At 47.8% G+C, this 69024-nt stretch overlaps 2 protein-coding genes across 2 annotated transcripts; one reads left to right on the forward strand and one right to left on the reverse strand.

The window, feature by feature from the left end:
- Positions 1-8184: 8184 nt before the first annotated feature.
- On the reverse strand, positions 8185-10258 carry LOC103625961 (protein FAF-like, chloroplastic). Its single transcript, XM_008646359.3, has 2 exons — positions 10023-10258; positions 8185-9912 (listed from the first exon to the last, which is right to left on the reverse strand). The coding sequence occupies exons 1-2, from the start codon at positions 10214-10216 to the stop codon at positions 8571-8573; spliced, it is 1536 nt and encodes a 511-aa protein (XP_008644581.1). The 5' UTR covers positions 10217-10258; the 3' UTR covers positions 8185-8570.
- A 21169-nt stretch (positions 10259-31427) lies between these two features.
- On the forward strand, positions 31428-34992 carry LOC100216938 (uncharacterized). Its single transcript, NM_001143321.1, has 8 exons — positions 31428-32410; positions 32503-32670; positions 32761-32926; positions 33254-33364; positions 33441-33634; positions 33714-33844; positions 33921-34014; positions 34683-34992. Exons 1-8 carry the CDS (start codon positions 31428-31430, stop codon positions 34990-34992), a joined length of 2157 nt encoding a protein of 718 aa, NP_001136793.1.
- The last annotated feature ends 34032 nt before the right edge of the window (positions 34993-69024 follow it).

The following is a 69024-nucleotide window of genomic DNA, read 5'->3' on the forward strand; positions in this document are numbered from 1 at the left end:
TAGAGAGGAGGTCCGGCAACGAATGCTACAGGCTGCAGCTGCCTGTACGTTCGTGTGGACCAGCACGCAGGAAAAGGTGCGTGCATGTTGAGACGCTATTGGCAACAACTGACCCAGATGGGCGCGGCCATAGGCCCATAGCCCATATATAGTTGCACTCTCTCAGTACGTGGACGTGCGCCTCCTTGAAATCATTCTTCAGGAAACCAAAGACCATGTATTTCGGTAACATCCATAGGAATTATCTGTAGCCGGCGGCCCGGCGCCGGCGCCGGCGCCACCAACAGTAGCACCGGTGAGATTTTCTAAGGTTTTTTTACTATCGATTTATGTGAGGATAAATCGGAGGATCTATTGGGGAACATCAGTAAGAATTTATAGCATTTATTATTTTTCTTTCATGACTTGTACTTAGTTGAAACCGAATCTTATATAAACTATGGTTGCATCTTTTATTTTGACTTCATAAATTTGTTGTTTGGCTTCCAATCTTCTATGGAGTTGTTTCAATTTGCCCTACTGTTTGACCGAACGACGGAACCTCATCACTTGCCCTACTGTTTGACCGAACGACGGAACATCTCTCTCTCCCTCTCTCTCTCACAAGCACGCTGCACACACATCTCCGCACCATGGTGGCAAATATATCTGCTGCTGCTGGCATATGTACACTGAGGCCTACTAGTTTGGTTACTTTTGGATTTGGATTGGTGTGGCTTGGAACGATTAGAGTGTGTTTAAATTGGCAATACATCAAAATCCCTTCAATATATCTTTTTTTTTCTTCGAAAGGACGTCAAGAGGATTGTCGAATATATTTAAAGAAGGGGAATCAGTACAACTAACCAAATACAGGGACTACTGGCTAACAAAGTCCCAAATACAACCATTACAAAAAAGAAGACAAAGAGAGAGAAACAAAGAAAAAACAAAAAAAAAACCCTAAAAACCACCACTAGAGAACTCTCTGATCAAAATCCACATAATATATCTTAATCCACTATAATCCCTCTCATTTTAAGCGTACTCAAACTTGGCATGATTGGGGATCTGAGCAAACGCTTTAGAGCACAGAATCTGTCTTTGTTTTCATGGGTTGCATGCGAGCATATATATGTGAGCAAGCATATAGAGCAGTAAGAAGTAAGTACACACTTAGGCGGAGCGGCTATCCTATCCCATCCTTCATTTTCAAATTCCAATCTATAAACAGTATTGCACTGTGCAAATTCTCTACTTTACATGGTCTGCTGTGGATGTCCTTACCCCTATGGATAGACTTTGACTTGCAAAAACTAGTTTGGACGACGTATAAGATGATGACAGGCATAAGAATTGATGGAGCCAATCGAGATGAACTTGAGCTCGGCCATCTAAAAGCCTTTGTTTGCTTTCATGCGAAACTACTAGGCTAGGCCCAAACTCAGTTCAGCGGTGGCCTGCATGGTGAGCAGAACAGGACGATGGACCACTGCATGGGCCACATTGTGCAGCCTGCTGAGCTTCATCAGTAGGCTAGCAGCCTCTTCTTCACTTGGTAGCTGTTGAGTTTGTGAACTGTGAGAGATGCTTTCAATTGTAACAAATGGTATTTACATGAGAACAGACTGTTTAATCTCTACTCTATTAAAGCACTAGTTTCTAAGCAATGACATTTGGTTCCTCGGATTTTCAAAAAAAATCGGTTCACATAAAACTGGAACCCAAATATGTATCCTTGACAGGTGGAACCGAAAAATTCGCTTTCCATTCTTTCGGCTCGGTTTCGGATCCAAATCGAATAGACCGAAGTTTAGCAAAACAACAAAACAACACAATTTGAGTTTAGCAAAAGTGCGTAGATAACCGGATGGAGGATTGGGGTGGGGGATATATTGATTTGGATGGTGTTGGGGGCCTTCGTCTTCCGAAGGTCCTCAAAAACACGATTAACAATGTTTTCCAAGTGTAATATATGTACAGGAACCTTCGGACTCGGAATGAAGCTATACACAATATGAAAAGCATGGTTGGGACAAAGGTTGAACCAGCTACGAAGCTACGCGCAAGAAAGCTTCGGCTCAGTAGCAGAAAAAGGAACCAACTTAAGGAGAAAAAGGCTATCTAGTCCTCGATAGATTGTCCTTAAGTCAATAGTAACATGAAGGGCATGAATATAATTTTACACATGCTGCACCCTGTGCCTATAAATAGATGAACAGTATCCTCGTACTGTTCACGCTTACTTGTACTCGCTCGTGCGTCACGCTTGGACTTTTACCTTCTGTCAAGCCGAAGGTATAAATGTAACTCAATATTGTTCATATTCATTCGTGATAATATAATACAAATATATTAAGGATGTCATATGATTATTCATGTTATTTCTCATGTTTCATATGTTTCTCCTTTTATTAATGTATACTGGAATGATGAAAGTATGTCCTTCATGACCTTCGTCTGAAGATCATTATATTTTAAAGGAGATAATGTTTCGAAGGACGAATGACTTTAACCATTAATATTTTGTGTTGTCTTGTTCTTAACTCATAGCATTTGAGAACAAGTCCCCAATAGAGGGCTTGTGTGTTTATATACTTAGGATTTGGGAGGGTTGAGATATGCCTAAAATTCTATTGGTCTATCGTGCTTCTATTATATTTCAGTTAATTCGGTTTTGAGGTCTAGAACTGAAATTACTTCGATTCTTTCGGTTTTCTGAAACATGGAACCAAAATTTTTAATGGTTAATTCGGTTTCGCTTCCGGTTAATTTGGTTCGGTTCTTTAGTTTTGGTCTACCAGTTTCCACTATTTTCACCATCATCATGCGTCACGTGCGAAACAAAGTAGATCTATTCTATGCATGCCCTTCTTCCTTCGCACCCTCCTTGCAAGTGCGCTCACTGTGGTATCCTCCACACCCCTGGCCTCCTCGTTTCTATTGCTCGTTGTTCACCCGCTCACCCCGTCCTCACTCGTGTGCATAGCAACATGTCCCAACACGGTGGCCTCGGGGACACGGCTGGACGCGTGGTGGCGTGCTCCACGGCGACGACAACGACGACGGTTGGGTGGCTCCCAGAAAAATTTAGTCCATACCAGGATTACAATATTATTTGTTGTTCATGTAATCAAGATGATAGGTTACATTGAGAGCATTCATATGCTTGGTTTCGCTATTCTTGGCGAGCTAGCTACGAGTGTGATTCTCCAGTCTCTCCCTTCAAGATATGAGCCGTTCGTTTTTAATGCTTGGATATTATGGAGACGACCTTGGTTGAATAACATATGTTTTACAGCGATACGGTAAGTTAAGTCGCAATGATGCACGATGATTAGGCTTAAAAGGTTTTATACCCTTGTTGATGAATGTCAATGATCAGTTTTAAAAGGAATGGTTGAAAAGATCAAGGATCAACTAGTTCTAAGTGTTAATGAAGAAGATAATGAACACTTAGAGTCATGATATGATCTTTATTTTCATTTAATCGTATTATAAAGGGGGCATGAGATGGTAACTTGACCTAGCCGAGTCCAACTAGAAGTGGTGATTTACACTTGTGAAAAAAACTAGTGCTAGGTAACCTAGGAGATTTAGTTGTAGCCCTTTATATATATGGAGAGGTCTGGACCCGTTACAAACTGATTCCGAGTTAATTCCGTAGATTTAGCTAACAAATTTCGTAAGAAACTCAGAATCCTAACTGACTGTCTGATCGTCCACGTCACCACCGCGGATCGTCTGGTCCTAGGGCCGTCGCGTCCACACGGCCAAACGTGGTGCCCAACGGTTTGACTAGAGCGCACAGAAAAGTTTCGTTATTTTTAAGGCCTTGTTCGGTTAATCCCGTTACGTATGGATTGGACGGGATTGGAAAAAATTGTGAAGAAATTTGACTTGTTTGGGATTTAAACCCACCCAATCCCACTTAATCCACATGGATTGAGAGCTAACCGAACAAGCCCTAAGTTGGGGGAACCCCGGCGCCACTGGCTGTCTCTCTCGCGTCTTAGGTAGTGTTTGGTTGAGGAGCCAAGTAGAACGGAGCCGTTCCATCCCTGATTCTAGGAACGGAGCCGCTCTGTTCTGTGTTTGGTAATCTGGAACAGAGCGGCTCTGTTTTTTGTTTGGTTGCAGAGTGAACGGAACGGAGCGTGACTGTGAGAGCAGGATGTGAACGGAGCGGCTCCGTCCGGTTGATTTTTTGGAGCGGAATGGTTCCGGATCTGAGGAGAATATTCCCTAATTGGAGTCATTCTGTTCTAGTTCCTTTGTAACCAAACAGCAACAAAACTGGGACAGAACGGTTCCGTTCTACTTGGCTCTTCAACCAAACACTACCTTACATTGGCAACTGCAGCGTCGATTTCCATGCAGTTAAGGCATGTAAGTGGACGGAGGGGCCCACTGCTTTTCACAAGTAGGCGGCAGTGGAATTTGGCGTCGATGCGAGGTGTTGGGCCAGTATATATGTTAGCTCCCCCCGCCGATGGCCGGTGCTTAACGTGAGCCATGCAATGTCGTGAGGGCGCAATATTAGTTTTATGTCCCCGCTGAAACAAATAAATAAAAGGGCGAAGCCGGAGAAAGATGAAAGGGGGGAATATGTTTGCTGCGGCGGATTGTGGAGATAAGATCGCATCTCTCATGCGGTCATCGAACATCCGCCGCCCTGCAACTGCAAGCTAGGACGACGACGATGCGTTAATTGTGACATCAGTTGAGCGTATATTCTTATATATGGTTAATTAATGGATGCTAACAAAAAAAAATATATAGTCTATCTTGGGAGAGGGACAGCATTTTCTTTTCATCGCAGACTGCAGGTTAATTAATTCGTTTTCTGAACGTTGTTCGGACCGGACTGAATATATAATGCCTGGTTTATTTCTCTATAGTTTCAGGTGGCCATTGTTAGGTTACACATACGTGAGCTTCTTTTTTTCAGATTCCGGTGTCCGGTCGGCATTGATTAGTTTGTCGACTTGCGACTATGAGCCGACGCAACGAGTACATATATAGAGTAATGGTAGACAAAGCCTAAAGTGACTTTAGCTAAGGAGAGGAAAAGTGTATTAGGTTATTCTTTTCCACGTCGTGGTGCACTATACTCCGCGCGGCCATATATTGTCGTAGTAGCGTTGAGATGGGTTTTAGTCTTGGTTTATTATTGGAGATTAAAGAGTTTTACTCTCGATTTTTTAACCGGGACTGGATCTGAAACTGAACCCTAAACGCGAGGACGAGGGGAGTCAGAGACAATGGCGAATGCCGCGCACCAGAGATGACCGTGGGCCGGCCTGTTTGGTATTGCCACGATCGGAGCCATGGCTGGCTGGCTGTCACGGGCACCTCTCATCCACGGGCTCTCCTGTTCCTACTGCCGGCAAGGATTACCTCGAGCCCTTCATCCGCCACGCCACCATCTCGTTGTCAGGTGGCAACGTAGACACAAAGAGGGAGCTTTCCATCCATGCGTTACTAAAATAATTATAATGGTATGCATCAATCAACCCAATTTGTTACTGCTATATATACTGCTGCTGTGTGATACAGTTGGCTGACCCTTTCCATGCGTTACTAAAATTTCATACTACTACGTTGCTTCAAAAAAAAAAAAAAGGTATTGATTCGTGCGTACTACTAATGGGGTCGACTCTTGGTCCCCTTGAAGAACCCTACGCCAGGCACCCGTATAAAACATCTATACTTTCCAATGTGGGCAGGTCAACATGACAACATCATCACGAACCCACAACCCAGCATATATATGTACACTGTTTTAGGACATGTACAGTCCACGAACAACTGATGTCTATAGGTATATATTGATATTAAAAAACATGTGCAAACAATATAAATAATAAGTTATATGGTGATTGTCTATTTACAATGCCTACAAAATTTTACCGTCTCTTGGCCTTAGACCATCTCCAAAAGTTTCCCAGAAGTCTCCGCTAAATCAAGTTTTTTGAAAAAAAAAACACAAAAAATGTCTTTAACAGTTCTTCTAAAACGCTCCCAACTTTTTATAGCCCTTAAAACTTCTTCATTTGTAGCTACAAATGAGGGGTTTTTTGGGCTCTACATAAACAATCTGCCGCTTTAAGAGATCTGTTGGATAAATGATTAAAATCTACTCCACTATTTTTTAGATACTCATTAAAACTAATTTTAAGGAGTCATTTTCTAGAGAGCTCTTGGAGATGCTCTTAAAACATGGGCCGAAGTCGTCTCCTCACTCACGAAAAGGCAACTGATGCCTCTCTCTCCTTCTTAATTACCGCCTATGTTGGATTTTTTTCATTTAACTGCTGCTTAGAGACGGCATATTGGAAGAGCTATTGCTAAGTTAGCCGTACCTTAATTCCTACGCAATTGTGCCTATTGGCCATGCACGCATCCCTTTCGGTCACTTGTTTATATATGCAGTTGACTTCTGAAAAGAAACTTATGCATAGGCTGCATATATAGCTTGGTTTGTTTTTTTCTTCTAGTGCTGATGCTACCTTTATTATTAGCACAATATTTATATTTAGGCTATATTATAAAATGGAAATGGGGGACATAGTGGAGTCCCTCGGTCATGGTGGTGTTTTTTTTGGAGGGGGGGTGAGTATCTTGCGAGTTATTTCATACAGAAACTACCCTTTCTAGCGTCTACGAGCATATATAGCCGCAATATAGGTGAAAGAACCAAACCCCTCCACTGAACGATATAGATATATAATCACATGCATGGATAATTAAGTTTGACCTCACGATGATCATGAGATGCTTCGTCCTTTTGGCCTGAGAGGGCCTAAAAATTGAGCAATGCATGAGCGCTGACTAAGCCGAGGAATTTTAGCCTGCTATATACGCGTTCGGTCAGCTCATGATGGCCACGTGTCTTAATTTGGACCATCAGTGCCATAAGTGGTCGGCAATTGTATATATCAGTGACTGAATTCGCTCTCAGTAGATCATTATATCTCGGGATCGGAAAGTTCCGTACCAATGGCGATTCCGTTTTAAAATCATTTTGGACTAATACCTCTGCGTTCTGAAGTTTCCAACTGCATCTTACTACCAACACACACAAAAAAAAAACGGGTGGCTGGCCAAATGCCATTGCGACAAGTGCAGTACGTCTGTGTCCTCGTCCACGGAGGGACAAAATCTTCTCAGCTGGATGAGCATCGGTTCGCTCTGCAGTAGCCACCTATGCAAAATCTCCGGGGGCGCATACGTACCATCTCTGTTGCTAGTACCTATCCTGTTCCTTTATCCCTTTTTCATGCCGTCCTTTTTTTTCCCTGTGCCGATCGACTGAACCATGGAGGAGAGGAATAATAATGCATGCACCATCCTGCTTCGTCAGGAATGATTTGGTTCCTGCCAAGCGTTTCTCCCTTGTTTTTTTTTCCAGACGAAAACATTGTAGACGAAGACGCAGGTGTGATGACTGATGTGAAGGCAGAAGAGATCACGAGAGGACCACCCCTTGCCTTTGCTATTTCGATGGGGAAAAGGAGCGCGCTAGGTTGTTGCTAGTTCAGCATTCGGACGGCGCATTCCTGAGACGAGAAGCGCCGCGGCGGCTTAACTGTATTTTAGTTTATTTTAGTTCCTGTATTTAACAATTTAGAGACTAAAATATAATAAAATAAAGAGACTAGAATATACAAACCAACACCCTCTAACATCAACTATATAAGGGTCTGTTTGAAACAAACAAAAAAACTTTTCTGAGAATCTAGTTGCTAGATAATTTAGTTGTCACGAGAATCTAAATATTATAGAGCGTGTGTGTGGAGTAAGATGAAAGGATCAGCACAGTTCACGTTTTAGAAAGAGACGAATTTCTTCTGTGGCAATGAGTCGTAGTCTTCATTCACATTGACTTGGATAATTTTCACAGCAGTGAGAAGCGAAGCTTTTGGTTGGCACAAGATGATTCTAACAGTCAGAATACCACCAGGAGCCGAAACAGACAGGGCCTCTGTTTATTCAATCTGCGTGATTGAGCTAGGTAGGGTTACCCAAAGCAGCAAGGCGCGCTATACTGTACTGTATAGTACTACTACCTTTTTTTATCTCCATCCTTTTCCCCATTTCGACAATTGTTCGGTACGCACGACTTCTCCGAAACCGTATCCAGTCCAGGATATAACACAACGTCTGGAAATGGCAAGCTCTCTGATGGATGGCTCGTCCAAATAAAGTAGCAGATTCACAAGAGCGAATCTGTTAATCCATTGATAAATTACTTACTCAAATCACACTCTGCAAATGCCGGGGACAAACTACCTGAGCAGCAGCAACAACAACAACAATCACAGCACGCACGAGGCCAGCGGGAAGGGAACAAACAAACGGCGACTGCTAGCCGATGCACGCGCAGTCAAAAGGCGAAACACCAAGCAACACATGGGGAAAGCCACTGTGACGACGACGGAGACGGGACTGGCAGGGGTTCTTATAATCGGCTAATCAGGACCGTGCTTGATTTGCTAGTGATTAATTTAAGGCTAGCAATGGCGACGCGACCGAACTGTCGCATTCGCAGCTCTGTGGTGTGCCAGCGCAGTGATGGACGGTTTTGTTCAGGAGGTGGCAATGCAGTAGGGCTCCAGGATGAAGAGCTTCTTCTGCCGCAGCTGCCGGCACCGCCGCACGCTCTGCAGCAGGTCCTGCTTGTCCCCCCTCCGCGACGTGAACGACAGCAGCAGAAGCTGTTTGGTCTCGGCCGCGGCCGGGGCGGGAAGGTGCAGCCCGCCGCACTCGTCGTCGTCCTCCGGAGCCGGCGGGACGTCGGTCCCTGTCGAGGCTGCGGCGACCGCGGCCGCCAGCGTCGTCGTAGACGACGGCACCCGTCGCATGGTCGGGCGTGACGGCTGTGCCGCCGCCGTCGTCTCGTCGTCGCGGGTGTTCGCCTCGGGCTGTCTCGCGCCGTCATCGCACCGGGGCTGGTCCACGGACAGCGGCGTGCTGCCGACGAACTTGTTGATCACGAGCCTCGAGCGGTGCACCTTGCCCGCGGTGGGCGCCTGCGGCTGCGTGCTCACCTTGACCTCAACGACGGTGCCCCTGTCCAGCACCTCCACCTCCTCCTCCTCCTCCTCCATCACCTCCTCGTCGTCGTCGTCCACCACTTCCACGGCCGCCTCTTCCTCTTGCGCGTTCTTGGGCTCCACGGCGGGGAAATACGGCGCCTCAGCTGCCGCCGCGGTGATCCTGCTCGCCGCGCTCTGGGCGCGAGCAGAGCACTCGACGAAGGAGAGGCGGAGGCGCCCGCCCTGGCGCTTCGCGTGGAGGTAGCCGCGCGGCCTCACCGCCACGGCCTCGACCACGAGGCGCCCGTCCTGGCGGCGTGGGCGCATCTGCAGGCACGGCCCGTCGCGGCGCGACATGGACGGCAGCGGCGGCGGGAACGAGCGGCGGTTCAGCGGCCGCGTCCCGGCCGAGCAGTGGTAGTTCACCGCCGCGAGGTCCTCGCTTTCCCACTGCTCCTCCTCGCAGCGGCGAGACCCGTCGTGCTGCCAGAAGGACTCCTCCTCTGCGGCAGCACCCGCCGGCAGCGGCGAGTCGAACAGGAAGGCCATGTCCAGGGACGACGTGAAGTCGCCAGAGCCGGTCTCGTTGCCCAGGCTCTCTGTGCAGACCTCGAGGCTCTTCTGGCTCATCAGGCTCCGCGACCGGTGCACGTACGGCTTCGACGCCTTCTTAGCGCCGGCGGACGCCCTGTCCACGTCGGCCTGGATGGCGTTCCATATGTCCACCTGCGCAGGCCGGTCGTCGACGACGGCCTCCGGCTGCTTGTACGGCTCAGCAGGGCGCAGCCAGCAGGGCGCCTCGAACGCCGGAACAGCAGCTGGGCCACGGTACACGGCCACCGACATCTTCGCCGCCTTGAGGAAGGTGTGAAGTGGCAGTCGCGCTTGCCCCCTGTGAAGAGGCACGATCGTAAAGAGACGTCAGCAACAGATGACTGGCGCTAGCTTGTTGCGAGAGTCTTGAGTAACCGACTAACCTAACCGGCGTGTCAAGCTTCTTACCTAAGATCAGAATAGCAGGCAGAGCATACACACTGTTGCACCGCGAGGAGAAGCCCGCAATTTGGAAGCGCTCTTGGTCTTGGAATGGAAGTTGTGTGATCTTGGCTTTGGCTAGTAGTTAGTCCTGACTCTGGAGCTAGTGTCTCTGAGCTGCTGTTGTTGCACAACACAAGCTTTGTTGCAATTGCAAGCATGTATGGTGTGGCTGCTCAGCTGGGGTGCTATTTGTAGGCTGGGCAGGAGCAAGGGCAGAGGAGACGCCGAGACGGTATTGGCCATCCAGGAGAAAGGCGAGGGCCCCATGCTCTTCCAGTACTTTGCATCAACCATGCTCTGCTTTCCCTCTGCCTTTTTACAAGTTAACAAATAATAATGCTTTGGAGTTTCTTGCTCGGTCATGGTGTCATGGTTTAGTAGGGATGCGTAACATACTGTTGCTGAGCCTATCATGGCATGGATATGTGGTTATACTACCATACGGATAAAATATTTTTTTCGGAAACATACGGATAAAATGCATGGTTCTGATGGATCGTGCAAGCATTGCTTCTGGTGATTCTGAGCATGAACATCATGGCTGCAAGCATGACAGCTTTTACATGCGCTTGACTTCGTTTACCAGTGCATCGACCAATATTTTTTAATCCTTTTTTTTAATATTCATATTTACAATGCTGGGAGACCTATTTCTTGAATTTGAATATAGGCCTCTGCACCGTCGATCCGGATATAGGGCTAGATTTGGATATAGGGCTCTGTGTGGTGGCTCTAATACCGAAGTAACACATCTCGATATTGTATACTATAAAGTTGAGACTTAAGGGTTTGCTGACGTGGGCTAATATGGTCAGGCTGTGCGCAGCGGTAAACGCTAGCCATCCCCCTCCCCTTGCATGCCGGCTGTAGGGAGCACCCCACGGTCGCAGTGGTGCCCCTACAGCGCCACCTACGCATCGGCCTCCTTCTCTCTCTCCCAAATCTAGCGTGTCACTGTTCATCACCCTAAACACTGTGCTGTGGGTCCACGGGTAATTGTTAGTAGATAAAAAATTAATAGTTGATATAGAAAATGATATTTTATAGTTGTAGTGTGGTATAGAGGAGTATTTAGGGGGAACCGCTGCGGGGATAAAAAAATAGGGGGGGGGAATAGGGGTGAAAAGTGATATAGGGGAAAAAATTTAGAAGTAACGGTTGCGAATAGCCTCAGAGCTTGGTACCACGATGCATGGCGTTTAAGCTCGATATTAAGATCTATGAGGCTCGATGAGAGGAATGTGGTGAGATATACCCTAGGCCACCGAGGGTGACGTTGTGATGTCTAAATTATTGAGGTTTTTGAATGTGTATCCATACTCGTATAATATTTCCTCTATTGTAGCAGCTACAATCGTCGCTGTCTCGTCATAAGTCGAGTGGACACCGATCCGTTACCACATAGAGGGGATATCTAATTTAGGTCACATGGAGATGATCCACATAGTACATAATATTATAAAGTTTTTAATGAGATACCAACACATTTCCCATCTAGCACGGTGTAAAGGTGTTGTGTTGCTCGGACCACCAGCTCATGTGTTTGATCTCGATGGTATGACTCATTTTTGGAGATTAAACCACTATGCCAAGACCGCAAGACGCACATGGAAAGTGGTTGCCACATAAACTGTTAGGTCCCACAGATACATGTTGCATGTATATGTGACTGGCCATGTATGTTTGTAAAATGGACAGATAGTCATCCAGGGACTTATGACAAAGTTATGTCTGTTATAGTTCTAAGTAATAGGTTCAATGATGAAGTTGTGCTTGTTATGGTTCTAAAACAATAGTCATGAGTGGGAGGCGGACCGACGCCTCCGCTCAGCGCCAGGCACAGTTAAGGTGGTCGGTCATTTACGGCGGGTTGGTCTCGGGCCGAGCACAGAATCTACTTGAGTGATTTTCTTTCGGCACATCCAACCCTCTTATCAGGTTCTATCACGCCTGACCCCGGACTCGATGCTGCGGGGTTTATCGAGAAGCGGGGTTTTTCAGGATAGATGTTACCTATCTCCTTCATCTGATTAGCGGGCCCTAGTTACTCAGGCCTTTTTCCTAGTGCCCTTGCTAACCGATGAGAGCCGAGATCTTACCCCCGACAATCAGTTTAGCTAGACGCTTCATAGGAAAATTCGGTTTTGGTTGCTTTGAGTTCTGTCTGCGTCTCTATACAAGAACAAGAACAAGAACTATCTTTCGTCATTGTCGGGTGCCGAAATGACATTTGCGCTATTCACAACACCGTGCACACAGGTGAGAAAACATGGAACAGAACTCTGTATGCCTTTTGTTTCTCGTCAGTCGTCACACTTAACTTTCCATCACCACAAGCAAATATTTATGTATTTATAGGTGTAGCCTTTTTTCCTTTCTTACTCTGCTTTGTCCTCGTTAAGTGGAATAGAGGCACCATCTCTAGGCTTTATCACATTTTTTTGTCGGATGAAGAATGTGCTGTCATGTCTTATTATTTACAGTAGCTATATAATTCTTTTATTTGGGAATCGCGAATCAGGCTCAAACTTATATTGGTTGCTTTGTTAGTACTCCCTGTGTTAGTATACTACATAGAAGTACATTTGAGTCGAACTGAAAGCGTCAGGTTTTATTGTTTTTTTTTTGAAAAAAAAACCCTGGAATTATAGAAAAAAAATGTTGAATCTAAGCAAGATCGGTCATGCTAGATTTTTAGCAATTTCTCCTATTAAATAAATTTCATTTATTTCATTTTTACCGAGCACAACTTCTCTGGAACCGTTTCGTAGTAGAACGGTTTCCGAAGGTTGCTCTACCTGAAGACGACAAAATATATACTATAGTTTTTAAAACCCCGCATACAGTACATGCTGTGTGTTTTATATAACTTGAGTACAGAAATGTATCGGAAACAAAAAGGAAATTCTATATAGTGCGGGGCAGGCCCTGAACACAGCCTGTAACGCACTCAGACTTTCCTGCGATCCACGCAGACTCAAATACTCTTTGCTCTTTGGGAGGGCATCTAACGGAGCCCAAACCCCCCTTCATTGACCTTTTTGTATTGTTTTGAGTTTACCAATATTATTCCGAATAGCGTACATAAACTACTCTCGTTCTTTTTCAAAGAAGGAAATCGTATATGTGCAATTTATCCAGTTTATTCTATCTAGTACGTACGAGTACTCCGTTTCTCCAACTGGTCAAAGACGTACATGCCGCCATTACTACTCCCAGCGGACGGATTCAGGAGAGAGAGAGAGAGAGAGAGAGAGAGAGAGAGAGAGAGAGAGAGAGAGAGAAGCACACGCTACAAATGGAGCACCGCCGCCCATTCGCCGAGCCCAGCGGCTGGGCCTCCTCGTGAAAAGACTCCCAGCGGACGATGCAGTGGCCTTTCGCGTGAAAAGAGACCCATCGGCCGCGCGGGACCCGGCGAATTTTCACCGGCGAGACACCTGGGCGAACGAGGTGATGCCGCGCGGGGAAACTAGAGCGGCCCGTGCGTCCACGCCGGAACAGCCGTCCGATGGGCCGCCGGCGCGGATCTGGCCGCTCCCTCCGCGGTACGCGCTGTCCCACGGCCACGAGCGTATAAAGGCGTCGGAATCGCTCGGTTCGGTTCGGTTCAGCGAGTGGGGTCGAATGCAGCCGGGCAGTCCCTCGGTTCTGCGGTCGGCCGCGCCCGGCGGCGACGCGTTTGGGGCGCGCGGCGGCCGGCACCCGGCAGCGGGCTTTGGCACGCGCACTGGGGTTTGTTCGCGTCCGAAACGGAAATTTGTTCGAACCACTGATAGATGCCCGAGCGCGAGCGCAGTTGTTCCCGTTGTTGTTTAAGATGGATAGGACACCGCAATGTTGTTTATCTTGGGGCTAGATTTGACGTGGTTTAGATTTCTGTTCTTGAATGAGACAACCTGTGCTCCTCTTTTTTTCACAAGCCTGACGGTGTGTCCGTCCTTTCCGTTTGATAGTTGTTGGTCCAAAAGGAAATGAAAGGCATTTTATTTTATCATTAGATGCTCATTTATTGCATTGTGTTAATTATAGGGTATGTACAACCACATTAATTAAAGTGTCTCTTAAAGTGTTTATATAAGGTTAAGTGAAAAAGATCAAGAAACAAGCTTTTCGTGAAGGGTCCGTTTGTTTACAACTTTCTATACTAAATGTCTTTTAAATGCATTTATAATCTAAGAGCTTAAGGTTGTATCATGTAATTTCTAAGAACATTTACAACCCAAATAAATGACTTATATCTTAATGTGTATCTAAGGGTGTAAATGTAAAAAAGCAAAATAGACTTTACCTTGGCGAAGGAACGTTTCTAGCACGGTTCTCTAATTTTAGATACGGTTAAACTCATGCAATCCAGATTAACGAGTTATATCTTGAGGTTTCTAGTGAATAAAGAATAAGTCTTAGATACATTAGGTTGTATAAACGAGTTTTTAAGTGTATCTAGTGATTGGAGAACCATCTACGATGTACATGTCCATGCCCTTACATGTCTCTTGTATTTAGAAAAAAACATTTTGTTGTCTTTAGGTTGTACATATTCTAAATATATATATACAACTTTATTCAATTTAGGATATTTTAAGAGTTCTCTAGAGGTAATTGAAAAAAATACATTTATGGTCTTCGGATTGTACATACCGAGAAATCAGGTCATGTTTTAAACATTAGATTTTTCCCAAATGTTATGTCTCTTTTTGTAAAAATAATTTAATTTCTGCGAAATATGGCCAACGAGAATAAACCAGGACTACCAAAACTTTCAAGCCACATATCCTTAACTGCGTGACGCTCATTTCTTAAGGCTTGTTTGGGTTCTCTAGAAATAATTGTTAAGATCTAGTTTGAGAACCTCATGTTGCCAAAGAAAATTAGTTCATTTTTCCTTGATAAAATAAAAATCTGTTGAAAAATTAGAGTTCCCAAACTTGCCCTAACAGTTAAAATTAGCCATAGAGATTCTAAATAATTTAGCTAAAGTCCTAGCTTATTTTTAGCTAGACCGTCAATTAGTAGGTTGGGGCAGCTAAAACTTTGAAATTTTCTGCGAGGCAAAATGCTACCGACCCAGTTGAAGCGAAGGAAATCAAAGACTATTTCTATAACAAAATTAGACCTCCTATATGTTAACCGCTCGTACGTCTACCCTTTAGACTATAAATATAAAACTTTAGACTATATGAAGAGAGACAAGATACTACCCTTACAACGAACACAATTGAACGTATCATAACCAGCAATCCAACATGTCTAACTGGACTTAGGGTATTACCCTACTAAGTTGCGCCAGTGAGAAAATTAGAAAGGCGCGGCGTGGGCCCCGGCCGACCGCACGCAGCCTTTTTTTTTTCCATAGCAGGTGAGGCCTACCTAGTACGCGTCACCGGCCACCGGCGTGTGTCAGGAACGCGATCTCCAGCCCGATCTCGTCGCATGCAGGCCGGGCTCGCGAGCGCCCCCGGCCCCGCGGCAAGGCAACGGAAGCAAAGCTACTGACGCGACGCCTGGAGGCTGGAGGAGCGGCCGGCTGGCCGGCCATTCTCATCTCGTCGCGAGGCTAGCCTCTGGCCAGTTGGCTAACCGGCGCGGCGCGGCGGGGCGCTCTGTTAGGAGCGCACCGGCCTGACGGCCGGCCGGCGCACGCGGGTAAGATATTCCCCGAGCGAATAATTGGCAATGCATCCCGTCATGGTCGTGCTACGCGATCTGTCTCTTTTGCGGCTTTCCCCATGGCTGTACTCGCTCCTTGCTTTGGGGCAGGATGACACACAACTGTGGCTGGAGACGTGTTGTACGGAGCTCTGGTTGTGCGGCGGATCGGATGGCTCCCTATGCACAGTCCGTCTGATTGGATTGCTGCTCCATTGGTACAGTTGCACCCGCGGAGATTTAAAGCAACGTTTGTTTGGTTGTTCGGTACATAAATGCAGACTCGTCTCGTGCAAAATATCACCCCCAGCCAGGCCCGTCCGAGACGGCCGCCAAGCACGTAGTGCAACGGCACGTAAAAGGAGGAGAGTTGTAGCTTGTTTATTTTTTGCTATATCTCTTAATTAGAATATTTAATCACAGTACTGATTTTATATTTGTGTTTCTGTTATTTTTTAAACAAAACTAGACCACATATATTGTATAATATTTAAAGATTTTTTGTACAATCTTATCTAATACACGTTCTGATACAGACAACCAAACACGAGCTATATTTGATCTGAATGTACTAATACAAACAATCAAACGCAAACATGTGCATGGATCTAGGCTGTATACAAAGAACATGGCTCCTCACATACGGACCAGGATATCACCGTGCAGCAACCAAACAGACCGAGTATGCAGGCAGCCAGAGACAGCCATCGCGATTGCAAAAGCTTCTCGCGAAAGCGTGCGGTGGCTTTGCCAACCCTGCAGTGTCCATTGGACGCGATTTGGCCCTATGGGGTGCGTGGGCGTGGGCGTGCCGTGGCCCAGCGTGGGACGTAATCAAATCCACCGTGATCTATTCTAAAGCTGGTGTGGTCCGCGCGCGCGGTCCCGTTTGCAAGTTTCAAGGAAAAGGTCCCTGGGCCCCCCGGGACCCAAGGTAGATAAAGCCCTAACGTCTTAAACGATTGTATCTACTACTATCTAGTATTAGTATGCTTAGTATTGTACACCTTGCCGTTGTCAGTGTTGGTGGTCATAAGAGTTGTTGAGCTTCCAGACCAGAGTTCCATGTTAACCTGTTCTCTTTACACCGGATACGTTGTTCAACCGTGGAAAGATCAGAAGGATGATGCCCTACAGGCGGAGTCACACTCCAGCCCATACTCGGTAGTCGGTACCATGCGCATACGTGCCTAGGGTGCCCCATCTCTACCTACCTTCATGCCTTCAGTGGGGTTTCCCGGAAGAAAAAAAAACATTCCTGTTCATTTGTCTCCAAGAGGTAGCCGATAATATGCATTATTGGATACGCCGAATATATCCGCCAATTTTATGTTCACTGAAAAAAAAAGGATATATCCAGTTTTATGGACGCTACTGTATATGTATGAACACTTGCAAGAACTAGCCGACGAACTGTATCCTACTCCAAGTGTATGATCTATCTATTGCGGGTCCGCTTCGGCGTTGTCAGTATTTTGTTCCTGTGCGCGCCATACGAGACCTTATTCGCCTCTTCCCATCAAATATGGATTAGATGACTTTAGAAAGGATTTTGACTTGCTTATAGTTTAATGTCAGTTAGGTTTCATTTGGTTCGAGAGACTAAAGATTAGTCCGTTCATTTTAGTCTCATTTAGTTCATAAATTACCAAACGATGGGACTAAAATAGCTAAATTGTTTTAGTCTCTAGGTCATTAAGATATGACATAAATGGACTGCACTATATGAATTCCAATTTTTGGCCTTCTTTATTCTAATTACACTAATAGCTTATGATTTCAATTACACTAAGTTCCCGTTTGTTTTCTTTCATTTTGAGGAATTATAAACTTACTAATGGAATAAACTATTTTTTTAGAATGTGACATTCCACCACTTTCCAAAATTATCATATAAGCCCAGTGGCGGAGCTAGGCCTAGGCCCTACTCTTGGCCGAACTAATCACTATAGGTCCAAGTTTCTACATCGCCATAAAGAATGAGAAAGACCTCAACGTGTGAAGTCCCATCAACTGTGCGCGATTAAGCATGCTAGTATGCTACTACGATGCGAGCAGGTGCGACCAAAGTAGTAACATGTGCTAGCCCGCTAGGATTTTGGCGTGGCGGCTCACAGGCATCAGAAGGCGGCGGCGGCGGCGGGTGTGCGAGCTGCGACGCTGCGTGAACAACGGTAGACCAGACGTGCTTACGAGCGGCGGATTGAGGCGAGCGATCGCGATGGCAGATCAGCGACCACGAGCGACGGTGCTGCACGAGCGATGAGCAGTGGCATGCCGGTGCGGCATCCATGCTTGCTGGCTTGTTTCTTGCCTGTTGGGGCTTCCACGGCATGATCAGCCACTGATTCAGTTGTTTATTAGTTAAGTCGGTTTTACGTTAAATTGTAATTATCATGTTCAAATGAAGTTTATATGTGTCATTATCTATATATATATACAATTTATATTTTTGGCTAGTATAAATTTTTTAGTATCATATTCGGCCCTACACTTAGATAAATCCTGGCTCCGCCACTGTATAAGTCTATCTCAAACTCATGGGGTGAGAGATAAAAATTGATTCTATAGATTTACATGCTATGTTTCCGATGTACAACTTATAGCACACAATTCTATTTGCTTTGTTATAACATAAATATAGTATATAACTATCTCTCATATAATTTAGAGTAATATACAAATATCTTACATATATAAATATATAAACTTAATTAGTTTCGTCTAAATTATAATTATTAAAATGGAATTCAATCCCAACGAAACAAACGGTGCCTAATAGGTCCTGAACTGGAGCAGACCGGGTATCTTTTTTTTTTTGCGCAGCAGTCAAGATTCCAATGGAAATCTTGAAGACGGGCGTGAAGAGCAACCAGCATACTGACAGAAAAAGTGATCGCTCTCTCTCTCTCTTTTTTGCCCTGTAACCAGGAGTACAAAGACCGGGTCAGCCGTCGACGACGACGAGCTAGCAACGCATGCAGAACGGAGGCCACCAGCGGCATCCTGTTTTCTGACGAACTCCTGTTGCCACTCGCCCAGTCCCCCAGTCCACAGCCTCTATAAGCCCGAGGACAAACTGCAAATCCGTGACGACAATCACGCGCCAGTAATCCTCAGCGCGCTAAACAAGCCCGGTTTACATTTGGGCATCCGGATAAGTTGAGTGGTATCACGTAATATTAGGTACGGAGCGAAGTGCGCGGAGCTCACACCATTCCTTTTTTCGCAGCGCATCGTGGATTCCTCACTTGGACAGGACAGCAGAAAGCAGAATCGATCATATGCGCGCATATATCCACTCACAGAAGTACCGAGCCCAGGCCCAGCTTTCGCAGGCATTTTTTTTTTAAAAAAAATGGCTCTGTATGTATGATATGATGCACGCACAAGCAGAGTGCACGTACTCGACGAGCTTAAATTCTAACGACGTACAAAAAAAAAAGCTCGGCATATTTAAAATAATAAACATATATATTTCTAACGACGGTCGAAGCAGAGAGGCCTGCCGCCTGCCTTTCGATAGTATGCAACGCATTGCATGGCCTTTTGGAGGAATGGACCGATTGGAAGAAAAAAAACATACTAATAATAATAACGTAGTGATGTAGCTTTCCGTTCCGTGTGTGCCAATGGGGCGCCTCGAGCTGGACTGGAGCGGACCGCCGCCCGGCGGTGGCTGCAGTTAGATTCGGACGGTGACGTACGCTCTCGCGTGCGCGTACTGCTGGCCATCTTTTTTTTTTGTTTTTCCAATGCAAACAATCCACTCGCCGGAGCTAAATTTCCGTTATATTTTTTTTGTTTCACTTCGATGATGACCTGAAAGGACACAACATGCCAACATGCCAACATACATACACGAGGCTCTGAAACTCGGATAAGAAAGAACACGAGGCTCTCCAACGACAGGAACAGGCACAGCACGCAGGGCGTTGGATCGACCATTCTCAGCGCGTACACAACTCACCGCCGTCACTACCGCGGATCACCCCCATGCACCCCTCCGTACCGTACGTCCGCCACTCCTCCACCCACGTTTCGTCCGTCCCCGCTCTGTCTGAACAATCGTTTTTCGGCCTCCGAGCCATGCATAATCTTCCAGCTCGATCGATCTGATGAGAGAATCAAAGTTGAGTGGCGGTGGTGGCGCTGGCCCTAGCTGCGAACGATCGGATCGTTCGTACGACGGAGGGATCGGCCGGACCGACAGGCTCGTACGTGTGACAAGCCATCTCGCTCGCTATTCTCTCTGACCCCTCCGCGAATTGACACTCGGGCGCGCAATTATATACTCCATATCCGTCGCTTCTGATCGGCCGTGGACGACGTCCCGTAGCCGTAGGCCGTAGTACGATACGATACGAGCGCGAATCATCAGGGCATCTATCTGCATGCACAGCTTAAAAAGCCCGATCGTCGACGCGATCGACCACCACCCCTGGCAGCACGAGCCCCACCGCCACCGCACAGGTGCGTGGCTGTCACCTCACCACCGATCGCCGAGAGATCGCTCGGGTACTGTGACGACTGTCAGAGAAATGTGGTGGGTAGCGTTTGCATGCATGGCATATCTCAATGATTCCTGGACGATGGCTCTCGATCAGATACGCGGTAGTACAGTTTTGTATTGCCGCTCGTGTACACGCACTCCTATCTATATACGTACGGCATCGACCATTCCTGACTGGAGTACTATCCAAGTCGCTGTCAAAACACAGGCGCACAGCTGAGCTAGCAGATCCTCGTACGTACGGCAGCTAGCTAGTAATACTACTATACTATTAATCAATACGTCTGCGTACGTACGCACGCGGTGCAAGCGAGCGCTCATGAGCCGGCCGGCCGGCCGAGTACACGAGCAACCCGGCCAGCACCTCCAGTCGATTCGCCTGTGACAGCTTTGATCCCACGTACGAGATGGAGAGCGAGAGGTCGCCTCAAGCCCATCGTGCGTTGCTAGCTTTGCTAAAAGCTTGCGACGACAAAAGGCACGATCGCGCGGCGATACACATGCCCCCCTCCGCATGGCATGGGGATACCGCCAGCGCCAAGTGCGAACTGGGTTGCGTTGCGTTGCGTTGCTGCACCACGACCACGACCACGAGGGGTGACCCGGATTTGTTGGTCGGTTGTGGCGAGTGGCGACGACGCAGACCAACCCCCTCGAGCGGGCGCGGGGGCGCCTTTGGGCCGGCCCCGGTGACGCACTCGCGGGCGGCCTTTCCTGCGGCGCTTTCGTGGGAGAGATTTTTCCTTTGCGCGGTGACGCGTGCTTGCACTACATTCTAAGCCCACCACCTGCGCGCGGCCCGGGCCGGGCAAGTTGCGACTTGTTTTAATCGCACACCACGGAAAACTCCCCCCTCCTCCTCCCCCTGTGGCGGCGTACACGCACTCGGCACTCTCGGCGCGCTGGCAGTGGCGCTCGGCGAGTCGACGTCGACCTCGCAGTCGGTCGCAGCTAGCTCCCGGCGCGGTGCGGCCCTTCCTTTACGTGCTGTTCGCTGTGTGCACGAGCGCGCGCATGCTTAGCCGCTAAGCAAGGCAGGCCGACCGGGGCGGGGCAATTAACGACTTATTAACGTCACGTACGTACGTGGCGCCATCCGCTGGCTGCGGGGGATCGGATCAGTCAGGGGGGCCGTGCAACACATGCGAGACGCACAAGTCATGTTCATGCGTTCTTCTTTTCTTTTCTTTTTTTGATTTTGGTCCAGGTGCTCTTTGCGTCCATTGGACTTGGATGCCACGGGACACTGGACGCCTCTTCGGTGGAACGGCGCAACTTGCATCGAGTTTCTCCTTTGGTGCGTGGCGTGAGCGCGAGCGTGTTGTTGGCGCCCGTCAAAATTATGCACGTCTTTCTTCCTTTCTTCCTTCCTTTCTTTTTGGGAAATAATGCGTGTCTTTTCAAATGATGCTACAGCGCTACTGAATCTCTCTGTTAAGCGGGCCGATTCAGCGTCCGATGATGGTTGAGATCCGGATTCACGTCCCAGCTGGTCAGACGTACGGGCTCGGAATCGGGTGGCCCAAAATCGAAACCATGCTCCAGGAACGGTCAGCAACAGTTGGACGACCGCAAAGGCACGTGGCCGCTATGGAATGGAATGGAATGGAATGGAACAAATATGGAATTCGGGCATCTAGCCGTTGCTTGGGGGGCTCGGCCCTCTTCCACGCATCAGCGTATGGGCCGGCCACCGTGGCCCGTTACTCGTAGACGATCCAAGGACCATTAGGCCCCGCGGTAGAGGTACAGAAGGCAGATCCAGCCAGGCCGAAAGGACGGTTTTCCGGGAAAGCCACTTTGACCCATCTCTTGCGTACCCCATCTCTTGGGCCCATGGCAGGTAGTCTTATTGATGGCAGAAACAACTTAGGACTTCAGGTGACTGAATATATGACGCTATTTTTTAATTATTTTCGGTTTGTTTCTAAAGGCCAAACAGCTGTGTTGCTGTGGTCGTTTGTGTTGTTTCGCCGAGCATGATGGGCCGCCGGATTGCAGTTCGATATCGGCTTTGGTGAAACTTTGCATATTCCTGATCCAAACTTTACACTTAAAAATTCAGATACTTTGGACAACTACGTTATAAATTCTATACTCAGGTATTCAATATTCGTACTCTACATTCAGGAACTTGGTGTTGTCATATTGTAAAGGGCTTTGTACTGCAAGCACGCGCGCGCTAAATTAAAGGATCGATCGGGCAGCTCGTGCTCACGCCGCAGCAGCTGGGCGGCCGCTCGCAGACACGCGCCGCCCCGCTCTGTACCGTACCGTGGCGTGCTGCTGCTGCGTGCCTACCGACGCGAACCCATATGGCCAGGCCATATCTGGGGGAAGAGACACTCGGGGCAATCGCCGAAGGACGCAGACGCAGTAGGTAGGTGGTCGTGGAGACGCACGCAGGTGGCCATCAGGTAGGTGGTGGGAGTGAAGCTCGAAACAGATCGGGTCCTTAGCCGTGAATCCATGTATGATCTTGTAGTACCTAGTTCTCATGACAATCACTGATGAACACAACACAAAGAGTATTTGCTGGGCGTGATGTAGTTAGTAGTACTTGCGTATCTGCCTTTTTGTGATGGCGGTGTGTGCCCACATTTCCGAGGCAGATCTTTGGCCGAGATAGATAGAACCGTCTCGATAGGGCATTTATTCAGGATTCGTGAAAGCGGCCGGGCCGGCCATCATGTTACTACTAACCGCCAGCTAGCGCTTTTTAACAACACAGGTCTGGTCTTAGCTTGCTCTCATTAGCAAGACCTGTGAGCACGGGGATCCATAAAGAACTGCTGAGAACTGGAGTGTACTGGTAGTGTAGTAGAGAATAGGAGTGCTCTCGGGCCTCGGGCAGTCGACCTCGCGAATGCGATCCATAGATAGCCCAGCCCAGAGTAGCAAGGAAGCGTAGTAGTACGGTACGGTGTATCTCTGGGAATGATTGGTGCCACGGATGGACGCCTCGGAAGCTGCGAACGACTTGGGTACGTACGCTCCGCTCCTCCTCCCGCGTGGCGTGACAGCAGATTTGGCTGTTCAGGAGCCAAGCAAAAAGATTATTGCTGGTGACAGCGAACATCTTAAGGTCATGACCATGAGGATGAAAGTGGATTAGAAGGGACTAGAGAGAATTTTGACTCGTACAAGATTTAATCCCTTCAATCCCTATAAATTTACACAAAACAATTAGGGCCTAACGTCGAATTACCTAATAAAATGGTTGGAGCCTCGGAAGCTTGGACGGGCATAGCAACATATACGTGCAACGTGTTTACTGTCCCGGATTATATTTGTTCCACTGTGTTCTATCTTTTTTTTAACTTGCCAGTCATTGGGTGAATCGACAGCTAATTTAGACGAGTGCGATTTGGCACCCTGGTTGTAGTCGACAACGGACAACAACAATGGCCACTCTGTATTTTGTAACGAAGCCGCGCGCGCCGGCGGCCCCCCGAAAACAGTTTTGTGGACGCGGCGCGCAACCGACGAGGGAAATGGTCAGCTTCTATTGGTACTCACTCTGGCCTGATAGACTCGCCTCGGCCTCGCTGTGTCTCTCTCCGTGCGCTGGCTGGCGGCTGCACCGCTGCACTATCTACGTGATTGTCTCGAGCACGTGGCTCGCGTGAGCCTGGACGGGTAGAAACACGCCTCACTAGCATCTCCGCGCATGCAGACAGATGGATGGAAAAATACCTCCGTTGTCTCTTCTCGTGCAGGCTAGAATTATTTCATACAGGTTACCAATTACATGCTGCAGCATAATCAAAGCTCGCGGCCGCTTTAGATATGGACAGCCTATCAACCAATCATACGGTATATGTATGCCGCCTTACGGCCGTCACTTCTCGATCGTATTTTTAATTGTTTTTAATTTATTTATGTGAATATGTATATATGGTGAAAATTTTAATGGCTGCAGCACACCTTTGGAACGATCACAGACGTGAACCAATATGTCCAGGACATGGATGTCACGGTTTAGGTCACGCCTCGATCCTATGTGAGATCTCTAGAACCGATATGCCATGCTAAACCTCCATCCTTAAAAAGAAATGTGTGCAATTCTAGATTCGTCACCATATCAAACAACCTTTAAGTTTAGTTACATTTATAAATAAAATAAGTATCAGCATTTATGACTCGAAACAGCTATACTATGAAAATCTAGTTTAAAAATTATTTAATACCTAGGAGCATTTTGGCGTCGTGTGTATTAGAATGCTTGTTTTATATGTCTGTGTAAAAGATGGTCAACGATATAGGTAGAATCGTATATCTTTTTATGTAAAGATGGGCGGAGTACCTCGAGCCTTGATTGGCATCATGCATGGGAGCGCTACAGCTATAGCTCCTGATCAAGTTTTTATTACAAGTTTCAAACCTTACCAATCTTTCACAGTTTTCCCGTCAACACCCAAGAGTAAATTTGTCTGCTCGGTTTGTAGCTATTCTAGTCTTGTCGTAAGTCGCTTTAGTCAAATGCTTTACGTAAATGAACAATGCTGTATATCAATGGGTTATCATTTGATATTGTATTAAAACAGCCTTGAAGTTTGTAGCAAAATTCAATTAGCATGTTCGCCTTGGATTATATCCAGCCGTTTGGACTGATGCAATTGCAATCCGTAGAGACAAAACATTGTAAAAACGTGCAGGTTAGCTTGGCTAGCAAGACCTGCTAGCCAAATTTGGCTTCTGAGAGAGTCAATTTAGATAGCCAAATAATTTGGCAGGTTAAATGACTAGTCTTTTGGATAGCTATTTTGCTATTAAATAATTAAAATTTAGCTAAGGCAAATGGCAAATTCACAGTCAACAGCTACAGATCCTATCCTAGCGTATATCCGATCCATCTGTTTCCATCTCCTCTGCCTCTCCGGGCTGTAAATCCCTCCCTCCCTCGCTCCGTGCACCCTGTTGGCCGATGCCCAAACGGGATACGAAGACAGACACCTCAAGCTAGTAATTCATCCCAACGCACGCGACGTGTCGTTTTCCTAGCGGCGCGTCGCTGTAAACCCCCGGTTTGGAAATGCCACCAGGTAAAAACTAATTAAAGCCCGGGGATCCGAATCCGACAGCAACGAACCAGTGGTACCAAGGGAATCACCGCAACATATCCCCTGAATGGCTTAGACCACGATGCGTGTCGCCGGAGTTTCCACGGGAAAAAAAAAACAGCTTCGGTTCCACCCTCACGTCATTTTCCCCGCGCGCCTCGTGGAGCCAACAGCCAAGCTCGCACGCCCGCCGCGACCGTTGGGAGAGCGTGGTGGGCGGCTGGCTGGGCTGGCTGGCTGGCTGTGGAGACAGGATCGAGCCCGCCAGCGTGACGCCCGGCTTTGTCCTGGCCTCGTCTTGGGCAAGTCCTAGGCGGAGGAGGGCGCACACGGGTCGCGCTCGCGCTCCATGGCGGAATCCGCGGAGCAGGGCAGGGCGAACGGAAGGCAAAAGAGAACAAACCGGCCTCGTCAGGAACCCGGTGGCATTGACGCCTTGCTGCCGCTATTTTGTACTAAATGCTGCTTTCGGCGGGTGGCGGCACTGGAGATCCTGCTGCTGTGATGGGCAAAAAAAAAAAAAAAAAAAAAAAAACTCTCCGCTCCGCAGGCCTCAAGTCTGAATTCGACTCGGCTGCCGGCTGTCTGATCTGAATCCCGTCTGGTCGGTGCTCTACCTGTGTGTGTTGGCTTCAATACGGAAGCTCGATTCACATACTGCTCTATTTGGTAGCAATTTCATAACGCCTCGTTTAGATCATTAGAATTGAATTTCATTCTAATAATAGTAATTTTGGCATATATCAATTAAGCTAATTCAGTTTTATACAAAATATATTTGTATACGATTATTAGCAAGATGTCGAACATATTTATGTGCTACATTTTTACTATAGAGGAGTGGGACGAAGAGTGTCATGTAAGTTACAGAGTAGAAACAAATTCTACTAATGCATAAAATCATTTCTTATCTTCTACCCCATGAATTTGAGATAGACTTATATCTGAACTTTGGAAAGTGACGGAACGTCAAATTCCAAACTAAATAAGTCACTTTATTGAGTGAATTCCAATTCCTCTAAAATAAAGGGATCCAAACGTCCCGTAAGGGAAAAACAAAAAACAAAATGGGCAATGGCCGGCCCCTTCAGTTCCGACTCTTCTCAAGCACGCATGCAACGTTTACAGTCACAGCCTGCCTATCTATCTATCTATCTATCTATCTATCTATCTATCTATCTATCTATCTATCTATGATCTATCCGCCGTATGCATTGCATCTTCAGGCTTGAAAAAACAGTCAAAGGCTCGGCGCACCTGGTCAACGTCCCAGCATCAGCAGATACTGGTTGGAATTGGAAGGCCAACAGCGACGTCTGCATGGTTAGGAAAAAAAGAAGATAAAAAACGAAAGTTGCCAAGAAAAGAAAAAACATCTGCGCGCAGAATCCTAATCATTGTTCACTAGCACAGTTCGAAGGGGCGCGGCATATTTCAGGGACGTACGTACGTACGAGCGATATCGACCCCGATCGCCATCCAAACCTGATGGCGCGTGACAGTGACTAAGACTATTCTCCCTTACATCACTTTTTTATATCATACCATCAACATTCATCCTCTATTTTTTCATCTCACGCAGCGATTCCCTCTAAGTTCTCCCTTATACCCTACAACAACTGTAAAATATCATTTTCTATACCTATTTTTCATCAACTATGTGCTGTGTAGCGCGCAGGGAACGGGAGGAACAGTGCCTAGGCCTGCAAATGGGGTGGGTGTAAATGGGTATTTTAGGTGGGTTTAAGAAATGGTTTTGTTTTGGTGGGTTGTGATGAGTTTTAATTATTTAACGGGTTGGGTTGGGTAGGTTTATTTTATATTGCGGGTCAAAATGGTTGATGCCCATGGATATATATGGATTTGTATAGGTATGTGTTTCCATGGGTATTCACCAATCAGACTACCACCCTTGTCGGTACCATTTTATTTCAGATTTAGAGAAGTCTTTGATTTCTTTAGTCACATATAACACACTATACTTATCACTTTCACGTCATCTGCATAATCCAGTGACATAACAGAATTGCATCCAACACACTATACTTATTGTTTGTTTGGAACTTTGGATGAAAATTTCATTTCATTGGGCGTCTCTCACTACCGGAATCGCGTTCTTTGCCGAGTGTCTAATACACTCGTCAAACAATACTCGACAAATATTTTATCGGTAAATAGTTTTTTGCCGAGTATTTTATTTGGACACTCGGCAAAGAAAATCACTCGTCAAATTAAAAATCCAAAAAAACAGAAAACATTTTTTAAAATGATAGGAACAACTCTCCACAACCCTACCCTATTACATTACCCATCGCTCTATTATTTTTCGCTATTATTTTGAATTAAATTTACATATTTTGTGAATGGTGAAATTCGAACTCACAACCTCTCTCGCGCGCATACACTGTTATACCACTATACTACTACACCAATTACATCTATATTACGTTGTGCAAGTAGTAGTAGCACCGATCTGGCTTTACAATATTTCTGAGACGTACGAGATCGACACCAATCGCCATCCAAAGCTGATGGCGCCTGACAGTGACTAAGAGCCCGACCAAGGACCTGCTTTGGTTATAGATATGGATCAAGGATACGATAGTAAGGTCCTGTTTAATAGCTGAGCTCTATCGCTGCAGACAGTAAATCTGGATCATTGATTTACCATGGAGCAGCTCCATCGTGGAACCGTTTAGCTACACGGCAGCTCTAGATCCATGGGCTGTATATTTTTTCCTAATCTGGCTGTATATTTTTGTGGGAAACTTGGAATAACCCGTTTTAGCCTTGTGAAAGGCCTCACGTGTTAGTGTCTGTGTCATTTTCTTTATCCCTGGACGAATTTGTGTGCACAAAAAAAACTCAGTCAGGCACAAGGCCGACGAGGAGCTAGAGTGGGCTGACTCCTCACTATGATGACCAGATACGCCCTTATGAGTCCCAGTGTAGTGCTTATAAGACATAGACCTTGTTCGGTTATTCTCATTATACATGGATTGGATGAGATTGGAAAAAATTTAGAAAAACTTTGACTTGTTTGGGATTTAAACTCACCAAATCCCACTCAATCCACGTGTATTTAGAGCTAACCGAACAAGGCCTTAGGGGGTGGGGGCTGTATTGCTGTCAATTGTGTCCTCCACGGTAGCCAGTCTATCTATCTTGCTACTATCAATCAGGAGCATCTCTTACAATAGGGAGATTCTACAATTGATGAGTTCTTTACTCACACGTATACTCTTGACCCCTAGCTATATCCATATACTTGTAAATGTTGCTAGGGACATAAGGCTACATCTGAGCTTTGACGTACCTATGGCTTAATCGTCTTTGTTATGAGTTTGAACCCCTTGTGCTCAATTGCTTGCCCGTCATCTCTACGTCTACTTGATAGGTGTTCTTGCTAGTGTCCATAATAAGAAAGACTCATCTACATGTTGGTGGTTTGTTACAAATTTCGTCAGTCTTGCCTGCTCGCTCTTTGACTTCTCAATCATCCGCTAGATGTCAGCTTCATTTGCGCCTTATTTTGTGCAAGGGGGCGTGGTAGTCTTTATTGCACTTGATATTATCGCAATGAGCATGTAGAATTCTACTATTTGAGGGAGAAGAAGAAGGCTCAGGCTTGTTATTCTTCGTAGTGTACTAGTGGTGTTGTATTAGAGGATCTCATGGGAGTTTGGCTACAACTACAAAGACCCGATTGCTCATGCTGCTTCATTTTGAAAGCTACATATAATGCACCATCTAAATGTTGCGTATGTAGCATGATAAGACAACCTATACTCTACAACCGAAATAAATCAGCGAATTATATAATGCATTGGACAGGAGTTCCATGTGATTATGGGTTCATTTGATGTTTGCCATTTAGCGCTCAAGAAACCATTTAATGCATACCGCCGGTTGTATTTGGAGAAACCTACCACTCTTCTCTAGTGCCGTTGCATTATATATGATCATTAATACTAAGATTGCATCTCAAAAATAGTTTCGATAAAATCCTCGTAAGTCGACAAAATTTGTTCAACTTTCTGTTTGGATTTCCTTGTTGTTTGTTTTCTAAAAGGATCGGTTGCAATGGAGAAACAACGAAATTAAGCTCATCTACTGTTGTCGCATTAAGTATGTTCACTAATGCTAGAGATGGACATATCAAAACAAACAAAGCTCTATTTTTGATCGTAGGCATGTTTGGAGTTTGATTTTCTCTATGTTGCCTAAAACACTCAATGCTTCCTTTTTCAATGGACAAGAAACCATTCATATCATCACGATTGAATTTTGAGAAACCTTATGATTAGTGTTTGTTTGACACAACCCCTTCTCCGCGAGCTATTTACTCGAGCCATAGGAAAAGTCTCAAATTATTTTCATCCTCGTGGGTTAAAAAATATCTCCAACCTCTCCTACACATGTAAAAAAACAAAGAGTTCCTCATCTTCGTATATTTGAAGCAACTCATTGAATTCTCTATAATCCATAGCAAACATACCCTTACATTCATCTTCTGTTATCATATCAATGAAGTCATTAATATTTAAAACTTAAAATTAGCTATATATGTATCAAAACCAACAATATTCAGTTTTATCCGATGGCAAGTTTGTCCAACTTTGCTTGCACTTTTGTTTTACTTCGTGTACCCTATAAAATTCGAGTAATTCTTTTCTTTTACTTATTCAAAATATTATTCGACTACACATATCTTCAAGAATTCCTATAATAAAAACACATTAACAAAAAATGTTAAAAACAACTTATGCGCGACAGCAAGCCGGATACTTGTACTCATGATGCAGTATCGCCGCATGGGATGGAGTTGCCATTTAAGCCTTAATAATCGTCTATCCGACACCAACTATAAAGAAGAGCAAAGCGAAGCCAAGCATGGTTGCCCAGATGAGTCAAGCGGACAAGCTGTCAACACCAAATGCACACCAAATGTTGTGACCCCAGATGTGAGTTGTTGAGACATGCCATATCTCGTGGGACTGAGTGTGTTCGCACCTAGACCCGAACCCGAATCATCGTTCGTTGCGTGCAAGTGCAGCACGGGCACGCGTAGTGGACGACGACGATGGGTCCACTCGTGACTCTTGTCACCCCCGTGACCCACCACCCAACCCATTGGACCATTTCCGTGAACCGCCTCCGTCGCCCGCCGTTCAGGAGATCCGAGAGCCTCCTATTGCACGTCGAAGCGCGACAGCGCTGATCTCAGCGAGTCCTGCGGTATATGATATTTATTTTATTAGAATTCGGATCGAGATAAAACATGATATCTATGGATAATTAGATAAAAAATCATTCACCATTTGAATACGTGAGAATTAGAATGTCCTAGTAGTCCTTATATATATGTATTAATCGATGGACAAGAAATAATTAGAATACCTCTCTTATTTAAAATCAAAATAGGCTAACCTAATAATGTGAACCCAAAATTAAAATAGCCTAACCTGAATAAATGAAAACCCTAAAAACTGATTTAGATGTCTATATACCTGCTTTAATTTATATATACTGGATGAATACATAAACATCTAAATAAGATATAAATATTAATCCCTCCCTTCTCAATTGGTTATTCCTCATACCTTCCGCATGCCACCACCGTCCATGGCTCGTGTCTTCCTTGAATTTATCCAAGTGTATACCACTAGTCCACTACTCGACGCTTTACTATGGAGAAACTTTTGCAGTGGGTACATGTAACGGCTGGGTCTAGTTTAGACTGACGGGTATGGGGGAAATTTTCCAGTCGCGGAGATTTACCCATTGCCAGCCGCGGTAAGCTAAAAGCGCCCCCGCACCCCTCCCATCCCCTCCCCCGCCGGCCCGCCCACACACACCGGCCTCTCGCTTCTCTCCCATCCTCCAACCACTTTCCCTTGCACGCTAGTAGCAGTGGTACTAGTCCTAGGCCAGTACTGCCACCACTCGTAGCCCAGATCAGCGGGAGCAGGAAAAAAAAATCGAACCAAAGAGAGGGGGAGGGAGGTGAAAAGCTTGGGGAGAGGAGACGAGGGAGCGCAGCATAAATCCCGATCCCCAAATCGCAAAACCTAGCCGCTCCCGATCTGCAATGCCGCAGGCTTGAGTGCGAGCGCACGGGGAATGAGGCGGGTGGCACCGGCGATGATCGCCGCCGGCAGTGCTGGCGGCGAGGATACGGCGGAGGGGGCGGTGGTGGAGAAGACGCTGCTCAACGGGGACGTCTACCGCGGCGGGTTCTCCGCTGGATCTCCGCACGGGAAGGGCAAGTACGTCTGGGCTGACGGCTGCATGTACGAGGGGGAGTGGCGGCGGGGCAAGGCGTCCGGGAAGGGCCGCTTCTCGTGGCCTTCGGGCGCCACATTCGAGGGGGAGTTCCGCAGCGGCCGGATCGAGGGGCAGGGCGTGTTCGTCGGCCCCGACGGCGCCACCTACCGCGGCGCGTGGGTGGCGGACCGACGCCACGGCGTGGGCGCCAAGAGCTACGCCAACGGGGACTACTACGAGGGCCAGTGGCGGCGCAACTTCCAGGACGGCCACGGACGGTACGTCTGGGCCAACGGCAACCAGTACGTCGGGGAGTGGCGCGCCGGGGTGCTCTCGGGCCGCGGCGTGCTCATCTGGGCCAATGGCAGCCGCTACGACGGGGTCTGGGAGAATGGCGTGCCCAGGGGGACTGGGGTCTTCACGTGGCCCGACGGCAGCCGGTACGTCGGCTCCTGGCCTGGGACCTGCGTCGACCTGCCGGCTATAAGCGGCACGTTCTTCGCGCCGGTGGGCGCTGGGGCTCCTGCTGCTGTGAGGAAGAGATCCTCCGTGGAGGGTGTGGGGGAGAAGGCGACCCCGCGGATCTGCATCTGGGAGTCGGAGGGCGAGGCTGGAGACATTACTTGCGACATCGTTGACGCGCTCGAGGCGTCCATGCTCTACAAGGAGGCCGCGGCTGTTGCGGGAGGGGCAACGTACACGCGGAAACTGCCCCAGAGGAATACCCGGCGAGCAGCCAGCGGAGTCCCACGCTGGGCGTCGTCGGCGGCCACCACGCCTGAGAGTAAGCGACCCGGGCAGACCATCTCCAAGGGACACAAGAATTACGAGCTCATGCTGCAGCTGCAATTGGGCATCAGGTGAGATTTGGTAGTTCTGTGCTCTCACAATGTGGTCTGGTTTTGGGAGAGGATGTGGAATTGGAGGTTTATTATGGTTATGCATCTTGCAGGCATTCCGTGGGAAAGTCTTCGGCCGTGCCGATGCGAGCACTGCAACCGGGCGATTTTGACCCAGGGGAGAAGTTCTGGACACGGTTCCCACCAGAGGGTTCGAAGGTTACGCTACCACATTCATCTGGAGAGTTCCGATGGAAGGACTACTGCCCCATGGTGTTCAGGTTTTTATCTTTTGACTCTTGGTCTGTCTGTGCTGCGGTATATCTGCACAACTCTATTAATGAACTGGGATGTTGTATTCTGCACTGCAGGCATTTGAGGAAGTTGTTTGCTGTTGATACAGCGGATTACATGCTTGCGATCTGTGGCAATGATGCTCTGAGGGAGCTGTCTTCACCCGGCAAAAGTGGGAGCTTCTTTTACCTTACCCAAGATGACCGATTCATGATTAAGACAGTGAAGAAATCAGAAGTCAAGGTAGTGTTTCTGTTTACCATTGATGTAAACATGCTAGTTACCTGCACGAAATGGTATAGATACTTTGCAATAATTTGTTTGTAGCTAGTTATCTTAATTTGTGTTTCTCATTAAATTGGATTGTGGGATTTGATACTATTGAGAAGATGTTTTTTCTTGTCAAGCTCCATGTGACAAGTTGTTTTCGTGCAACTAACCTAGTTATGTTTTGTTCTACAAATGTTAAAGAAGTGCTACTAAATTACCAAGTACAATTAGTTACCAAGAAGAAACCTGTTTTTCCTGCTTTTGCAGAGCGGCTAATTTCCTGCTATTTTGTTGCTGCAGCTGCTAATTCGAATGTTAAATAGCTACTACAACCATTTCAATCGATACAAGAACTCATTAATCACGAGGTTCTATGGTGTACACTGTGTGAAGCCCCTTAATGGACAAAAGGTGTGATATCTACATCAGTTACCTTTTATTGCAATTTTTCACAAAAGTCATGGTTCTAACAATTCTTTTTTTCTAGGTCCGATTTATTGTCATGGGTAATCTGTTCTGTTCAGAATACCAGATACATCGCCGTTTTGATTTGAAAGGTTCATCCTATGGACGAACAGCAGACAAGTTTGAAGATGAAATTGATGAGACAACTACACTCAAGGATTTGGACCTCAATTTTGTCTTCCGGTTGCAGCGATCTTGGTACACCGATCTCCATGAGTAAGTTCATCTTCTAAAACTTATATGGCATCAATGTTGCTTCCACTGAAAGCTAATTCTTACCGAGTTAACTGTGCAGACAATTGGGACGAGACTGTGATTTTTTGGAATCAGAAGGGATTATGGATTACAGTTTCTTGGTAGGAGTTCACTTTTGTGATGACATCTCTGCCTCAAAGATGGGATCCTCTACTTTTACTGCCTCTCCAAGTAAGTTAGGGCTGCTTGATTTGGACCTTGACAAGGTCAGGTACTTGTTCTAACCATTGTGTTGATCCTGAACCAGAGCTTTTAACAAAGAGTGAGTCATTTCAAGGTGGTGGCACGCCAGAGCTTTGCTTCTCGGATGATGATTTTGATATGGTACCTGATTGCCACCGGTACGTTGCAGCATGCAGCATTTTATTTAGGGATCAGCTTTGATGTGACTTGTATGCATTGCATTTTGCATATCATCAGTGCTGTTCCCAGCATATCACTTATCTTTATGTGATCTTACATCTTAGAAATTGGATAGTTTATTAGCTTCACCTACCGTTTTTTTATAATCGTCAGAATTTGATCCTTTTGTGTGGGTTTCATTTGGTGTTTCCGCGCACAAAATGAATTTGTATCTTCTTAGGAGCATGTTCAAATTAAATATAGCAGATTAGCAAGTTTTGGCCTGTGACATAACTCAACTGCAGTGCCAACCATGCAATTGATTGATTCTTGTTTTAGATGATGACAAAGAGATTCTTGCTGATAAAAAAACAGAATTTATGATTTTGCTGAAAGGCATAAAAGTTTTGTCCATGCCTTTATAAGTTGTACCTGGTCGCCATCTTATAGGAGACTTAAGAGTTGTCATCATAGCACAAGCTTCATTGCTGTCCACTTGGCCTACACATGGATGCATTTAGGCACTGTTGGGACCTAGTTGTTTGCTTATCTTTATCAGAGACGATTGCATCTTCTAGTTGAAAAGCATCCAATGCTCCAGACATTGAAATAATATAATATAACCTGTTCTGTAATGTCTCATGGCAACATTTTTTCTTTCTTTCAGGAAACCTCTGATTAGACTTGGTGCACACATGCCAGCCCGGGCAGAGCAAGCATCCAGGAGGAGTGAATTCGACCCGCTTCTCCTAACAGGTGGAGGATTCCTGTTCCCAAACCAGACCGGCGAAGTGCATGATGTGATTTTATTCTTTGGGATAATTGACATCCTCCAGGATTACAGCTTAAGAAAGCGGGCCGAGCATGCTTACAAGTCATTACAGACAGATCCCAACTCGATCTCTGCCGTGGACCCGAAGCTCTACTCGAAGAGGTTCCAAGACTTCATCGGCAGAATTTTTGTGGAAGATGGCTAACTGGCATTGGATAGAGATTAACCGCGAATTCCATGCGGAGGCCAGAGCACCTGTAATGATTCCGGGACAGTTTTTTTGCGCTCAGTAAAGAAGTCTGCATAATTGCCAAGAATCATCTTCATCCATGGGGATCCGGTAAAGCAGCAGCCCCTCGGCTGGGTGTAACCTACTGTGAAGCATCAGGTCAGCAGTGAAGGAGATCTGAGTTCGAAGCAAATTTGCCGCGAATTCTCCGGAAATCATTCGAGTGGCTGGATTTTGAAGCGCAGCCATGGGATCGGAGGATTTTGTCTGTAAAATGATGTGATTCGGCGGGTGAGAGACTGGTTCTTCCGGGTCCATTGTAGCAGCAGTCCTTTTTTTTTATCTCCTTAGTTTTGTTGGAGTTCTTTTCCCCCCGCTCCCCTTCTATATATATCGTTCCGATGTGAGGAATGGGGCAGGGAGTTTTGTTTCCAGAAAGATGATATTTAAGGCTGCGGCTGGCAGTGAACAATAAGATCATGTACAGATACACCTTGATCCTGGGAATGGGTGGATTAGAATTGAATTCAGCATCTTCATGACCCGTGGGCCCCAGACCACTGCTTCTCCCCTCTCTTTTGTGTTGTTGGCTTCTCCTTTTCCCAGTATTTATTGTACCTTACCATAGCTTTTTGCAGGCTGGAATGAGAGGGAAGGCTTGCAGGTCCTTGACCTGAGGTGGGGGGTGTGATGTGTCAGAGGGAGATGAGTATTGGAAGTGGGGAAAAGTGATACGAGAGGGGGGGAGCATGAAAAGACGGGAAAGAGGGGCACAACACAACAGATGGTTAGATTGGGATGCTGATCTTGACTATCCTTTTCGTTCGTATAACGCCCAAACCTGGAATCTCTTTGCTGATACCGGCGGCTAATTCTGTTTACCACAAGTGGGGTCGGGTCTTGGTCTCCGGTCCCCGAAGCCTATGGTATGGGATCAGCCCCACACAGGCAGCTGGGTTCGTTTTTCCATGGGCTGCACAAGCGTCTCGAGCTGTGGCCGGCGGATGCGGGCCAGATTTGGTATCATGGTCACAGGTTTATTAGGGTTAATGCCATCGTACTGCTCCACCACTTACCCATACTTTTTTTGCTCTAAGTATCTTCTGGCCAGTAAATTACCTCAGATGAAAATGCTCTCCACTGGGGCTCATGGGAATCTCTCCTCTGACTCTCTGGTCTTTGGGGCTGTGCAAGGCTATAGGCTATAGCTGGATGCCACTTGTACGTATGGAAGGTTAGTGCCTTGGCGGTGGGCTGGTGGCTTGCCTCGGGGTACCCCCTCCAAAAAAAGGGGGAGATTTGTATTTTGGAGTCTTACTAGATGGCTGATTAGATGGACTCATCTAGGCTCATTTGTCAAGCCAGCAATCCAAGAAAGCTTCGTTTGTCAAAGTTTTCATTTGCTAGCCACTACGTAGGTATTCAAGTTGCGCCCTTCGACAAAAGTTAGAATTTGATTTTTTTGTGATTGATGCACTGCTTTCCTTTCTCCATACAAACTTGTGGAGAGAATGCAATTTTTTTTGTGTGTGTGCGCAATGAGGCACGATTTTGTTACTGCATTGCCCCCAACATCCCCCCACCCCAATAAAAAATGTAAAATGTACCTTAAAATTACTTTCTTTGACTTCGCATATCTCGCAAAAAAAACTGTTTTATGCTTAGGGGCATCTTTAATTCACCGTTTGTATTTCTCACAAACAAATCTAGTATACCAGTATTGCAAAAGAAAAAGAAAAAAAAGACCAAGCTGCAGAGGTGGTCATGGCACGCTGACTGCACCACCGTCTTTCTGCTGGTACCACTCGTATCGTATCTCCTTTTGATGCAAACAAAAACCTTGTATTTAAGTTTTATCTGAAGAATCGAATGTATCAACGACCGCCCTCAGTCGTACCGTATAGCATCGTGTGGCATTTCTTTTTTTTAAATCGCTCTCAGCCGCAAAGATAATGCATACATACACATATATTATTATTTTCTCTAACTCGGCACACGAACCAGGTCAAAGTCCAAGGCAGTAGTGCTGCTGCCCAAGACTTCCCGTACGGTTTCGGCTTTCGACCCCCCGTATTGTCATCTCCTCCTCCCCCTATCCGCTCGCTCTACGGCTACTCACGCACGCCATCTGACCATATCTCTCTGCCCTTTTATGCCGATCTGCTGCGTTGTTGGGGGCATCGAGTTACTAATCAAATGCTTTTGTTTTGTTACACCATGGAGTACTAGGATTATTGTACTCGTACGTAGCCACGAAGGAGGGGCAAACCCGATTTTTGTTTATTTAGCTATTGTTCTGCCAAAATTTCGCATCTACGCTCTTCATAAAAATAACACCGTGTTTAAACCTAGGAGTCCACGCCGTGACATATGACACCCAGCCAAAATTTCTGAACGTATTTAAAAAAAAACTAAAATAAAAAGTTTCAGAGGGGCATTGCCAGCTGCCTATACTGTCGTGTCTGCGGTGAATGTGCCTGCCTCTGCCTGGGCACGCGGAAAGTAAGATCTCCGGAAATCCCAGGCCATGCCGGGGAAAACAATTTTCTTCCTTGCTTGCTTCTGGTCAATGGAGCCGAGTGGGCGGCGCAGACGTGCAGCAGATTCTAGGATTTCTTCACCTGCTCCGGGGATCTGTTTCTGTTGGGCTGTTGGTTGGGTTCCTGTTAAAAAAAAGTAGAAGAATTGGGGAAGCGCTAGGAGGCCCCTAGAGTGTGGAGCGAGTGCCTTTTGCGCCTCCAGATGTAGGTAGGGAACTCCCGCGGATTCCCTGCGGTGAGCACGGTGCGGCCGTTTCTGCCGTCCCCGGGGCCATGGAGCGCGGGCCGACGCGGAGTTGGTTGGTGGTAGTCTGGATCGCCGCGGTTCTCCCGCTAGGGAGCTAAAAACAGATACTTGTTTGGATATTAAATTTTTATTCGTTTACTTATAGATAAATACGATATAGAATCTATATAAATTGTTTTTTTTTTGTTTTTTTAGCATTGAGCTTACTGAGATTCATAAAACCCAAACCAAAAAATTATGGTAAGGATTCAGGTATTCTTTTCACCTTTTCTTTTTGTTGTTGTTGTTGTTGTAAGGATATGCAAAATTATATTCTTATTTGTAATAATATGCTTGATAACATAAGAAAAAGGCCAGCATCAAATTCCGTACATATTTATTTCAAACTATTAAATTTGTCCTAGAAGTATTTTTTTATTATTATTTAGAAACAAAATTTGAACGCTCCAAATACTTGTTCGAGGATAAACAATAGTAGATATGTGTCACTGTGTGACAGCGAGCGTGGGCCCCGTATATAGGCGGTATAATGTCGTAATGAGCTAACCTCTGCGGCGATAATAATTACGTAACCAATGTCAGTATACCACATATGTTGTTTATTCTGCACGTACTCGTACAGTAGTGTGCACGCATGCTGCTGCGCCTCCTCCGCGGCGGCCAGTGTACGGCGTCCACAATGTCTCATGCTACGTATTCATGCAAGCAATCTAGCATGCACGGCCGACGAGCGCGGTGGTACGGCGGCCGGCACATGGCGTCCGGGCTCCAGTTCGTTTCCCCGTACGTAGCTCGATCGCACGCCGGAACGCATTCAGCGAGGCCGGCATAGCATAGCCGTCCACGTCCAGGGACTCGTGCATGTTTTCTTCTTCACCCGAGTTTCCACCGTGAGAGTGAGACGGCGATGTCGATCTGTCGCCGTGCGCGCATGGATTGGGATTGGGGCATGGCCGCCTGGTTCTGATGGTCGCGCGTAAGGACGCGGCACCAGTACGTGCGTCCTGACTACTCCAGTGGTCATCACCAATAACAGGCTCCTGAGGGCACGGGAGTCAGACTCTTTTCCTGTAGAGAGCACACATTGTCATTAGGGCAGGCACACTGCTTTGAGACCTCGGGGCGGGTCACTATCGTCTCGTGCTGATCGGTGTACGTACTGGTGTGGCACTGAGCAACGCGCATGCATGCATGCATACGTTCGTGCCGCTCACACGATATCAGCATCAGCAGCATGTCGGTCTAGCTGGAGATGCGCTTGCGATTGACCTGTGTCCGCCGTACAGCAGTCTCTATCTCTCACGTGGAGTCACGCGCATGAGGGGCTTCCAGCAGTGTTTTTTTTTTTAATATCACCGGGGGATAGGATCCCCACCTGAATTGCATTGCTTATTGCGGCCAAATCGCCTATTGATAGTACATCAAGGAGGGATATGGATTACATAGATTACATCGAAGTGGTAACGCTACGTTACATGCAAAACACGACACCAGGCGGCCACGACCTGGTGGTCCTCATGCCGCAGCCTGGACCTCCAAAAACCGGCTTCAGAGCGGCACAACAGCATGGTAGCCGCAAGGGGGATCTTTCCCCACGGAACACCACATCATTTCTGCGCTTCAAAGCTGCCAGCAACAGAGGAGAATAAACATGTTGTAGTGTTTCGCAGGGATAGCGGGCGGCCGAAGCAGGCTCAGCAGAACGTTGCTGCAGTCTGAGGCAATCGTAATTCCCAGAGCACCCCAGAAACTGGAAGCGAAGCCGCAGTGGAGGAAAATGTGCGTTGTGTCTTCAGGGGCTCGACCACAGACCTCACACATAGTATCTTGGACAATTTGTTTCCTGGCCAGGTTAACGCGGCACTGGATGCGACCGTTGTTGACAAGCCAACCAAAGAAACATACCCGAGGGGGGGCCTGGTTGCGCCAAACAAAAACAGCCTCAGCACTGCGCATCCCCTCGCCACAGCGCATGACACGGTAGAGGCTCCCTGTGTGTAGATTACCTCCAGCGCCAGCAATGGGGCAGTGACGCACATCCGGCGCCTCGGACAGCAACACGTCGTCGAGGACCAACTGGAGTGCATCGCGCTCCGCAACGGCTTGCGAGGTCAGGCGCGGCACGAGGTGTGCAGCAAGGCCAGCCTCCAGGACATCACGCACACTGACCTCGGGATTCTTGGCGTGACTGAAGAGGGATAGGAATTTGGTGGACAGGTCATCTTCCCCGTGCCAGGCATCAAACCAGAAAGCCGTCGACCGCCCATCTTTGATCGAGCACGTAGTGATCGATCTGTAGAGGGGGAGCAGGGCGCGCAGAGTCATCCAGTGATTACCAGACAGGTCACCGGTCAATGTAGCCAGGCAGACGCGTCCCCTGACCCAGCTAGCCCAGGACGAGCCCACAGCGGTGAAGAGCCTATGGAGCAATTTGAGGAGGAGGCAGGTGTTCCTCGTCATCAGATCGGTGACGCCCAGTCCCCCTTCATCCTTATCCAAGCAGACTTTATCCCAGGCCACCAAGCATTTTGCACCTGCGCAACTGTCCTTCCCAGACCACAAGAAAGAGCGGCGTTTGCTGTCAATTTTCTTCACGAATCCTGGTAACAGTTGGAGGGAACTCATGATGTAGACAAGCTGACTGTCCAGGACCGAGTTGATCAGCACCAGGCGACCCATTGGATTGAGGAGAGCGGCTTGCCAACCCGCCAAATATTTGTCAGTTTTTGCCATGTAAGGAACAAAGGTTGGAAGCCTAATTTTTGTAAGGGAGAGAGGGAGACCTAGATATGTTTGTGGGAAACCTTCACGTCTGCATCCGAGCAAAGACACACAATGGTGAACAGCAGACTCTCCCATGTGAATTGGAACCAGTACACTTTTCTGGAAATTTATGCACAGACCGGTCGCCGAGCTGAAGCTGTCCAGTAGCTGTTTCAAGGCACACACGCTGACCGGATCACCTTCCATCACAATCATAGTGTCGTCCGCGTATTGCAGCACAACACAGGGTTCCGCTGGCGTAAGTGGGTGTTTCACCCGGCTGTCCCGTTTGATGAGGGTTTGCAGGACGTCCGCAACCAGCAAGAAAAGATACGGAAACAGCGGGTCGCCCTGCCGGAGGCCCCTGCCGCAGCTCCACCACGGTCCTGGGCAACCATTGAGCAGTACCGAAGTCATTGAAGTCTGGAGTAGCTGATCAATCCAATCTTGCCAGCGTTCGCTGAATCCACGAGCGCGCAGAACACAGCGCAGAGCATCCCAGTGGACGGAGTCGAATGCCTTAGCGAAGTCCAGCTTAAGCGCGATGGCAGGGGCCCTCCTCTTGTGACAGCATTGGATGAGGTCAAGTGCGTACACGAAATTTTCAGAGATCGACCTGCCCTTGAGGAAACCAGTTTGATCCAGCGAAATAAATTTGTGAATCTCACGTTGCAGCCGGGAGGTGAGTATTTTGGAGATGATCTTCACGCTGCAATTTTGAAGGCAGATAGGGCGGTAATCACTGACAGCCAGCGGCGTCGTTTTTTTTGGCAAAAGGACAACAAAGGCGCGGTTGATTCTGCTTAGCTGAATATTCCCAATGTAGAATTCTGCAAGCAGCTGTAGGATTTGGGGGCAGACCATGTCCCAAGCGGCGAGGTAGAAGTTGGGACCAAAACCATCTGGCCCCGGCGCGCTGTTTTTATTCATCATACGCACAACATTTTTGGCCTCAGACTGTAAGAACGGAGCGTCCAACACAGAACTGGCACGGGGGCAGTCGCTGTAGAGTGTGTTCAAGCTGAAATCCCATCTGACGCGGTGTTTGCAACTCATGAGATCCTTGAAGAAGTCTGTGACAGCAGCACTCTTGCTAGCGTGGCTGGACAGTTCACAGCCTCCGACAGAGATGGTTGTAATCTGATTTTGGCGCATTCGGTGCGTCGCAATGGCACGGTGGAAGGCAGTGTTCGCGCCCCCCTCGACAATCGCACGGTGCTTGCTTCTCTGTTTCCAGCAGTGTTTGGAGGTGGGTGTACATACACCCTGTGATTAGTTGTGCACAAGTAATAAATACAGTGCCAAATGTTTTTCACTGGCTAGGAGGAGAGCGTGGTGTTTAGAAAACGAGATAGCTTCATGACGAACAAGTACCTTGTATTACTCCCCAGCGCAAGAGAACAACGTACACGCTCTCGTAGCCAAAGTAGACTCTGCCCATAGGCTGTCACGCTCTCCTAGCCTACGAGGCTATGTTAACACCACGGAACACAGAAGACAGCAAGGGAAGGAGGAAGGGCAACTTGGAGCAGAAGAAGAAGAATAGGGTACGCAACGCGGCGGCTGTTCTTTGTTATTTCGTTCATACCCTCAGCAACCTAGCACATAGTCTATATATGTCACTTCTGAACTGGACTGCTAGTCTGCCACAATACGGCTTACACGGCCCACTGCGGCCCAACCACATTTAAGTTTGGCTTCCTTGTCCTCAGCACGCGAGGCTGCATCGTCTCCTGATGTGTTGCTGCTGTCTCCAGGTCTTGATTCTCACTTGCTGCCAGCTTCTTCTTGTCTTCCGACGACGCTTTGCTGACATTCCCCTGTCCTCGAGCGCCAGCTTGGTCCCAGATCAACGCTTTTGGAAACCGAGCACGCAGTGCCTCAACGTCCTCCCAGGTAGCCAGATCCTCAGTCATGCCTGACCAGACCACCTTGACCTGCGCGATTAACTCACCACCACGGTCAATGAAGCGGCGTTGTAGAATACGTGTAGGCACCTGGATAGGGCCAACATCTTGGGGCAGCTGAGGTGAGGCCCGTTGATCACGCCCGATGACCCGTTTGAGCTGTGACACATGAAAAATTGGGTGAATAGAGCTGGAGGCCGGTAAAGCTAGACGGTAAGCCACGGAACCCAGACGATCAGTAATCTGGAAAGGACCAAAGAATTTGAAGGACAACTTGTGATTGGAGCGTGTAGCAACCGAAGATTGGATATAAGGTTGTAACTTCAAGTAAACCCAATCACCCACCGAAAACACGCGTTCACTGCGCTGCTTGTCAGCTTGCCGTTTCATACGGTCTTGAGCTCGATGCAGATGCAATTTAATGACTTTGGTCATAAGCTCTCGTTCCTTCAACCAAGTTTCGAGCTCTGGCTGTGGCACCACAGTATCAACCAAAATTCCAAAATGTCGCGGAGTGTGGCCATATAACACTTCAAAGGGTGTACGCCCCAAGGTTGAATGTACTGTGGTATTGTACCAGTATTCAGCAACTGACAGCCAAGCTGACCAACGTGAAGGACAAGTGTGCACATAGCAACGAAGAAAAGTTTCCAAGCATTGATTCAAGCGCTCTGTTTGTCCATCGGATTGGGGATGGTAAGAAGAGGACATGGACAGATTGGTACCCGTGATCTGAAATAGTTGCTGCCAGAATGAGCTAGTAAAAATTCTGTCGCGATCTGAAATGATGTTGACAGGTAACCCATGTAGCTTGTACACATTGTCAAGAAAAACACGAGCCACTTTAGCAGCTGTGAAGGGATGGAGTAAAGGTAAGAAGTGTCCATACTTCGAAAATTTATCCACAACCACCAAGATGCAGTTATAGTGAGCTGAACGGGGCAAACCTTCAATAAAATCCAATGAAATTGTATGCCACGCTTGTGGTGGAACTTCCAAAGGCTGCAATAGGCCAGGATATTTAGCACGATCGGGCTTCGATTGCTGGCATACCGTGCAAGACTGAACGTACTGTAGCACATCAGCACGCATACCTGGCCAATAGAACATTTGTTTCACTTTGTGATATGTTGCTGGGGCTCCAGAATGACCTCCGACCGCCGTATCATGCATAGCTTGTAATACCTTCTGTTGCAGCTGCAAATTGCCGCCCAACCAGATTCTATTTTTGTGTCGAATGATTCCTTGATGCAAGGAAAAAGGAGCTTTGTCTGCAGAATTCAAAATTAATTGAGCCAGCAACTGTTTACTAGTAGGATCCTTGTCATAGCCTTCCACTACCTCCTGCAGCCAAGTAGGCACACTGTGAGAAATAGCACAACAGTGACTATCTTCCTGGACTTTTCGAGACAGTGCATCTGCAGCTCCATTATCCACCCCTTTTCTGTAGACAATCTTATATTGCAAGCCAGCCAATTTCGTATACATTTTCTGTTGCCAGATAGTATGTAAACGCTGCTCATTCAGTTGTGCTAAACTCCTGTGATCTGTATAGATAATGAACTCAGCCAACTGAAGATAGGACCTCCATTGAGCAATGGCTAAAATAATGGCCATGTATTCCTTTTCATAGGTCGAGAGTCCCTGATTTTTCGGTCCAAGAGCCTTGCTCAGAAATGCTAAAGGATGTCCACTTTGCATAAGCACCGCACCCACACCATAATAGGAAGCATCAGTATGAATACAAAATGGCTGGGAAAAATCAGGCAGAGCTAACACTGGTGCAGTGACCAATGCTTGTTTCAAAACTTCAAAAGCTTTAGAATGATCCACTGTCCACACAAATAAAGTGTGTTTCTTCAAGAGATCAAATAAAGGTCTACTGATAATTCCAAAGTGCTTGACAAATTTTCTGTAAAAACCGGCTAGACCCAGGAAACATCGCAGTTCCTTAGCACTGGTTGGTACTGCCCAAGAGGATATGGCTTGAATTTTACTAGGATATGTGGATACCCCTTGCTCACTGATGATATGGCCCAAGTAAGCAGTATTTGTTTTAGCAAATTCACACTTAGATAATTTGACTTTCCAATTATCAGACAACAATAATTGCAAAACCTTCTGCAGATGCAGTAGATGCTCTTCAAAGGACTTACTGTAAATCAAGATGTCATCAAAAAAAACCAGAGCACATTTTCTCAAAACTGGTTTCAGGGTTTCATTCATTGCACTTAAGAATGTGTTAGGAGCACCTGTCAAGCCAAAAGCCATGACTCTAAACTCATAGTGGCCCACATGAGTTTGAAATGCTGTTTTATATTCTTCGCCAGGTTTCAAAAGAATTTGGTGATATCCAGCTCTGAGATCCAGTTTACTAAACCATTTAGAGTGGGCGAGCTCATCAATCAATTGGTCAAACACAGGAACTGGGTATTTGCTCTTGAGAGTGAGGGCATTCAAATACCTATAGTCCACACAAAATCGCCATGTCATGTCTTTTTTCTTGACCAACAGCACAGGGGAAGCAAAAGAACTATTGCTTTTCTGAATAACACCTTGATGCAACATCTCTTGAACTTGTTTTTCAATTTTATCCTTCAGGGCTGGAGGATACCTGTAAGGTCTGACAGACACTGGCTGAGCACCTTCCACCAAAGGAATAGCATGGTCACAATCCCTGCTTGGGGGCAAACCCTGAGGTTCGGCAAAGACTGAGCTGAACTGTTGTAGCAATGCTTGAATTGCAGGATGGCTGTCAGGAGAAGAGCTTACGGAACTGGCAGATTCCATGAACAACAACTCTATCACAGTATCAGCAGGTACCCCTGCGGTGTTGCCCTGCAGCAGCACAGAAGAGCCTTGATATGGTATAATTAGCCACTTTTGAGCCCAATCCACTCTCATGGGACTAAAGGATTCAAGCCAATCCATGCCTACCACCATGTCGTAGTAGGGAAGGGGCAGGAATGAAACGTCCGAAGTAAAACTGCAGTTCTGAATCTGCCATTGTGCCTGCAACAATTTGTAATGACAAGTCACCATAGCCCCATTAGCCACTTGCACTTGCAGAGTAGATGCCATAGATGTCACCCCTTGCAAGTGTGGTCTAAGTTGATCATTCAAAAAGGTGTGTGAGCTGCCACTATCTATCAGAATAAGTAAGGGATGATTCTGAATGCTCCCATTTAATTTCAGAGTTTGTCGACCAGTCGACCCCGTCCATGCAGATTTGGAAATAGTCACGAACAACTGTTCTGGAGCAGGTTCAGGTGGAGATAAGTCAGATTCGGGTACTTCTTCATCCACCAATAATGACCAAACCTCCTCCATAGCATGAAGTTGAGCAGTGGCAGCACATTTGTGACCGGGATTCCACTTTTCTGCACACTTGTCACAAAGACCCTTTGCTCGACGAAAACGTCGCAACGATTCCAGCTTATCAGAATGAGATGCAGATTGAGTTGAATCCTTGTTTGAAGTCCATTTAGTTGAAGCAGACAGCTGCACACCAGTCTTGGGGCCAGCATGACTTGAAGATGGTTCAGAACGGCGCCAACGTCTCGCCGTTGTGGCCTCCTCCTGCACCAACGCGAGAGAACAGGCAGTGTCCAAATTCGACGGGCGTTGCACCATAATAACAGCTTTAATATCATCACGCAAACCATCTATGAACCGCATTGTGTAATACAATGGGTCAGCATTTGCTTCATATGCAGACAAGTGATCAACAAGTATTGAAAATTGTTCTACATACTCAGCTACGGTACCGGACTGATGTATGTGGAAAAGTTGACGAATTAAGGATTCATGCTGCTCTCTACCAAATCTATCCTGAAGCTGGCGACAAAATTCAGACCACGACAACATACACACCCTCCGACCAACAGACTGTAACCATGATGCAGCACGCCCAATAAAATGCATGGTAGCTACACGAATCCACATATATGGTTCCACGTCATACATATCAAAGTAATTTTCACAAAGCGTCTTCCACAACTGAGGATTGTCCCCGTCAAATTGAGGGAAATTAACCCTCGGTAGGTTACCGTGCCCACAGCGAAACCCCTCGTGACCGCCATTCAGTTCAGTGTGACGAACAGAATCATCAAATGGATCAATACGAGGTGAATCGTGGTACGTACCCTTGACCGGGACATGGGTTTGAGCATGACCATGCCCAAACCCACGCGCCCGGTGACATGGTTCAGCGCGGTGGCCAAATGGCCCGTCGGCGGGTTGTTTCCCGGCAGATGGATGCCCGGACGCCGACCCGGAAGGAGCGAAGAGACCTGGCTTGGTCTGATCAGCGGCGATCGTCTCACGCTCCATGAACTTGGTGGCACGCTTGCTCTCGAGGAAGAGGTTCTCCAGACGCCTCTCCACTTCCGGGCGCCAAGTATCCACCTCGGAATGCCCCATCTCGAGTGAGATGAAGCGTGCCTCCGCTTGTTGCGCCATCGCGTCGATCCGTTGCTCAATCGCGCTGCAGCGATTCTCCAGCGTCGCAGTCATGCGCTCTTCCATCTGCGACAAGGCCTCTAGAACCTTCTGCATCGCGGAATCCATACCGACGACCGCAGTGGATCGAGGGCGCCGACCGGGTATGGGATCCAGATTCTCCAGGATGAACTAGTCTGATACCACCTGTTAACACCACGGAACACAGAAGACAACAAGGGAAGGAGGAAGGGCAACTTGGAGCAGAAGAAGAAGAATAGGGTACACAACGCGGCGGCTGTTCTTTGTTATTTTGTTCATACCCTCAGCAGCCTAGCACATAGTCTATATATGTCACTTCTGAACTGGACTGCCAGTCTGCCACAATACGGCTTACACGGCCCACTGCGGCCCAACCACATTTAAGTTTGGCTTCCTTGTCCTCAGCACGCGAGGCTGCATCGTCTCCTGATGTGTTGCTGCTGTCTCCAGGTCTTGATTCTCACTTGCTGCCAGCTTCTTCTTGTCTTCCGACGACGCTTTGCTGACAGGCTACGACCTCGATCGACACCGGCGATGACGGCGCCCATGACTCCGCCCTCAACACCAATTAAGCCCTGCAGCTGAGGATGCTCCCTAGTCCCTCCCCTACCATATCCGGCGACGTACGCCCGCCCCGCCATCGACAACCCATGCATCAGCACATGATCGAGCCCAAACAGGCTGTTATTAGCAGTCATACGTAGCTCAAATCATTTTTACTGCAGTGCTCCTCAGACCTGACCGGCTGTCCAGGCACATCAGCCACATGATCGAGCTCGGATCGGCCTGGCTGGGGGCTGGCTGGCTTTAGCTAGCCGCCTGCATGGGCCAAAGTTACTGCTGCTAGCTAGTTAACAACAACCTAAACCAGCAATCTATTGCGTTGCGCGTCGAGCAGTCGTGGCATCCGACCCTTTGCTCTTTTTTGACCAGCGAGAATAGAATCTGCGGCACGCCCCTTGTTGCTTGGACACAACACAACACAACGCAACGCAAGGCGCCTGCTTCGACCGATCCACCCACCTCGAGACGTGACGCGCAGGGGGGGGCTCCAAATAAAGGCCGCCCTGAGGCTGGTATAGTATTAGTGTGGTAGCTTTGCAGGCGTGTACGCACGTCTTTGGTTTTTTATCTCTGCCCGCCTGGTTTGTGGTTTCTTTTTGGACGGTGGATGGAGCCTTTATCCGTGCCTAGCTTTTTTAAAAAAAAACGTACACAGTACGTATTCCGTTCTCTGGCTGTTTGCATGCATACGCCTAGTCTACTAGTCTAGTGCGTGCAGGACCGCAGCCAGCTAGCTGCTGCTGTACCACTACTAGTCTACTACAGTCTACAACAGTGTTGCTACTAGCCTGCGCCCGACTGTGGTCGAGCTCGACTGCTCGAGCAACGAGCATAGTTGTTGTACAGGCTGTGTCACATACGTGTGCTCGCTTCTACGTACTCGTACGGTCGTACGTATACGAGGAGGAGGCTGCTGCGGTGGGCAAGTCCGTCCGTCCGTCCGTCCCTACACGCCACACGTACAACGGTCTGCGTCAGTGACGTGTCTGGCGCCCGAAGCTCTGCAGGGCCGGGACTGCAACTTTTGTCTCCGGCCAAGACATGGACTCTGCTTCGAACACTATACAGCTGGTAGTAGTAGAGCCGTACGTATAGGTGTGATGTTATTTTACAGGTCCCGAACGGATCGGAGGTTGATTGATATTCCTGGAGTGCGAGGAGGGACCACGTACGCCTTTACGTCGGACCTCGCCCCTCCTTTGTTCCCCCCCCCCCCCCCCCCCCCTCCTCGCACTCTTTTCTCGCCTCTAGCGCCTCAGACATTCCTTTAGGTTACGTAGCCGTTAGCCTAATGCAATGCGATGGAACGCAACGCAACGCAAAACGCAGCGACGTATCTTGGGATGGGAGACAGTGCCCCATTTGACGAAAGGGACGTATCTTCGGAGCTTTAAAAGAGTGTCTGCGAGGCCACAGCTCCAAGAGGACGGGCGGGTCCGCACGGTCCTGATGCGTGCCCACCGTCAGTACAGCTCCCTCCTAAGGGCAGGACTGCAGGAGGCCGACGGCACGATCACAAGTCCGGGACCAGGGCAGGGCAGGCACACGCCACTTCCTTCGTCCGTTCCCGTGCTGACGGACGACGCGCGCCACGTACAGGCGCCTGCTACTGCTACTGTGTCTGTGCGCGCATGCATCACCGCACGAGCTTTGGCCGCCTCACGTCGCGCAGGCCGTGCGTTCATCTTCGTTAGCGCTAACAGTGGGTCGTCATGAACCGAGGCGCGCAGGCATCATGCGCCCACGTTTCTGCGCGCACACGCGCAGCGCAGCGCAGGGTGCCATCATTACTGCGGCCGGAGGTACGTACTACGTGGGTGGGCGGCGGTGGCCCGGCCGGTGGTGGCATGGCATGCCGCTGTGTCCGTGTGCTAAGCTTCCTCCCTCCCTTGGACGATTCGATTCCGCAGGGCCACCAACGTCTCTGATGAGTGTCTACTACATACTCCTAAACTCTGCAAAACGTCCCCGTCCTGGCGGTCCAAATATTTCCATTCCCGCCGCTGCATTGCCCGCTGCCTGTCTGGCGTCTGAGGCAACAGGGGATGACACGCATGGATCGCAGGTCGCGGCCGCAGTCGATCGACCGACGGATCGACTCAGCAAACCAGAAACAGGTCAGGCAAGGCAGCTACGCGCGCACGGCGAGGGCGGAAGGCTGGCAACAGGCAGCAGCCCGGTCCAAGAAACAAAGCCCTTTCACATCGGCGTGCACGCCGCCGATCCACTGTTGGAGCGCCCTGCATCTATCCGTCTCAGGACGCAGGCGTCGCGGCCGGCTGCTTTCTCGCTCTCGGGTTGCCTTGCCTCCCAGTCCCACCTGCCTTGCCCTTCCCCGTTGCCTTGCGCCTGCAGTGCAGAACTTGCACTGTTTGGGTTTGCCGGTGCGTTTCTCCATTCCTGAGAGCCGTTCCGGTTCACCTTCTCCAGCGCATGCATGTGCATGCAAACCAAGCAAGCAGAGGCAGCAGGTTCCATTGCCAGGTAGCTACAGAAGCTTCCTGTTCCTTGGCGGTGCAGGTGCTGTCTGAACCGAACCGCCTTCTCTCTCTCTCTCTCTCTTGGACACCTAAACAAACATTAGCTTCTTCTCAATTTTTTTCAGAGTGGAACGGAAATAAGCTCCGTTTGAGCATCTCTAGCAGCTTTGTAAACAAAAAAAAAAGCTCCGTAAAAACAGATGTAGGGAGTTGTTACATGATAATAGATAGTAAAAAATTTGTAAACGGCCCATGGGCTCTCTTCGCCGAACACTACAGTACACAGGCTCCCGCCGAGACGTACGGTACGTGCGTGTTGTCGCTGCGCGGTCACGTACAGCCAGCACGTGCATCCTCACCTGTCCTGTCTACTACCACGGCCAAGCCGTACGGCGTACCTCCAGAGGGAATGAATCAGCTTGTTCGCTGCGGCTTGCTGCGGCTGCAATCCGGCTGCGGCTGCGGCTTCTACAGTATTTTTCTCTCTATGGATTGCAGCTGCAGCAATCCAAACAGCTGCAACAGTGTCGGCTTGCAGCCAGCCGAACACGCCCAATGATTTCGGGCCGGGACTTGAGCAAACGATCCCCAACGTCGCGTCATCGCGGCCGTCGAGAGATGTGTAAATTGTCGGGGCCGCGCGTCGTGTCGCTGTCGTCGTCGCAATGGCAGCCGTCCGCGCGCTGGCCGTCTGGCGCAGGCAGGGCCGGGCCGGGCCGGGCGCGTCGCGACCCTGTCTGTCCACGCAACCATCTGCGACATCGGGGGCGTCTCAACGAACCGAGAGCCTGCTCGGCGCAGCTGCCTGGGCCTAGTGGCCTGAGTGAACAGCGAGCGAGCGAGCGAACCAGCCGGCCAGCTCATTTATGACTCATACGGGGCGGGGGGCGCACCGTGGGGGCCGCGGTGCCGGCGCCCGGCGGTTCACGCGGCAGACGGCGGGGCCGGCAGACCGAACACACAAAAAAAAAGGCCGGTGGCCGGCCGTGGCAATAAAAGAGGAGCGCGGCGCTCTCCCATTACTTCTCCTCCAGAGCACGGCCAAAAAGGCTTTGAATGCCACCGAGTGAGTGAAGTGAGGTCGATCTGCTGCTGCGCCTGCGCTGTGTGCTCGGCGGCCGTGACGGAGTTCCTCCTGTTGCAGCCAGTGCTTCTCGTGCATTGAAGTTTGAACTGAACGCGCCGGCGCCGGGCGAAGGGGCGAGGACCTGTGCCCAATTTTATTGCGGGGTCTTTACTGAGCGCCAACATTGTTGTGCAGGGGGACTAGTTTTTTTTTTGGGTGATGGGACGAGGTTTTCGTGAGCGTGCCGTGAATCACGCATTCACGCACCTCGATCGGGAAGATGCCGCCGAGTTGCACACCTACACCAAATAGGCAAATACTACTTCTACCAGAGTAGTACAAGACAGTCGAACGGAGGGTACAACACTGAGCATTGACATGGGCCGTAATCTGCTGAAGGATGGACCAGATGGGCTGTAGAATCTCAATACATGACAATATCTATTAGAGCCCATTGGGGATGTTCTTTTATTTATTTATCTGTTTTTGCCAAATTCTTCAGATGGGACCTTTTATTGACGGTACAAAAGAAGATGAAAGTACAACAGGATTTTGCCCAAGATAAGACAAGCTGGCTAGTTCTCTCCAACGGTTATGGACTTCTGGCAAAGATTAATTAATATTAATATTCAGATTCTAAACCCTATAGATCTGTCACTTCCTAGATTCTAAACACTTTAGACAGTTCATCTTTCTCTGGAAGTAATCTCCACATCATAAACAGTTTCTTAAAAAAACTCGTAAAAGAAAGCTGAACAAGCAGGCCCATGCATTCACGGCCTCTCACGAGAATCAACAACGCAACATACATTCACGAGAATAAAGATACGCAAATGACCAGCTTAATATCTTTACTAGCACTCCACCAAAATGATGAACAAAGTCACGCCCTCCTGCACTTGTATGTGTAGTTACATATCCAGTATAAGACTACATTTATATAATAATAATAGCCATATACTGGTGAATCACTGATCGCCCACCTTATACCACCACTCTGAAGACTGAACTTGTGAGCGTGAAAACCTCACAAGAGGGCTAAAAATACTTTGCCAAAAAAATAAGGTGACATGTGAGACGAACCATTGTCTAATTATTATGTACGAGATCAATACTCCCTGAGGCACTGCCAATGCTTACATATCAACGGCCATTTAATTGCTCTATAATATGAACCACTAAAAATTTCCGGAATTATGCGTTCCCGAAAAAGAGAACCAAAAGACCTATAACCTACTCAAACCTAGTCAGCTATCATCAGATCGTTAGGGTCTTGCCCGAAGATGTCGGGGCAGCCTTCCCAGCTGCTCTTTTCTCTGGATTCCCAGTACCCACCGAGGTAACGGTATGTGTCAGTAGCTTTATCCTTTGCAAACCACCGAGGCTTCCATCCGCTATCCTGCATCTTTCGTGCCTGCAATACAATTGATACAGCCCAGTTAACCTTCACTAATCAAACCAAACTGCAAGTAGAACTCAAGTCATGTAATCTGAACATGTTTCGTTCACTACTTACAAGCCTACTAAACTACAAATTTGACATTACACATCAATTTTTCGAACATTCTCACTCATGTATGCAGTACCCTGTAAATTTTGCCATCTGTTCTCAACTGTTCATGCAAATTCCTACAAACTGCATCCTTCTCAAATCTCAATCCAGTTTCCCTTAGAAACGCAAAAACTATACTGTAGCCCGCAGTTTGCAACAGGTGCAAAAACTCCAACACATATAGGATATTCTCGCACCTTATTAACTAAATCAGAAGTTAATGCATGTCTAGCCTCAATACAGTAATGGCCTAATGGGACATTACTCCCCAAATATATATGGAACTACATTCCTTCTGTTGCCGTCATAGTGGTACCATGTTCCATTAGATTAATCTACATGTTCCCTCTCAAAACGAACTTGTCCCAAGAAATTCAACTTTCTAATTTAAAGCATACACCTCCTCTGGAAGAATTTATCTGTCATTCTGACAAAAGTCACCTTTAGGCTAGTTTGGGCGCCCGGTCAGAGTCAGAGTGTCACCTATTACCTAACACCCGACCAGAGGAAGTAGTTACATGTACTTAAAATTAACTCATATTCAAGTCTTGTCACAGTATCTGAGGTGTGACGGCCAAGACCATGTTACTTGTACAAGACGACAAAAATGAATACTAAACAAGTGAACAGTTCAGCTGTGGTGGATGCTGAACTATAGTCAGAAAGCAGAAAACCTAGCTAAAGGGTTGAAAATTGAAATAGAAAATCGAATATTAACAGCATGGATTTGGTTATTTTCCGTATTGACTTATAAAAGGGTTGGAGTGAGTGTAGTGTACCTGAGAAATAAGACTTTAATATAGTCTGTTCAATAGCAAGCAGTAACAAAGGTAAAGGCAGTAAGGTACAGCCACGCCCTTTATGCTATAAACAGTGATATTAATATAGGTCAGTAAGCAACCCAACATCTAGCACATTAAACTTGAATGGCACTGGCATAACTGAATAAACATATCTCGTATGGTACCTCGCAAACTTCATGAAACCTACAATTTAGAGATTATCTGCTTTGCTTCCAACGGCTAGTTTGGAGATTGGAGCCTATATTTTACCTCAACCGGTCATTTGAGATGTGTGGGAGCCGAGAAACATAGCTACTGAGTTGAGACTCCATTCTTATAGCTCTAGACATCCAATTGCTCAGAGAATCACTCGGTTATCAGCATAGGTGCTTTACGAAGAACTTCGGCCAGTTAAAGCGCTATGCAACGCTTGCTCTAAGTTAACCCCTAATTGTTAGAAGTGAGGATAAACACCATCAACCCCTTGGTGCTTGCGCACACCATTGTAGTTATACGGGAGGGGGTGTAATCTTGCGAGTCCTTACCTTTTTGCCTTGGTGATGAATAAGGTCACAAGAAACATACAATGTGATATCAATTGGTGTATGCTTTTTGCGGGCGATATAATGCTACTTGATGAAAGTCGAACGTAAGTAGGAAACTAGAGTTGTGGCGGGAGACTAGAGCCCAAAGGATTTGTCATGTTTGTTTGGGCTTTTTTCAGCTTCTGGCCACCAAAAGCTGTTGCGAACTGCCAAACGCCCCACCTTTAAAGCCCGCTTCTATAAGAATCATTTTGGTATAAATCGTCCAAAATCAATATAAACACAGAATCGGTCGAGTCGTCACGATAGTAGGAATCCATCGCTTTCTAGATCATGAACCCTTTGGACAACTTCATCTTCCTCCGCACCTAATCCCCACGATATTCAGATTCTTCTCACAGCCAGATTCTCTCCACATCCAGATTCTCAGAAAAGCTGGTCAGAAAAAAACTGAACCAAACAGGTTAGACTCATTATAACTAAAACTAAATATATAAGGTGTGATTTCGGCACTACTACATATGAGGAAGGAGATGCTAGTTTGAAAGGTCAAATGGTACCAAGGACACCTTTAGGATGGAGTGGTGTCAAGCATCTGGCGTTCTATATGACAAGAAAGTACCATAGAAGCTAAAGGACAAGTTGTATAGGACGTGATTTGACCTATTATGTTGTATGGTGCAAAATATTGGCCTATAAAAAGACATGTTCAGCAAATAAGTGTTGCAGAAATGTGTATGTTGCGTTGAAATTATGTCCATACAAGAAAGGATCAAATCCGAAACAATGATATACGTGATAGGCTAGGGATAGCTTGTCAAACATCGATTGATATGGTTTTGACATGTCCAACGAATACCTCCAAAGGATCCTAAGGCATGATAGCAATGGGAAGAGAAAAACAGAAAGGTCGAAGTTGGTATGGGAAGAGACTTAAAATGATGGAATATACCTAAAGATTTAGCTTTGAATAGGAATGCATATAAACAGAGCTACCCATGTGCCCGAACCTTGACTTTGTGGATTTTGTTGGGTTTTAACTCTAGTCAACCCCAACTTGCTTGCAACTAAAAGACTGTTGTTGTTGTAAAATGCAAGCTATAACTCTGCCAAAAGATCCAATTAAGTTTATTTTGCGTGAATGGCAGGGTGGGAGGGCGGCAATGCAGTTGTACAGATGTTTGCTGCACTTGAATCGCTAATTAATATTACACAGCTCAATAGAACAAAGGCTGCGAAAGTGGGGAGTCACAGACTGACCTGCCGCTGTTTCTGTTCAAGCCTCAACTTCTCAGCATTTGCCCTTTCATATTCACCTTTCTCCAGACATCTCTGGTCTGGTCGTAATCTTGAGTCTGTTGGTGGCAATTTTTCCTGCTTACATGTAAAGTATGAACCTGAACACAGTAATATAGTCTTGAAATGAAATTTGATATTAGTACACAGTAATCTTTACCTTCAATCCAGGGGTAAGTTCGTTCAGTGTAATTGCAAAGCGAGTGAGATTGTATCTAGTGGGAAAATTAGGTGGTTTGCTTCTTTTCCACAACAAATGGGCCTCTGAAAACTGTTCAGTTCCCATGCCTTTCCCAAAGCAATCACCCATTACATAGTGCATGCTTTCATCCCATTTTCCAAATAGTGTAGCAACAGTTCGACCATTTCTATCCTGAACAACACCTTGCACCTGCATATGCATCGGTTGAACTAAATAAAGCTCGCTAAAGTAAACTAAGCTAGTCTACAGATATGTGCATATCACAGCATCAGAAAGTTAGTACACCAAATAAGACAGTGCAGACAATTAATAGCCAATATTCAGTATATTGATCTAAATTTCGTGTGAAATCATTTCAACTTGGAACAGAAACGGTATTTTCCAAACGGTATAGCCTTGGGTTCTAATTTCGATCACCATATTGAGCTCCCTGCTGTTGGTTCCAGCGGGGGAATTCTGGTAGCATGGAAACACTGTGTGGACACCACTGGAGAGTTGTATGTGAGGAATAATAGTGTATCGGTGCAGTTCTGTAATTGTAATGGGAGAACATGGTGGCTCACTTGCGTGTATGGCCCACAGGGAAACAGTGAAAAAGTCCTTTTTTTGCAGGAGCTTAGGGACCTGAGATTGCTGTGTCATGGCCCTTGGATGATTGCTGGTGATTTCAACATGATTTATAAAGCTGAAGATAAGAATAATACTAACATCAACCGAGTTATGATGGGAAGATTTCGTAGCTTCATCAATGATCTTGCTCTAAGTGAGCTTCCTTTAATTGGTCGGAAATTCACTTGGTCTAGTGTTATGACCGGCCGCCACTACAGGCGCCGGATAACAGCAGATGCAACGGATAGACATGCAAATTAGTTGGATAAGGATCTACACATGCAGATTAGTTGGATAAGGATTAGAAGATTAAGGGATAAGATTTGTTAGAGAGAAAAGAGGGATTTGATCTCATTAGATAAGTACTAGAAGGGAGTATAAATAATTGTAAGCACCACCCTATATGGAATTAAGCAGAAACAATTATAGTTTCCAGCTTCCCTCTGGGAGCTGGGAGAAACCCTAGCCGCCACTGTTCATCGCGCGCACTGTTCACCGCGCTACTGTTCACCGCGTTACTGTTCATCAGTGCGCTCTTCCGTTCAGCAGCCCATCTCCCTCTTTCCCTGCGCCCAGCATCCACGGCGCCCAAACACAGCCGTGGGCGTTTCCTCCCTCGCCCAGTCCCCTCACACTCATACAACCTAAGGCCAATCCGTGGTAGGGATCGTATTCCTATCAATCTGGTATCGGATATGTCCAGCGATCCGTCCGCGCCGCTGCCCTCCTCGCCATCAGCGCCGTCGCTTTCTCAGGCGTCGGCGTCGCTGCCATTAGCCGCGGTGCCGTCCACGGTGCCGTCCACCGGTTATGTGCCGCCAGGCACCTCATCTGTTCCCCTGACCCTAGATTCCCTCGCTGAAGTAGTCCGGGAAATTTCACGGAACATGGCTGTCATGCAGGGAAACATGATCGCGATGCAGGGGAACATCTCCTCCATCCATACCTACATCACCGGCACCCAGAACCCACCGCTGCCTGCCTCCACCACCATGCCACTGCCGCCCAGCCCATCTGCGCCGCCGCCCACCGCATCTCTCCCAACATCCGCCGCTGCCGCATCCTCCATGACCGGGGCTGCGCCTGGCGTACCGCTGCACTTAATGCAGTGGCCCCGATCACCGTCGCAAGTCCCGTCATATGTGCTGCAGCCGCCGATCTACTCTACTCCGGCGACCATCACGTCGTCAGTGGTGCAGCCTGAAGCCCCCCACGCGCCGGCCTCTGGGGGGGTCTTCTACGGAGGCGTCGAGGGAGTCCTTTTCCATGAACCCACGACCCAGACAGCCTCCTCCGGGGTCGTCGAGCCCGCGGCTGGCCTGGGCTATAGCCCGGCGGCACAGACTCCCCCTCGCTACTACAAGATCGACTTCCCCACCTATGATGGCAGCGTTGACCCCCTAAATTGGTTGAACCAATGCGAGCAGTTCTTCCGGGGCCAGCGCACCCTGGTGACTGACCGCACTTGGCTCGCTTCGTATCACCTGAAGGGCGCTGCGCAGACTTGGTATTACGCCCTGGAGCAAGACGAGGGCATGCCAACGTGGGGACGCTTCAAGGAGGTCTGTACCCTTCGGTTTGGGCCGCCTGTTCGGGGCACCCGTCTGTCCGAACTTGCCCGCCTGCCCTTCACCTCGACGGTACAGGACTACGCCGACCGCTTCAACGCTATGCTCGGCCACACGCGCAAGCTCGATGCGCAGCAGAAGGCCGAACTCTTCGTCGGCGGCCTCCCCGACCACATCCGGGCTGATGTGGCCATCCGAGACCCCCAGGACCTTCAATCAGCGATGTACTTGGCGCGTGCTTTCGAGCAGCGTGCAGCGGCGCAGACCACTCCGCCTCCAGCGCGCGGGTTTCGGCAGTCTCGCCCGGGACTGCCAGCACCGCCGCGTCCGCTGACTGCTCCGCCAACCGCTGCAGCGCAACCAGCAGGTACAGCTGCCCCAGCGCGACCGTTCCGTCGGCTTACGCCGGCCGAGCAGCAGGAACGACGTCGTCAAGGGCTCTGTTTCAATTGTGATGAGCCCTATGTGCGTGGGCACGTGTGTCCCCGCCTCTTCTACTTGGAGAACGACGACTACATCGACGACGAGCCCCAAGAGGAGGGGGCTGACCTACAGATCGCGCTCGAGCAGGAGCCACCCTCGCGCGCCGCGGCCATCATTCCGACGGTCTCGCTGCACGCATTGGCAGGGGTGCGCACACCAAACGCCATGTTGCTGCCCGTCTCCATCAATGGCCACCGTCTTGTGGCCCTCGTCGACTCCGGCTCCACCACCAACTTCATGTCGGTGGGTCTGATGAGCCGCCTGCAGCTGCCATCCACGCCACACCCCACCATCAAAGTGCAGGTGGCCAACGGTGACAACATACCGTGCCAAGGTATGGCGCGGAGCGTCGACCTGCGGGTGGGCACCGAACAGTTTTCCATCGACTGTATCGGCCTCACCCTCGGCACCTTCGACGTCATTTTGGGCTTCGAGTTCCTACGGCTGCTGGGGCCGATCCTCTGGGACTGCGACCGCCTGTCCATGTCCTTCACCAAGGGGGGCCGCCACATCATTTGGTCCGGCCTGGGGGCGCCCGGCGCGGTTCCCCCACAGCCGGCTGCGTGCGTGGTGTCCAGCACGCCCACACAGCCGCTCCTCGACGATCTTCTTCGGCAATTTGAGCTGGTCTTCGCCGAGCCGCAAGGGCTGCCACCCGCCCGCCCCTACGACCACCGCATTCATCTTCTTCCGGGGGCGGCACCGGTGGCGGTTCGGCCCTACCGTTACCCCCAGCTCCAGAAGGATGAGTTAGAGCGTCAGTGCAGCGCCATGCTCGCCCAAGGGATCATTCGCCCCAGCACATCGCCATTCTCTGCCCCGGTCTTGCTGGTCCGCAAGCCCGACAACTCGTGGCGGTTCTGCATCGACTACAGGGCTCTGAATGCTAAGACATCGAAGGACAAGTTCCCTATTCCGGTGGTCGATGAGTTGCTCGATGAGCTGCATGGCGCCCACTTCTTCACCAAGCTCGACTTGCGCTCGGGCTACCACCAGGTGCGCATGCACCCCGCTGATGTCGAGAAGACGGCGTTCCGGACACACGAGGGACACTATGAGTTCTTGGTCATGCCGTTTGGCCTCTCCAACGCTCCGGCGACCTTTCAAGCCCTCATGAACGACGTCCTCCGCCCCTATTTGCGCAAGTATGTGCTTGTGTTCTTTGATGACATCCTCATCTACAGCAAGACATGGGCGGAACACCTCCAGCACATCAGCATCGTTCTCCACGCCCTGCGCGACCACCAGCTACATCTCAAACGCTCCAAGTGCTCCTTCGGGGCGCGCTCGGTGGCATACCTCGGGCACGTCATCTCCGCCGCGGGGGTGGCCATGGATGCGGCCAAGGTGGAGGCCGTCTCCTCGTGGCCAGCACCGCACTCCGCTCGTGGCCTGCGGGGCTTCTTGGGCCTCGCCGGCTACTACAGAAAGTTCATCCGCGACTTCGGTGTCATCGCGGCACCTCTCACGCGCCTTCTGCGGCGCGATGCCTTCACCTGGGACGACGACACCCAGGCCGCCTTCCAGCAGCTGAAAACAGCCTTGACCACGGGTCCGGTCCTTCAGATGCCTAACTTCGAGAAGACCTTCGTCGTGGACTGCGACGCCTCCGGTACGGGCTTCGGCGCCGTCCTTCACCAAGGCGCGGGACCGGTGGCGTTCTTCAGTCGTCCCTTTGTGACGCGACACCTCAAGCTTGCCGCTTACGAGCGGGAGCTGATCGGCTTGGTTCAGGCGGTGCGCCATTGGCGGCCCTATCTTTGGGGTCGTCATTTCGCCGTCCGCACTGACCACTACAGCTTGAAGTACCTCCTCGACCAGCGACTGTCTACAGTGCCCCAGCACCAGTGGCTGAGCAAGCTCTTCGGCTTCGACTTTGAGGTTGAGTATCGTCCGGGCCGCCTCAATGTCGCCGCGGACGCACTGTCCCGCCGCGACGCCGAGCTACTCCAACCATCCGCAGGGGAGCTGGGGGCAGCAGCAGCCCTGGCCCTCTCTGGGCCTTCGTTCGCCTTCCTCGACGACATCCGCCGCGCCACAGCGACATCCCCGGACAGTAGCCGCCTGTGCCAGCAGCTCCAGGATGGTACCTTGACCGCCCCATGGCGCCTGGAGGATGGCCTCCTTCTTCACGGCTCGCGCATCTATGTACCGAACCACGGCGACCTCCGACATCAGGCCATCCTCCTGGCCCACTCGGCGGGGCATGAGGGCATTCAGAAAACCCTCCATCGCCTCCGCGCCGAGTTCTACGTTCCTGGCGACCGCACCTTGGTGGCTGATTGGGTGCGGACGTGCACAACGTGCCAGCGGAACAAGACAGAGACCCTGCAGCCGGCGGGGCTGCTGCAGCCCCTCCAGGTGCCGTCCCAGGTGTGGGCTGACATCTCCATGGACTTCATCGAGGGGCTGCCTAAGGTGGGCGGCAAATCGGTCATCCTCACGGTGGTCGATCGCTTCTCCAAGTACGCCCACTTCATTCCGCTCGGCCACCCGTATACGGCGGCATCGGTTGCGCGGGCATTCTTCGATGGCATCGTCCGGTTACACGGGTTCCCCTCCTCCATCGTCAGCGATCGGGACCCTGTGTTTACCGGACACGTCTGGCGCGACCTCTTCAAGTGCGCCGGCGTCTCCCTCCGCATGAGCACGGCGTTCCATCCACAGACGGATGGCCAGTCCGAGGTTGTCAACAAGGTGATTGCCATGTACCTTCGTTGTGTGACAGGTGATCGGCCTCGGGCCTGGGTGGACTGGCTCTCTTGGGCGGAGTACTGCTACAACACCTCGTTCCACACCGCCCTCCGTGCCACGCCATTTGAGGTGGTGTACGGACGCCCCCCACCGCCGATCCTGCCATACCAGGCCGGGTCCGCACGGACGGCAGCGGCGGAGGAGTTGCTGCGCGACCGGGACAACATCCTTGCGGAGGTCCGACAGCGCCTCGTTCAGGCGCAACAGCTGTCCAAGCGGTACTACGACGCTGGTCATCGCGACATGGAGCTGGCTGACGGGGATTGGGTGTGGCTGCGCCTTCTACATCGGCCCGTGCAGTCCCTAGAGCCACGCGCAAAAGGGAAGCTCGGCCCTCGCTACGCCGGACCGTTCCGAGTCCTGGAGCGCATCGGCAAGGTGGCATACCGGCTGGAGCTACCAGAGGGAGCCCGCCTGCACGACGTATTTCATGTGGGCCTCCTCAAGCGCCACAAGGGTGAACCGCCGGAGCAGCGTGCGGGATTACCCCCTGTCCAGAATGGCAGACTACTACCGGCGCCGCTGAAGGTGCTGCGTGCTCAACAGCGGCGCGGAACGTGGCACATTTTGGTGCAATGGCAGGGCCTATCTCCGGAGGAAGCTACATGGGAGCCGCTCGACGACTTTCGGGGCCTCTACCCCGACTTCCAGCTCGAGGACGAGCTGTTTGCGCATGCGGGGAGAGATGTTATGACCGGCCGCCACTACAGGCGCCGGATAACAGCAGATGCAACGGATAGACATGCAAATTAGTTGGATAAGGATCTACACATGCAGATTAGTTGGATAAGGATTAGAAGATTAAGGGATAAGATTTGTTAGAGAGAAAAGAGGGATTTGATCTCATTAGATAAGTACTAGAAGGGAGTATAAATAATTGTAAGCACCACCCTATATGGAATTAAGCAGAAACAATTATAGTTTCCAGCTTCCCTCTGGGAGCTGGGAGAAACCCTAGCCGCCACTGTTCATCGCGCGCACTGTTCACCGCGCTACTGTTCACCGCGTTACTGTTCATCAGTGCGCTCTTCCGTTCAGCAGCCCATCTCCCTCTTTCCCTGCGCCCAGCATCCACGGCGCCCAAACACAGCCGTGGGCGTTTCCTCCCTCGCCCAGTCCCCTCACACTCATACAACCTAAGGCCAATCCGTGGTAGGGATCGTATTCCTATCATCTAGTCAGCAGAATCCCCCAACCCTAGTGAAACTTGATAGAGTTTTATGCACACTGGACTGGGTGGATTTGTTTCCAAATTCCTTACTTCAGAGTTCTGCCTCCAATGACTCAGACCACTGCCCCCTCCTTTTGGGCCTGAATGACAATAGTATGGCAGGAAGGCGCAGGTTTCATTTTGAGTCCTTTTGGCCTAAGTTTGAGGGATTTCTGGAGGCTGTTTCGTTGGCCTGGCATTCTGTTCCAGCTGTGCAGTGTCCTTTTGCAACGTTGAACTCTAAACTGAAAGCTACTGCTCGTGGGCTGCAGGCTTGGAGTGCTAAAAAGGTTGGGCATATTTCAGCCTCTTTAGCCCTTGCCCGTGTTCTCCTGCACCAGTTGGAAATTGTTCAAGACAGTCGTGGTCTTTCCCCAGCTGAGCTATGGTTTCTCTTATGCCTTAAGAAACACTCCCTTGCTCTATCTTCACTTCAAAGGACAATTGCCAGGCTTCGTTCCAGAATTGGGTGGCTGCGTGAGGGTGATGCTAATACTAAATTATTCCACATGCATTCAAGATTCCGCAAGAAGAAGAATTTTGTTCCTAAATTAATCTCTAATGGTGCTGTCCTAACCAGCCATGATGCCAAAGCTGATCTGGTCAACGAATTCTATGGCAATCTTTTGGGACAATGCAGCGATAGAGAGCAAACTATCTCTCTGGAAAGTTTGGGAATTCCTTGTCATGATCTGTCAGCCTTAGATGCACCATTCACTGAGAAAGAGGTATGGGACACAATTTTGCACCTTCCTTCGGACAAGGCTCCAGGGCCAGATGGGTTCACAGGAAAGTTCTATAGAGTCTGCTGGGAGATTATTAAGGCTGATGTTATGGCTGTTTTCTCGGCGGTTGGGAGCAGAAGGTTTGCTAATTTTCAGATCCTTAATACTGCTTATATCACCCTTATTCCAAAGTTTGAGGGGGCCGATCAAGTTAAAAATTTCAGACCTATCAGTTTAGTTCATAGTGTTGCAAAATTGCTCACTAAACTTCTCGCTAATCGTTTGGCTGGAAGGCTTCATGATATGGTTTCTCCTAACCAAAGTGCTTTTATTAAAGGCCGCTTCATTCAGGATAATTATATGTTGGTGCAGCAAACCACCCGCTACCTCCATCAACAGAAGCAACCTAGGATGCTTCTAAAGCTTGATATCTCAAAGGCCTTTGATTCAGTCTCATGGCCCTTCCTCCTGGAAGTCTTGCAACATTTGGGTTTTGGCCAAGTATGGAGAGATATTATTAGTGGCTTGCTATGGACTTCCTCATCTCAGGTGTTACTTAATGGGTTACCTGGACAACCTATTCTTCATCGTCGTGGTCTCCGACAGGGGGATCCTCTGTCTCCTTTTCTGTTCATCTTGGTCATGGATACTCTGGGCTTCTTGATTAATAAGGCCGCACAGGATGGACTGCTGCAGCCCCTTGCTCCTCGGGCATTGCAACACCGGGTTTCTCTCTATGCGGATGACGTGGTGATCTTTCTTCGGCCGGCAGCCATGGATATCAATGTTATTCTAGATTGTCTTCAGCTGTTTGGAGATGCTTCGGGTTTACGAACGAATGTTCAGAAAAGCAGCGTGTACCCTGTTAGATGTGGAGATCAGGACCTTGCTTTGCTGCAGAACATGTTGCCTTGTGAGTTAGCTGAATTCCCTTGCCGCTATCTGGGTTTACCGCTTGCCATTAAAAAGCTTTCAAAAATCCAAGTACAACCCATCATTGATAAGATTGCAAATCAACTCTCCGGATGGAAGGCTGAGTTATTGACTAAAGCTGGTCGTAAGGTGCACGTCCAGCATGTTCTCACAGGGATGGTGATCTACTTGGCCATGGCTGTTGACCTTCCAGCTTGGGCCCTTAAAGCCATTGATAAGATTCGTCGAGGTTTTCTGTGGCGAGGTCGAAGAGATGTAAAAGGTGGCCACTGTCACGTGGCTTGGGGAATTGTTTGTAGGCCTCGCGAATTGGGTGGTCTAGGCATTTCCAGCATGAAAGAACTTGCTTGGTCTCTTAGAATGAGATGGCTTTGGCTGGCTAAAACTGAGCCATCTCGCCCGTGGGCCTCTCTTGCTATCCAGGTTCCTAAAAAGGTAAAAGATTTCTTCTCCATGGCTATGCAAACTGAGCTTGGTAATGGGGCTACAACCTTTTTCTGGACCGATAGGTGGTTATCGGGTCACAGAATTGCAGAGTTAGTCCCTCGATTATTTGGGATCATCCCTAAGAGACGGGTTAGCAAGAGAACAGTGGTGGATGCTATCTCTAATCAGAGCTGGATTTCTGACATTCAAGGAGCTCTTTCGGTTGGAATTATCAATGAATTTCTCATTTTGTGGGATTTAATTGACTCAATTGTTTTAAGACCTCAAGTTGAAGACAAACATTTCTTCCGTCTAGCTGCAAACGGAAAGTTCTCCTCAAAGGAAGCATATAGGGGTTTCTTTTTGGGATCTTCTGAGTTTGAGCCTTTTCATAGAATATGGAAATCTTGGGCTCCCCCAAAAACCAAGTTTTTTATGTGGTTGGTCGCTCACAGGAAGGTTTGGACGGCAGACAGGCTGCAGAAAAGAGGTATGGACCATCCAGAGAGATGTCCACTATGTGACCAGGATCAAGAAACCTTGGACCATATGTTGATTGGATGTGTTTTTGCTCGTGAATTCTGGTTTAAATTGCTTCTTCAAGTGAACCTGCAGTTTCTTGCCCCCCAATCTGAGGATAGTGCTTTTCTTGAATGGTGGAGAATGTTATGTATCAAAGTCTCTGGAATTGCAAGGGATGGCCTCAATTCTCTAGTCATTCTGGGAGTTTGGACCTTATGGAAGCAACGCAATGGTTGTGTTTTTGACAATAAGAACCCCAGTATTGCTGATGCTATTAGAAGAGTTGAGTTGGAGGTTCACCTATGGGAGATGGCTGGTGAAAAAAAACTGTCTTTGCTCACCGCCCCCATTCCAGGCATCCCTGCTAGTTAGCTAGCATTGTGGTTATTTGTGTTAGGTTCTTCTTTAGACATGGATGGGTTTTTGTATGCCTGTTACTGGCCGCCATAGGCGCCTCTTTTGTTTCTTCTGTAATTGTCCTTCTTCTTTAATATAATATCGCGCAGTTCTCCTGCGCTTTCGAGAAAAAAAAAACAGGGTATTATTTATTTATTTATTTATCCATTCATTTTGGAAAACTGCTCCATACTGAATTCAAAGTTTACATAATCAACAAACAGACTGCAATTATAAGTTTTTACCAAGTTCGTATATCATTAACTAGCACACAGCAAAGCTATATAGCTCCTATTATATGTTTTTCCATCATATAAGCTTGTTCAGATCTACTCCCTATATTTCTAAATTATAAGACGTTTTGGCTTTCCTAAATACATACAATATATCTAGACATATTGTATATCTAAATACATAACAAAAGCTATGTATCTAGAAAAGCCAAAACATCTTCTAACAATAATAAGAATGTTCAGGTTCAAACACATAGTGTAAATTATTTCAAGCAGAACGCTACATGCCATAATTCCCAGCGCTTTCAAAAACATGTTCCCATGCAATCTTCTCGACAAAATTGTTTAAAAGAATGTGTCTTTCCATAGTGAGAAATGTAACACTTGCCTAACATGTAGAGAGATCAAAATATTTATACTGGTGAGAAACAAACTATTCACTAAAGAAACAATAGAAGGACTGGCATGCTGACAAATATAAACTTAAGTGTCGAAGCAAGAGTTGCAATTACCTGGTGAGGGTTGCGATCGATAATTGACTGCTCCTTGAACTTAAGCTTACATGAATATTCACAATTACCTTGTATGCGCATAGTACCATAGTGATCGCAATATAGCTTGCCCAATATGAGATTGTAAATTGAAGTTGTCACCTGAACATATTAAATTGATAGGTCAATCATCTATTAGTCACTACCTCTGATCATAAATATATTAACTAGGTTTTTCCTAAGACAAACATTATAAATTTAACAAGCAATATCTATAAAAAAATATATTACATTAGATGAAAAGTGTTATATGTTATATTATAAAAGGTAGTTTTCAGAACTAATCTAATAATGACAACCTTGTGTCAATGTATATTTCTTATAATTTATAGGACAAACCTAGATGGACGTATATCCTAGATGGACGTATATTTGTGATCTGAGGAAGGTATGCAAGAGTACCTTGCTCCATTGGAAAACTTCACCATCATCAAACTCCAGTGTTAATGCACCAACAGGATCAAGTTGAATGGAACGACCCCAGAATTTACTCTTCAGGTTGCTATCAGCCCAAAACCTCCAGCCAGTTCCCACACAGTGGCATGCAATAACCATAGGGTGATGACTAACCTGGCAAGTGGTTGAAGATTTTTCATAAAAAATGATGCAAAGAAATTAGATCCTATATTGCAAAAGTCATGTTGTACGCTCAAGTAGCTATGATTTGTGAATCTTGGTCACATGATCAGTATAATGTGAAATTGTGAATCCCAATGTCATATACACATATTTGCTGATTACACTACAGTGAAGCCATTTATCAACAAATAATTTGACAAACTTCAGGCAACAACATAATGTTTGACAAGAACAAGGTAGCAGGTCACAATCGTGAAGTACTATAAACTATAAAACATAAATAGCCCAAATTTGTATTGCTATTTTAAAGGGGGGGGGGGACTTAACTAGACAAATCATACTCTTTTTTTTGAGAAGCATAAGAAGCAGACTTATTAATCATCAAACTTCCCTGTTACTTTTTGCCTAACTTGTAAGAGAACAATATATGTGGATAAAACAGATTTACTCATGAAAAAGAATGATTACACCAACTCAACAGAGAATTGTGCTTAATTAACAGACCTTTTCAGAGAAAAAACGGAGGCCTTTGTCTGGATAGTCTGCTTCATATGTCTCCCCAAGAAGGGGATTAAAAGGCTTACAGCTCCTCCCATCTGTAGAGGCATATCCAGAAACAGCAAATGCTGCTATGCTAAGAATCCTCATAAGACTATTCCCCTAGTACAAAACACAAAACAGGTAGTGAGCTGCTTAACTGTGACCAGCCTCATTCATTAGCAAATAAGCATCTTTTTTACTAGTTAGCTATTCCAGTTATCACAAGACAATGAGAGCAGGTGAGTAATTTTACTGTCCAATGGCACCCCAAACAATGGGAGAACATCCAATGGTGGGTGGTTGAAATACTCAGCATACACATATATAACTATATGAACAACAGTGCACGAACATTCTTCTAAGATTGCAGATGCACCAGTGAGGCAGTGAGCAGACTAAATATATGAAAGAGGAAAATCACTCTTATAAGCCAGATTGAAGAAATAAGATGTGTATTATGAGTATTCTTTTCTCCACTGAAATGATGGGGTGCTGCATGAATCATACATCTAACCTGCATATTTTCATGGCATGTTAGGCAAGACAGCAAGTTGAAGTCCACATGTTGGCAAGGAAACTAATATGTTTACATGTACTATTTTTCAAATTGTTGGCATGATTAGTTTACAAAATGGTCAGTGGAAGTTAGCTAACATAAGTTGTTAAGAGATTAAGTGTACACCCATATGAAGGGGTGTTGTAACACCAAAATGGAACAAAGAGTATATAGCCCCTACATTTCTCTAGCCAAGAAGACAACGATGTTATCTTAATGTAGTTAATATCAGATGTCTGCCACACGGCAGGATAGAGTAACAGCAAGTGTATGAATTAATTGCAAGTTCGTGGTGATATGATGTGCAATGAAAAATATAATAAAAGTATAAAACCAAGTGTTTATACCTACTTGCATTCAACATATTAGATAACATCTGTGCATGAATAAAAGTGCTAGCAGGGAGAGGAAGAAGTAATACCCTTTTCCCCCATTCGGATGCACGATCAATAAGGTAGGAATATTCAAGATCTTCAAAACATTTTTGTAGCGATGAGAGTGGCTCATTGAAGTAAACAGGCAGACAAACTTTTGTAAGATCCTTTCCTATGTTGTCCTTGATCATTGACCACAAACTTACACCCTTTTCTTTCTCAACTGGATCTGGCAGCCTGTTCCGTCTTCTTACATATGCATAACTAACTCCGATAGACTTCATAGAAGGATTAATTCCATCCATTGGATAATCATCTTCATCATCCGAACCAGCTTCAGACCTTTGGAAATCAGATCCACTACTTTTAAAAGAGCTTGAGGATAGAAAATCTCTTGTATCAAAGTAAAGATTTGCTTCATCGTCAGTCTCTTCAGCTGGATCTTGTGGTTCATTATAATCATCAGATTCGCTAGCACTTCCTTCTGAATAAGGAAACTAATAGTTCATTAAGCCAGGTAAAGTAAACCAAATTCGTACACAGAAACTAGAGCTTGAAATGGATAGATTCCATGTTATGCAATAAAAAACAAACTAAATGCGCATTCAAGAAATTCATCCAAAAAATGCTGAACTGTTGTCTTTTCTAGTAAGGAGGGGTCACAATTGCCAGCAAATTATGTGATAAATTAGGGTCAAGAACGGTTTTCTGCAGTGCTCAAATATGGGCTTGTAGTTGGTAGGAAAGTTGTGTGTTGTGGCTGCAGCAAGGAGAGGTCGTTGCAATTTTTTTTTCGAATACGCAGGAGAGCTGTGTATCTTTATATTAAGAAGGAAAAAGGTTAGGTAAAAAGAAAACATCATATAACTCCACACAAAACCACACGCCCTAATCTAGATACAGTTTTACAAAGAGAAAAAGTGGACCCATGACCTTGAGGACCCAAAACAGAGTTCACCGATTGGAATGCTGGAGAGCTAGGATGTTAGATAATCCACGGGCTCCAGCCCTACACCAAAGGTGAGGCTCATCCTTGACCCAATTGATGAACATGCTAAGTGCTAGGATGGTCTCCGTTTAAAACACAATGAATGTGTTGCAATTTCTTATGGTTGGGAAGTGG

Source organism: Zea mays, chromosome 5 (genome assembly GCF_902167145.1).
Source record: "Zea mays cultivar B73 chromosome 5, Zm-B73-REFERENCE-NAM-5.0, whole genome shotgun sequence".
NCBI lineage: Eukaryota > Viridiplantae > Streptophyta > Magnoliopsida > Poales > Poaceae > Zea > Zea mays.

Coding starts and splice junctions, on each gene's coding strand:
- LOC103625961 (XM_008646359.3), bottom strand. CDS start 10,216: ATGCTTGCAATTGCAACAAAGCTTGTGTTGTGCAACAACAGCAGCTCA. Junction 9,913..10,022: donor GCCTGCTATTCTGATCTTAG/GTAAGAAGCTTG, acceptor GCCTCTTCACAG/GGGGCAAGCGCGACTGCCAC.
- LOC100216938 (NM_001143321.1), top strand. CDS start 31,428: ATGATCGCCGCCGGCAGTGCTGGCGGCGAGGATACGGCGGAGGGGGCG. Junction 32,927..33,253: donor TGAAGAAATCAGAAGTCAAG/GTAGTGTTTCTG, acceptor TTGTTGCTGCAG/CTGCTAATTCGAATGTTAAA. Junction 33,845..33,920: donor TACTTTTACTGCCTCTCCAA/GTAAGTTAGGGC, acceptor ATCCTGAACCAG/AGCTTTTAACAAAGAGTGAG.